The 58,428-nt window shown below is 43.1% G+C and overlaps 2 protein-coding genes across 3 annotated transcripts; one reads left to right on the top strand and one right to left on the bottom strand.

Annotated features, from left to right (window-relative positions):
* The first annotated feature begins 12,585 nt into the window (after nucleotides 1-12,585).
* On the top strand, nucleotides 12,586-20,478 carry SLC25A29 (solute carrier family 25 member 29). Its single transcript, XM_086613863.1, has 4 exons — nucleotides 12,586-12,619; nucleotides 14,328-14,371; nucleotides 19,014-19,097; nucleotides 19,735-20,478. Exons 1-4 carry the CDS (start codon nucleotides 12,586-12,588, stop codon nucleotides 20,476-20,478), a joined length of 906 nt encoding a protein of 301 aa, XP_086469989.1.
* An 8,662-nt stretch (nucleotides 20,479-29,140) lies between these two features.
* YY1 (YY1 transcription factor) lies at nucleotides 29,141-55,422 on the bottom strand. 2 transcript variants are annotated; one of them, XM_086612818.1, is made up of 6 exons: nucleotides 54,486-55,422; nucleotides 44,578-44,740; nucleotides 35,102-35,162; nucleotides 32,458-32,616; nucleotides 31,931-32,001; nucleotides 31,155-31,330 (listed from the first exon to the last, which is right to left on the bottom strand). In XM_086612818.1, the coding sequence occupies exons 1-6, from the start codon at nucleotides 55,180-55,182 to the stop codon at nucleotides 31,192-31,194; spliced, it is 1,290 nt and encodes a 429-aa protein (XP_086468944.1). In that variant the 5' UTR covers nucleotides 55,183-55,422; the 3' UTR covers nucleotides 31,155-31,191. The 2 variants fall into 2 exon arrangements, with proteins under 2 accessions (XP_086468945.1, XP_086468944.1); XM_086612819.1 differs by lacking the exon at nucleotides 31,931-32,001 and having other exon boundaries at nucleotides 29,141-31,330.
* Nucleotides 55,423-58,428: the final 3,006 nt, after the last annotated feature.

Genomic DNA, 58,428 nt, shown 5'->3' with positions numbered 1-58,428 from the left:
AAACCAAAGCATCTCCCTTAAAAATTCTGCTACAAAGCAAGTTTAATGCCAGAGAAAATGCCCTTATTGTTGAGGGGCAAAGGGCTACTGGTACCCACGCTAGCTTGACCAGTACTAACTCAGGGATCTCTTCCATAAATCTTTGTAAGCAGTACACACTGTCCTGGTAGAAATATAGACCCATTTCATCAGCAAACATTCAATACTATGCCTCCAATATTAACCCAACCTTTTCGATGGGCTCGAGCTTTAGAAAAATTTGAGGTCTAAGTCTGAAGTTTCCATAGCTTTTTCAGTAGCATCCCCAGCATTAGCAAAGAATACCCAGACACTAGTACTAACAGCACTGGTCTCTAAGTATCACATGAAGTTCACAGCCTCGCTTATCACTCTTGTCTTTTCCCTGGCCTTAGTTCAGGAGCCGCAGGAGCACCCATCTTGCAGAGTACTATGTCATCCAATTATTATTACCCAGCTGGCTTGAAGTGAAACTGAATGTAATTAACTAATTAACTAAGGTTTAGACCCTGCCTACAAAAGGCGGGCCATTTCCTCCTGGCTGTGGAAGATGTAATGGCATTGTTGGAGCTGCAGTCCAGGCTGGTGAGCGGCAACTGGTGACCCTGATGTGATACGAACAGAAGAGACCCTGAGGACCCCAACTCCCTTGCCGGAGCCAGAGCCAAAAGAGCCGGAGTGAGAGTCCTTTGGTGAAGAAGGTAAAGCTGCAAGCTCCGACGTGGTATTCGTGGGAGGGAAGCGTGCTGGAGTTGGAATGAATGGACCAGGTCTCTGCTCACTGTAAAGCCTTCTTGAAAACACCTTTGAAAACAAAAAACTGTAAAACAAAAAGGGGGAATTATGGCATCCAATTATTATTACCCAGCTGGCTTGAAGTGAAACTGAATGTAATTAACTAATTAACTAAGGTTTAGACCCTGCCTACAAAAGGTGGGCCATTTCCTCCTGGCTGCAGAAGATGCAATGGCATCCTTGGAGCTGCAGCCCAGGCTGGTGAGCGACAGAGTACCTGGGAAGTTTCTTCAAAGTCACATTAGTCATTCTGCCAAACTGGTTCTTCCAGTTTCTATGAAGTGCCTTTTCTGTATGACTAACACAACAACAAACATATTCCACAAGACAGCTGGAAGCCCACATATGACCCAGCAGGAAGCTGCTTTGAAGAGAGGCCAAGATATTAAAAATATGCCTGTAAATAAACCTTGGTGGCATTGCCTCACAACATATTCCTGTTTTTTTCCGGCTATCTTTTCTCATTCATTACTGACTGGTGCATCACACTGTGTTTCTACACTGTTGAATAACTTAGCATTTAGATTCAGCTAGAGACCTGGTCTCCCAGTTGTTGACTTTCTATATGGATACAAACTGTGCCAGAGGATTTCAAGTACATAGTGTTAAAAGTATATTTGTATAACTGTTGGCAGTGAAAAACCATTTGCCTCACAGAAATGTTCCTGTAAGAACAGGGTGGCTTAAAAACAAAGACGGGGGGCAGGCAGAGGAGGTTTTCCTCCTAGCTCTGCCTCCTATTCCCCAAGGACAAGTCAGTTTTACCAGTTTCCTTATCTATGAAATGCGCATAACTGCACATTTTTACTTCACAGAAACAGTCTGATGCTTGGGTTATACTGTCTGTAAATCCAGACTGAAAAAATGCTATAAGGATGCCAGCTACTGAGGCTTTACCTTCCTTTTCTGAATGATTTCCCAACCATTTTTGCTCACTGCCACCAGTCACAAGTATATTTGTTGAGTGACTGAGTAACTGTCGTGGATTAGACCGCTCCAGCAACTGAACTCACACAGCCGGTCACTCACCCTCCCCCACCCCCAGGAATGAGGGAGAGAATTAAAGGAGAAACGGGAAACCGATGGGTTGAGATAAGAACAATTTAATACAGATGATTTAATACACAGTGTAGATGCTCACCACCCCCTCTTATCCGCAGCCTGTCTCGTCCTGAAGCTGCAACCCCAGATGAACACGAGGCCCCAAAATAGAGAGAGGAAGAGAGAGATAGTACTCCAAGAGTGGGAGTACTGGGAGAGGGAGGAAAAAAAGGCAATAGAGCAGAAGCGCAAAAGAGCAAAAGCGGCAAAAGCCAAAGCGCAAAAGCCCTTCTTCCCGGCTGTCCCTCACTTTTATACTGGGCATGACACTGCATGATATGGAATACTAATTGGCCAGTTTGGCCCTCAATCTTAAGTTCCACCACAAATCACAAGGGGAATCGTGTACCCCTTGTCCCGGCTATGCTCCCCCCTTATCCCGCCGTGCTTCTGCACTCCGGCACACTGAAAAGTCCTTGGCCAACCACAAACATCAGCTTGCTATCAACGTTCTTCTCAGAGTGAGCCTCTGAGTAAAACCAAAACATGGAGCTCTTCTAGCTGCTAAAAAGAAGAGCTAACTCTGTCCCAGCTAAAACCAGGACAGTAACATATAGAGGAAGAGATGGTTAAAGCTGCTTGGCTAGTAGATACTTACTAATTCAGGCAACTGGACTCAATGCCCAACCCCTTATCTCAGCGTGTCTCTTAGTAGCCTGTGGCACTAAGATATCTCCAACCTGATCTAGTTGGAGATATCCCTGTTCCTTGCAGGGGGGTTGGACTAGATGACCTTTGAGGGTCTCTTCCAGCCCTAACCATTCTATGATTCTATCTTAAAACTGTGCTGCCAAACAATTCAGCATTTGAGTTCTGCTGAAGACCGGCTCTCCGTGCTGCTGACTGCATGTACATGCAACATCTTCAGGTCTTCTCCAAGGGCAGCCAGCAGCAAAGAAACTCACTCCACCTGCAGCAAACATAAGAGGACAGAGTCCTCGTAATATTTCAGATACTTTGGACTCAGTTCCTTCCCTAAATATACATTAAAAAAATAATTATTTTGTCTTAGCCATCATAGTACCAGCACATGCCTGTGAATAAAGATGCGACCTATAAAGAGAAAAGACCAGAAAGTACGGAGGTGTGTTTGTGTAATCTGCCCTCTCTAGCCTACTTGCTGACTGCTTAAAGGAAACATGACAGAAGAGGAAAAGACTCAGAAGTTTAGTTACCAGAAGTCAAAGTATATATATATGATCTTTGAGATTAAAGGTAATGCCAGGTAAAGGACCTTGGACTAATGCCTGCAGCCAGCTTTTTCTGATTTTTTGGACTGTTTGTTTCTAATCTGCTTCCAGGGAAGCAGCCAGAGGGGTTGGCTATGGATTTGTATTTCAAAGAAAGCACGAGACAATCGACTATGAATAGGGATGGATTCTTCCTCAGACTGACATAAATGTTGTTGACTGTTCTAAGTGCAGGTAATGCTTCTTCCTCTTGCCTTCTCCAACAAACCAGTATATTTTAAACCAGTAACCCAAACTAAAACGTTCCTCTGCATACAGTGTCACGTGGAGCAGAGCCTGAGACAAAGAAAAAAAGGTGCATGTCAGAACTTGACCACTTCTGCTTAAAATGGCAAGGATCAGGATTTTCAGAAGATATGCGTGTCCAGTAATAAAAATGTTTCCACTCCACTGAGATAAAGAACGGAAAGTTGGAACTACATCAGACTTTTCAGGGCACTTGACAATTGTCAGCATACTAAGCCTCTCCCTTCCTGCAGCATCTCTCAGTCTCTGCCTCTCTCAAGCACAACACCTCAGATAGCAGCTTAGACAGTTGTTCATCAGTCAGGCTTATGCTTTTCCTTGGAATAGAAAGAGTCTCACATCTTGGGATCCTGACCAGGACATTTTAGGGGATCACAAAGTCTCCACCCATCAGCACATGTACAAGCAAAGCAGTTCTGTTTCAACAGCACTTGACTCTTGTACAAATGTATCAGTTACATCTCGTGCTTTGAAACACCAGTCTTATCATGGGATTTTTTCAGCTGGAACGTTTCAACATTTGATATACAGTACCTTTGAAGCCAGTGGGATAGTAACATCAGAGAATACCCTAAAGCCACCTGAGGTCATAAAGCTAATGGATAATAAAGGCATCTAGTCCCCTGTGAATAATGCCTTAGCTGCTTTGTCTTCGCAAACAGTTGCATTCTGAGGATCTGGAGTATCCTAATGACCTCACTCACAACACTGAGTGGGGCAGTGAGTACAAGTGGGGCAATGAATACAACAGTGTTTAGGAAAAGGAAGAAAATGGACTCAAATCCACACAAAGGTAATGAGTAAATCACCTGGAGAAGAATCTTTTTCAGTCACTGGGTGTTTCCACACAGCAGCTCAGCTTCTAAGTTTTTCTTACATACTTAACATCGCATCCCAATCTTTCTCTCATTTCACCATTTGGATTTATTCGTTGCTGCTTTAGATGATCAGCCATTCGGTGAAGCATTAGCTGATCTTCAAGCCTAGTTGTGCTGGACTGCAGTTTCTGGAAAATGGAAGGTTTGCCTGGCAAGCAGTTTGCTATTGTAGATGCAACACTCACATGGCTGCATGCACGTGGTCTAAATGCCACCTAGGTTCACATTATAAACAGGGCACACAGAGCTGCTGCTGCTGCCCCAGAGAGTCTTTTAGAGAGACCACGCAGGTACTAGGAAGGAGAAGCTCAAAATCCAGTCCCAGCTCAAAACAAAAAGAGAAACTTAGGCATTTTTCTGGGTGACATGATGAGTATTGATGTTGCGATGGTGCAGCAACATATTACCTTAGAAGTTAAGGAAAGAGCCAAGGGTAGAAGGCTGTATGAAAGGAAACTCTCCTGTCCAGGTAGTTCCAGACCTGACCAAGCCTCAATGAAGTTCTGGGGAGCAAAGGGGAGACTCCCATGCAGCAGTCTGCGTTCTAGTGGAACATGTCTACTGGGACACAGTCAACTGTCAATGTCAAATTCACACGCAAACAGAAAGATTTTGAAACACGACTCAACAGTGTGCATTATATTGAATTATATTGCCACTAGAATTTCTACAAGTTTATCACAACTCCACGTTTCTGTTCCTTTCCTACTTCACTCTGCTTTTGCCCTTTCTCTTCATATTTCATTTACCTGCAGTGTCAATTCTGCTCTGCTGTTTCTTCACTCTCCTTCTTATTCTCTTCCCCTCCCTCTTCCCTTTCCCAGATTTCACCGTCTCCCAGATTTTCCTTGGGTGCCATCAAGGGCAGCAGGCTGCTGACTGAGTCACTTCTTGCCACAAGAACAAAGGGAAACCTTGTCTGCTATCTCACCCCTCCAGCATCACCTACAAAGCTTCTTCCACCTGAACTGCCACCATTCAGACCTAAAAGACACGGGGACAAAGGGAAGAGAGTCTTTGAAGGATGACATTAAATTATAACTTTAACTTTTTCTCTCAGACACATGACAGTGCTGCAGGTCCTATATGCTTCTCAAGCTGCTGTCAGCTCTTTCTTTTAGAATCATAGAATCATAGAATGGTTAGGGCTGGAAGGGACCTTCAAAGGTCATCTAGTCCAACCCCCCTGCAAGGAACAGGGATATCTCCAACTAGATCAGGTTGCTCAGGGCCTCGTCCAACCTGGCCTTGAACGTCTCCAGGGATGGAGCATCCACCACCTCTCTGGGCAACCTGTTCCAGTGTTCTACAACTCTCATGGTAAAAAATTTTTTCCTAATATCCAACCTGAATCTACCTCCCTCTATTTTAAAACCATTACCCCTTGTCCTATCACAACAGGCCCTCCTGAACAGCCTCTCCCCATCTTTCTTGTAGGCCCCCTTGAGGTACTGGAAGACCGCTATAAGGTCACCCCAGAGCCTCCTCTTCTCCAGGCTGAACAGCCCCAACTCTTTCAGCCTGTCCTCATAGGAAAGGTGCTCCAGCCCTCTTATCATCTTCGTGGCACTCCTCTGGACCCTCTCCAACTGGTCCATGTCCTTCTTATGTTGGAGACTCCAGAACTGGACGCAATACTCCAAGTGAGGTCTCACGAGGGCAGAGTAGAGAGGGAGAATCACCTCCCTCGACCTGCTGGCCACGCTCCTCTTGATGCAGCCCAGGATGTGGTTGGCCTTCTGGGCCGCAAGAGCACATTGCCGGCTCATATTGAGCTTCTCGTCCACCAGTACTCCCAAGTCCTTCTCCTCAGGGCTGCTCTCGATCCATTCTCTGCCCAGTCTGTATTTGTGCCTGGGATTGCCACGACCCAGATGTAGGACCTTGCACTTGGCCTGGTTGAACTTCATGAGGTTGGCACGGGCCCACCTCTCCAGCCTGTCGAGGTCCCTCTGGATGGCATCCCTCCCTTCCAGCGTGTCGACTGCACCACACAGCTTGGTGTCATCGGCGAGCTTGCTGACGGTGCACTCCATGCCACTGTCCACGTCACCGACAAAGATGTTGAAGAGGGCTGGGCCCAACACGGACCCCTGAGGGACGCCACTCATGATCGGTCTCCACTTGGACATCGAGCTGTTGACCACTACTCTCTGAGTGCGGCCATTGAGCCAATTCCTTATCCACCGAGTGGTCCATCCATCAAACCCATGCCTCTCTAGTTTAGAGTGAAGAATGTCGTGCGGGACAGTGTCAAAAGCTTTGCACAAGTCCAGGTAGATGATATCCGTTGGTCGACCCTTGTCCACCAATGCTGTCACCCCGTCATAAAAGGCCACCAAGTTGGTCAGGCACGATCTGCCTTTGGTGAAGCCATGTTGGCTGTCACCCACCACCTCCTTGCTCTCCATGTGCCTTAGCATGGTTCCCAGGAGAATCTGCTCCATGACCTTGCCAGGCACAGAGGTGAGGCTGACCGGCGTGTAGTTGCCCGGGTCCTCCTTGTTCCCCTTTTTAAAAATGGGGGTTATGTTCCCTCTCTTCCAGTCATTGGGGATCCTCGCCAGACCGCCACGACTTCTCAAATACAATGGCCAGCGGCTTGGCAACTTCATCCGCCAGTTCCTTCAGGACCCGCGGATGGATCTCATCAGGTCCCATGGACTTGTGCACCTTCAAGTTCCTCAGATGTTCCCGAACCTGCTCTTCAAGTACAGTGGGCGGTGGTTCATCCTCACAGTCCCTGCTAGTTCTTTCCACAGCTTGGGTGGTAAGACAAGAGGCTTTATCAGTGAAGACTGAGGCAAAAAAGTCATTGAGTACCTCAGCCTTCTCTATGTCCCGGGTAACCAGAGCACCAGTATCCTTCCGGAGGGGGCCTACATTCTCCTTGGACTTCCTTTTGTCCCCTACATACCTATAGAAGCTTTTCTTATTGCTTTTTATATCCCTTGCCAAATTCAATTCCTTCAGGGCTTTAGCCTTCCTCACCTGATCCCTGGTCACTCGTACAGCTTCTCTGTATTCCTCCCAGGCTATCTGTCTCCACTTCCACCCTCTATAGGCTAACCTCTTCATTTTCAGTTGGTCCAGGAGCTCCTTGCTCATCCACGCGGGCTTCCTGGTCTTTTTGCCCGACTTGTTCTTCATCGGGATGCACCTCTGCTGAGCTTGGAGGAGGTGCTCCTTGAATGTGGACCAACTTTCCTGGGCCCCTCGTCCCTCCAGGGCCGCCTCCCACGGCACTTTGCCCATCAGGTCCTTGAAGAGGCCGAAGTCCGCCTTCTTGAAGTCTAGGGCACAGAGCTTGCTGAATAGTTTCCTTGCTGCCCCGTGGATCTTGAACTCCACCGTGTCGTGGTCACTGCAGCCAAGGCTGTCCTTAAGTTTCACCTCACCCACCAGTCCCTCCCTGTTGGTGAGCACAAGGTCAAGCATGGCACCCCTCCTTGTCGGCTCCTCTATCACCTGCAGGAGGAAGTTGTCGTCCACGCATTCCAGGAACCTCCTGGACTGCCTGTGCCCTGCCGTATTGTCTCTCCAACAGATGTCAGGGTGGTTGAAGTCCCCCATGAGGACCAGGGCTTGTGACCGCGAGGCTGCTCCTATCTGGCTATAAAGCGCCTCATCTGCTCTGTCCTCCTGGCCAGGTGGCCTGTAACAGACCCCTACCGTAACATCCCCTATCCGTCCCCGTCCTCTAATCTTGACCCATAAGCTCTCTGTCAGCTCCTCCTCCGACCCCAGGCGAAGCTCCACGCACTCCAGCCGGTTGCTGACGTAGAGAGCGACACCCCCTCCTCGTCTCCCCTTCCTGTCCTTTCTAAAAAGCTTATACCCCTCCATGTTGACACTCCAGTCATAGGAGTCGTCCCACCACGTCTCCGTGATGCCAATAAGGTCCTAGCCCTGCTCATGCGCACGCATCTCCAGCTCATCCTGTTTATTTCCCATGCTGCGTGCGTTGGTGTACATACACTTTAGCTGGGCCCCCGACAAAGCCGACTCGCTGGCTGGAGCGACAGGGGTTCTCTTGGACGGCAGCGTAAGTTCATTTGAACATACCTGCGATCCTTCCTCAGCCTCTGGACCCTTGGTGCTGGCACTGGCGCCATGCTGACAGCAGTGGGCTGAACTGTGCTCCCCCTCCCCCAGCAATACTAGTTTAAAGCTCTTTGCACAAGTCTGGCCAGCCTTTGTCCAAGCACCTTCTTCCCTTTCTCGGTTAGGTGCACGCCATCTGCCCCTAGCAACCCAGGCTTCTCAAAAATCACCCCGTGGTCAAAATACCCAAAGCCCTGGCTGTAGCACCAGTCCCTGAGCTATAAGTTAACCTGCCAGATACGTTTGGCCCTTGCAGGTCCCTGCCTCTTGACTGGGAGCACTGACGAGAACACTATCTGTGCCCCAGAGTCCTTGACTGTTGCACCCAGGGCCCTGAAGTCCCTTTTGATGTTTTTCAGGTTGCTGCCAGCTGTATCACTGGCACCCACAGGAAACACCATGCTTTCTCTGTTTGATGAGCCCACACTTCACCATCCAGCAGGGAAGCTAAACGCTCCCATACAAGAAGAAAGCAGGGAAAGCACAGCCTTCACTCCAGCTCTCTAGGGTGTGCATCCAAGCCAGTTGAAAGTTATGTTTGGATCTGCCTCAGCAGAATAAAAGGAAAAGTGGCCACAGCTGAGCTGCATCTATGGAGCCTGACGTGTTCCCAACAGACGTCCAAGTCACGAACTGAGCTGGAGGCACCACACATCCACAAAGCAGATGCAAGATCAGACATAGTTTTTGAACTCTCTAGAAAAGCAGCCTGAGTGGAGAACCACTAAATCTAGGTTTCCTCGTGTCAGGTTAGCTCTCCTTTCCGAACTTGTATCTGTATTGCACACATAAGGCCCTGGATCAATAGACAAAATGTCTGGCCTAAGTAATACTAGCAAATTATAAGAGCTATACAACTTCTTTCCCTTTATCATAAAGCTCCTACGGAAGCCACACAAATACAAGCACCTGTATTGACTCACTCTACCCCCTACATACAAGCTTAATAAATTCCTCAAGCAAGGAATAAATTCCTCACAAGCATAACTCAAACAGAAAACCAAACAAAACCTCAAGCAAGAAAAGATGGGCAAAAGGGAAACTCCTCAGCGAGACTGGAGCCATGCTCGTTCCTTAGTGAACCAACCCTTGACATCTCAAACTTTATACCAACGAGCCCTCAATGTTCTCTGTGCTAATTGATAAAGTGGCCCCCTCCCTCCCTCCCTGCCATTGAAGTACATGCCTGCTGCAGAGGGGTTCAGTAGCATTGGGAAAAACACTCAGTAGCACTGAATGAATCTCACTAGGAACTGCTCAAGCATGCAGGAACAAGACAGGCCTTTGTGGACTGCAGCAACCTGGGAGGGGCTGCACAAACATCGACAGCAAGATTAGAATTCAAGTGATCTTGACAAACCGGAAAAACAATCTGGAAAAAGCAATTTAGCATGGACAGCTAGGAACAACTATGGAGAAAGAAACTGCCAAGTACAAGACTGGGAACATTGTGGCACGCTGCTGATCTACTGAACATGGTCTGGTGCACATCCTGTGTCACTGGCTGCCCACAAATCGACAGTATCATGCTGCGTGATGTAACTGTGTGTTATGTAATTGGATATTATTCATTGTACGTTGCTATGTTATATTATGTTATGAGAGGACTCTCTCCTACATCTGATCTCATATTCAGACATATGAACAAGAGCACTCTCTGCAAATACCCAAGATAATCTGCCATTGCTCACTCAGCAAGGCTTTCACCACCAGTTCAGCCTAAGAAGTGCCTGCAAAGAGGGAGGAAATGAATTGTTTTCCCCGTCCATTGTGGGCCAGCATTAGAATTATAAAATGCTTCTGGTGGAGAAGATAATTTCTTTGAGGCAGATTGCCTGAGAGATCAGAGGATCTGAATAGCAGATTAAAAACACTTTGGCCAGGAATGTTTCAGGCCAAGCTGATCGTTCCAAGGTTCATGCTGCAAGACAAATGCATATAACATCTGGGCTTTCACTTGCAGAGCTGCGTGCACAATCGCAGTTCCTCTCGTGGACGCCAGAGTGGACAAGTTTCCCAGAAAGTCGCTTCCACCTCTACAGGGAAAAAATGTTTAGGGAAAAAGGACTGATCGAGGCTTCCTGTCTGGTTTCAAGGACTGGCTGCAGGTGTACATGTTCAGCAAGGTCTAAGGTCCATGTTAGGAGGTAACAGTGTGTGATACAGCAAGACTGGGCAGCTCCCAAAGCCTCCGGTGCTGCGGCAAAAGGCAGGGCCAGTCTGCCTACTTGCTTTCTAATATCAACTGGTTGTCTGCATGTGGGATGAGTATGAGCATCAGGGAATCCAAAATATCCTGGAGACATCTAGGTGCTTGATTTGGTTTGACAGTGTCTAGATATAAGAAGTAATCCAAATGACTGTCCTGAAGATTAGAAAAAGAGATAGGGAAGGTCAGAGGTTCATCAAATGCTTTGCATTTCCAACTTATCGGTTTATTGTAGTGATTGTCCAAGAGCTGCTAAATTTGGGACAGGTTCTTAGGATTTGTTCTGTAGTAGTAGTTTCAGACCTTCTTAGAAGCATCCTCCTTTGTTCATTTGTTCACATCTTTTCTTCTCATGGAAGGTAAAAGCTGGCTTGATTTTTAATATACTATTCCACTGCAAGATTTTATCAGCTTTGTGTTGAGCTGCTACACCTAGATAAGGACTGCCAAACTACGGAAAGAAATTAAAAAAAAAAAAATCTAGTTGCTTTTCCATTCTGCTTCTGGAACTTACTCTCTAAAAGCTGACATTGCAGGCCCTGAAGAGATCATGTTACTCCAAGCAAAGCTCGAATAGACTATTTATTGTTCTAGGCCACTGGTATTCCCCTTTGTAAGACATCGCCTGCAGAAATAGCAAACAGCTTTAACAGAGCTCCCTTTTGAAACTGTCAACAGCTTGAGGCTCCCATTTAAAGGCTTTGGCATCAGGGCACCTTGAAGCCAGGTGACGTTAGTAGGAGAGCAGAGTTAGCACAAAACAAGATAAGCCTGCAGGGAGGGGAGAAGCCTCTTCTGTAGAGTGAAGCACAGCAGCAACATATAAGACAGATCCAGGGCTCTGCCAAGTCCCACGGGCAGCAGGATGCTGATTTGAGGCTTTGACCATCAGAGGTAGGATCTCATCCCTGCACTTCCAGTTGTGCCTTGGGGGCAGCAGTTTGCACAGAGCCTGCATCTACTGGTGCAACCCTTCCTCCCCTCTCTGGAATGACACTGGGTGAAGGAGTCTGGTTATAGAATCACAGAATGGTTTAGGTTGGAAAGGATATTTAAAGATCATATAGTCCAGCCTCTCTGCAATGGGCAGAGGCATCTCCAGCTAGATCAGGTTCCCCAAAGCCCTGTCCAACCTGTCCTTGAACACTTCCAGGAATGGGGCATCCACAACTCCTCTGGGCAACCTCTTCCAGTGCCTCACCACCCTCATCATAAAGAATTGATCTTCCTTATATACACTCTCTTCTAGTGTATATGGTTACTCCTGGTTCTATCACTATAGAACCTGGTAAAAAGTCTCTCTCCACCTTAATAGGCCCCCTTTAAGTATTGAAACGCCACAAGAAGGTCTCCCTGGAGCCTTCTCTTCTCCAGACTAAACCACCCCAACTCTCTCAGCCATTCTTTACAGGAGGGGCGCCACTGGCATTTCACCCTTGTTAGAAAGAGACACCCCCTCCAGAATCATCACAACATCAGCTCCACAGACTTTCCCATCACCACTGCCCAGGGTTGCCTCACCCAGCACGCAAAACGCCCCACAGCCTCCTCTAAACCCCCCAAAACCTCCCTTTGGGGGGGGCAAACTGATGCTCTGCGAGAGGGATGCTCTGCTCCCCTGCAACCTCCTCAGCCTCCAAAATTTCTTAAATTGCTTTCTGCCATTATTTTCTGGCTTAGCAGATGGTTAATTTTCGGGCGGGGGGGGGGCGGGGAACGGACGGGGGGCGGAGCCGCCCCCCCCCTTCATCCCATCCCCGTCCCGCCCTTTGCCCGGAGCCGCCCCGACGTGGCCACCAGTGGCTGCGGGCGATGGGGGGGAGTTGTCCCGTTGCCCGCCCCTTCAGAAGCGAAGCCCGGCCCCTCTCCGGTGAGGCGGGGAGGGACGGGCGGTAGAAAGGGAGGGCAGCGAGGCCGGAGGGTAGCAGTGATCGGAGCGGGATCGCACAAGGGCTGGGCCCCGCTGGGGACGCAGGGTGCCGGCATGGCTCTGGATTTCCTTGCGGGATGCGTCGGCGGTGAGGAGCGGGGATGGGGGAGGGGGGCTAAAAAAAAAAAAAAAAAAAAAAGAAATTTAAGGAAAAAAGGGAGGGGGAAAGGAAAAGGGGGGTAAAAGGGATAAAAAAAATAGAGAAAAGTTAAAAAAAAAAGGCGGAAGTGGTAAAAAGGGGAAAAAAGAAAAGGGAAGAGGGAAAAAGAAAAAGGGAGGGGAAGGGAGAAAAGAAAAGGGAGGGAAGAGAAGAAGGGAAAGAAGGAGGAAAATAGAAAATTTTTACAAAAGCGGAGGAAGAAAAAGGGAGGAGAGAAAAACGGGGGGAAAAGAGGGGGGAGCTGGGCGCGGCGGTTTTATTTTGGGAGCGGGGAGTTGCGGTGGGTCCGGGAGGCGATGAGGGCGGCCGCCCCGCTGCAGGTGGGGGCCGAGCCCGGGCCGAGGGGGCGGCAGCGGCGGCGCGGAGGAAGGACTCGGGATTTCCTGTCGTGGCGCAGGGGAGGGGGGGCCGGGCTGTCCCTCCCCGTGGCCGGGGGCCGGACACGGCGGCTGGTGGGGAGGGAGCTCCCTCGGGGTTAGCTCAGGGGCAGCAGCGGGCCCGGGAGCCCCTCTGACCCGAAAATATTTGTAGCGCAGCGCTTTAACGCGAAGAGGAGGATCGAACACGTATGCTCGCCTTGCGCTTCCCTGTGCATCTGCTTGCGGCCTTCCCGCTTCTATTTTTAGCAGTTGTTAAATCGTGTTCAGGAGACTTACTCTTGCATCTTTTCAGTTATTTGCTGTTCTCCTTGCCAAGCTGGCAAAGAGATTTTTTTTCTTTTTTCTTTTTTTTTTTTTCAGTTTCTCTGACTTCATCCTAGTGATCCTTGCCTTGCCAGGGATCCCGTGTGGTCAGTTGTGCCACTGGGCTTTTCCCGCTGAACACAGCACACATCGCTGTTTTTGTGGCGTGGACTGTCTTGCTGCTGTGCTGGCCTTGACCAGCCTGGGCTGCTCCATCCTAAAGCAGCCACTGCATTTCTGCCACAGCTTCTCGGGAGAGGGAGGGATGTTACCTTTCTGCAAATGTGAGAAGGTCATAAATGGATTGAAGTTCCAGTTTTGGTTCACAGAGGTAGTGAGCTAGAGGATCCCTTGCTTCAGCCAGTACTTGTGTTTTTCCAGTGCAAAATGCATGTATTCAGATTGACGTATAACTAATGGGCCTGCATGTAACTTCTAAAAGGTCTTTTGATGCTAGAATAAAACAAAAGTTTTTGGTAATGCACGGTCCTTCTGCAAGTGCTACCATCACATCTGGAAAGGTTGTAGCCAGAGAGTAGGAATTTTCTTCTGCTTTTAGAGAAGCTTCCAGGATTTGTACACCTCCACAGAGTGGCATGTCCATGAAATATTGTGCTTCAGAGGAAATCTGCAGTTTCTGCCCACCGGACTTGCTTTGGCCTGAGGCCAGGAATTGCTGCTGAACATCCCGTATGACATGGCACGCTCCATAATCACACACCTCAATCCCTGCCTAGAGCTCAGAAGCTTGATGGGAGCAGAAAGGCACCTTGTACTGACCCGAAGGACTGAACTGTAGATCTCTTCTGACTTGATAGGAAGCTTGAGCTGGCCCAGTAGCAAGGCTGTGTGCTTACACCTCAGGCTGGTGGTCCTGCTTGGGCTTCTGTAGCCCCAGTCCCAGGAAGAAAACTATGAGTCATAAACATGGCATCTGCTTTGTTTTGTTTCAGGTGCTGCCGGAGTGCTGGTAGGACACCCATTTGACACCGTTAAGGTGGGTTAATTATGAAATAACTTTGTCTGTAGGTAGAAAACTAAGTTTTTCCAAGGAGTGTGGGAGGAAAAAAAAATCCCCAGACACTGCAGGAGCATAAATCTGCTGAAAAGCTTGGAGCAAGCCTCCTCAACTGCGGCTTATAAATTTGCAGTCTCCAGCTCTTCAGAAGTGAAAAAATCATTTGTATGTATGATTCAACCAAGTAACATGACAAGCGTTACCCGGAACTACAAGTTCTTCAGTGTAGTAACAATGTTGTATTTGAAAATATGGTCTGACATTTAACTGAGTTTTGTTCTAAGCTTGCTTCTCTGCAGCTGTTCATCACTAACTGCTACAACTGCCTCTTCCTGCATTTGTAACTCAAACCTACTCTGTTACTAGGTTGAAAATGTGTGTTTTGTTTCCCCCTCAAGCTCTGCTACTTACTCCTCAAGCATTAATTTGTTACTCTAGCCAAAGGGCATAAGTGGATAAAAGTCCGCAGCATGAAGCTTGTTGGGGGCCTTTTTCCTCCCTTTAAATATTATTATATATTTTTATACCCTTCCAAGTTCAAATTGATTTTCTGATAGTCGCTTAGCTGTGTGTATCATGCATACTAAGGGTAGCTAAAACCTGTTCAAAGATAAGGTTTGAAATCTGCTGGAGGGCCCTTCAGCTGGGGGTCTAAGCCCATTTTTCAGAATGGGATAACTTAAGTCACTTTTTGGCAGCCTTATCCAAAGTCTCACACTGGAAGAGTAGAAGAAGGGATGCCAATATATTCCCTGCTAAATTAATGCACCAGATCACTTGAATGCAGGAGACAGCATGCCACCTGCTAGAGCTATATTTGGAATACCTCTACCTTGCTGAATTTAGATATGCAAAGGGCTGATAGTGTTACCGAGGTCATCACCACATTCTGTATTCAAGCACATGGTTAATTCGGTACAGATTTTCCTAGCTAGTGGATATTAGTCCTTGCCAAACAAGTGCAAGCTGCTCAAGTAGTAAAAACTGTATGTATGTTTCTCAGAGTACGGTAAATCTGGCTGTTAATTGGGTTGAACACTAGTATATATTTTCAGGAATGGTGTTATCCAGACTTGCGCTTTTTGTTTTTTATGGTGGGACAGGGCCAGCTGTCTCTTTCTCTCACCCCCATCCTGCCTAGTTTTACATGCTTAACTTAAGGTGAAGGGTCATTTCACCAAAGCCAGCAAAACTGCTAAAATTGTATGCACAGACTACAGTTAAGCATGTGGGGTTTTTTTTTGTTTTGTTTTAAAGGGGAATAGCTTCTAGTGCATGAAACTAAATATTTAAATGTCTGCAAAACTGGGGCTCCTGTGCTAGTTCTAGCAGATGTATTAATGCAAAATGGATGTTTGCTTTAGAAAAAGCATCTTGCTTTACAATAGAGCAAAACAGTTTGTTTGCAGATGACTTTAAATGTTTTATGAAATCCAGTGTGGCAGTTTTTGTACCCATTAGAAGGTATTATAAGCATTTATCTATTTTTTATTAGAGAAAATACTAATGTTTGTGTTATTAGCTGACATAGTCACCACTGTATGTGGGAAAACTAACGTTACAACCAGTCTCAAAAAAAAAAAAAGACATTGCATAACTTGCTGTGTATGTATATGTGTTAAGAATTAACCCTTTTTATAGTTCTGCAGTGTTTAAAGGGCTAGCTGGTAGTCACTTTAGACTGTAAGATTTTAATGTAACTGAACAATGGGAAATCTGCTTAGATAAACCAGAATTTTACTTGTCTTGGCTTTTAAGCATTTTTTGGCCAGTGATCATGTTTCACAAAGTGGGGAGGGGGATGGTGGGACACACAGGGAGAGATTAAGCCGGTGAAATCACTCTGCAAAACCCACAACTGAGCTGATCTCAGAAATGGCAAGCTCCTTATCCCTGGTTTGTTGATGTAATGTATAAAATTGCTTTTTTGCTTTTAACTGCCTTTACTTTCTGAGCTAGGGGCTGTCTTCATTAACAGCAAAAGTGTTACTTTGTTGTAGATGACAGATAAGCCTCATCACGGGAGAGTTACCTAGTAAGTATAGCCCAGGTGAACACTTCTGTTTCTCTCAGTCTTAATTTATTCCCAAATGTATTAGTTCAAATAAAGATCTAAAAGATTTACAAAGCTTTTCCCCATTTTAGTTTTAAACTGATGTGTCCCTCTTCTACAGCTATGGCATGGAGGGAGCGGGGTTTAAATATTACTTTTTTTTTAATGTAAAGTCTTATTCTGAACCTTCTTTCTGGTATGCATGTCTGGCTGTATACACTTCCACACAGTGGTTCTAAAACTGAATCTCAGGTGCTCTGTTGTTGAGGTCTTATCCACTACGTATCCTTGGAGGACACTCTAATTGCTCAAATACTTCTAAATCACTTATTTTGCATATTATTAAATGTTTAGACTGTTTTAGGAGTGGGGTGGTTTGGGTTTTTTTGCTTGGTCTTGAGTACCTTTATGCAAGTCTTCAGTGATTTGAAGTTACAGTGTGTTACTATTGGACCTAAAACCTAAGTAACAGTGGTTTCAAACAAGAAGGAAGCAAGAATATTGGGCAATGAATGGAATAAAAGGTTAAACTTCGCACATGATTCATCCTTCCTATAATTGTACACACAATTATTATAATTGTGTGTGTTGAATATGGCATTAGTACTCATGAAAGAGTTTCATATGCATTCAGTGCCTTACCTGGCAGTTTGCTAATGCGGGTACACCTATGTGGTCATCACTGTGCTCAAATGAAAGAGCTGTTTTTCATTCTTAGACCTGGAGCATCAGTACTCTAAATATTTTATCCTACAACAAGGCTGAATTGGTCAATATTTCACAAATTATTTAGACAAAAATAGTGGGAGCTGTTGCACTAGGAAATTCAACCTATACACAGAAGATGACTAATTCTAAACTACTAAAGGCAACTATATGGAAAAGTTAAAGCAAGAAGGTTCCTAAGCTGCAATTCTCCCAAAGACCATACATGTGGAAGTCCTCTGGCTTCACAGACGGGGTTTGAAACAATAGCAGTAAGTTATAAATGGAGTAAAACCATTTTGTGCAAAGATTCATGACTTTGCTTATGAATCTGCTTCTTGAGCAGTTTTAACAAGATGCCTGCCCCCCAAATATCACTTTGAGCAACAAAGGCTTTGTTTTCTTTGAATCCTGCTATAAGCCTACTTTTAACTCTTTAGAAGTTTAAACGCTATGTTTTCAGTCTTGGAAGAAGTGAGGTTGTCTCAGCCTCCCACTCTGGCTAGCATACACTAACGTGTATACTAAATGCACTGAGAACTAATGCTTTGATTTACAAAACGTAAAATGACATGGTGTAGGAATATTAAAATACTGAAACTGTAAATTAATTTTTTGCCTCAAAGAAAGCTGAATATAGAACTTTGACATCCCCAAATCTTTTTCTAGACTCACATAATCTTGTGGATCTTTCACTGTTGTGGTGGTGTTTATTATTACTTTAGGCAAACAAGGATAAAAGATTTTACAGTCAGGAATCTTTCACATAGATCTGATAACCTTTTCTTTCGTTCAGAATAAGAGTCTTGAACTTTTTGCCCTGGGGTTGCAGCAACATCATTAAAAGGTTGATAAGCATCTTTTCTGAGGAACATTGCAGCCCTCCATGCTGGGCATCAAAAACAGATTTCCAACTTCCCGGCTCCAGTGAAACCAATTTATTGAGTTTATTGCAGTGTAGGGTTTTGCACAAACTAGGTAGCTTTTGAAGATTTTTTTTGGTTTGTTTGAAATATCTTGAAGATAAGTTAGCAGGAAAACTGGATTGGACTTTCCTATTAAAAGTTAAAAAACATCTGGGCAATTGGCTGTTCTAACATCACCAGTTACAGTAGCTTCTATCTGTCCAGCAGAACATACCATTTCAGTTTTGGAAAAGTTAACTGATTACTAACATTAAAGGTTTGAAACAGCCACACCTTCACAAATTACTTGTGTTTAGCAAGTTAAAAAAAAAACAAACCCAAAACCAGACTACAATTTGAACAGGCTAAAAAACCACTTGTTTTCTTATGCAAAGTAAGACATCTTAAGAGTCTACCCTCTGGAAAAAAAAAAAAAAAGAAAAAAACAAATAGATCTCAGTGAAGGGTCCAAAGTCTGGTAGCCAGAAACACTATGGGTGGTGGTGTTGAAAGTTTCCATCTTTTTACAAGTATCCTTATTTCATACTTGATTTGTAAAAGCATTTTTATAAAATTCTATCAGGTTTGTACAGATATTCCTTAGTGTGAACAGAAGTATTCCTGGCAGCTAAAGAAAGTACTTACTGTAGCCAGTACTGCAAAACTTCAATCTGAAATTCTAGATAACAGTGTACCCCATTGTACTTTCACATACTGTTTTTCTAATATTCATGAGAAGTTAATAATCCTCCTCCCTTCATGTTTTCACCCCAAAAATTAATTCTAAAACACTTACAGAATATTTTTAAGTTATTTTGCCACATAGGGCATTTCAGTGTCCAGCCCGTGCTCTTGCATATACATTGCTACAGGAAATCTCCATATATGTACAAGACACTAGTTTACCAGTTAGGCTGCTCTTGACATGCAAAATCAGTATTTCATACAACTTTTATAGGTTCGCCTGCAAGTTCAAAATGTAGAGAAACCTCTCTACCGTGGGACCTTCCATTGCTTTCAGTCCATCATAAAGCAAGAATCTGTAAGTACATAATTAATGCTTTGTGTATTTTGTATCTTCATATATTTTATATCAGAAAGGTGGGAAAGCTGTTTTTTTTTAAAAAAAAACAAACTACAAACATTGAAGATCAAGAGATAAATATACTCTGAACCTCACCTGACAATGGGGCAGATATCGTAGTTAGAAGTTTGCCAGAAACTTTGTGAAGATCACTAAGTTGGAAGTTGATATTTTGAAGTTAACTTTTTGAGCAAGATAACAAGTTATTAGAATAGCAAATTTTGCAAGAATCCAAGCGATCTGAGCAATGAGCGAAGAAATTGGTGAGGTTTTTTTCCCTGCTGAAGCTTTAAGAGCATAACTAGAAGGGCAGCTTTAGGCTTTTAGCTATTTAAAAAGTAAAGTATAAGACTTACCAGAAAAACTTTTCTCTGGATGCGTTCAACTATATATTTGTACTGCTAAAAATGTTCAGATATTTGTGTCCTAGGCAGCAATGAAATTTTTATGACAAAACAAGAAGATAGTACTGATCTTCTGGCCACTGTTAGAACGTTAGGGCACGAGGGAGAGCCAGAGAGGCCATGTTTTGCACAGTTTCAGGAGATTATCAACACCACTGTTAAAAAGGGGTTTTCCTTCCTTCTTCCATTAGGCTTTTGGACTCTATAAAGGTATCGGGTCACCAATGATGGGACTTACCTTCATTAACGCACTTGTGTTTGGTGTGCAAGGGAACACGCTTCGTGCTCTTGGAAAAGACACTCCTCTAAACCAGTTCCTTGCAGGGTCAGCAGCAGGGGCTATCCAGTGCATCATCTGCTGTCCCATGGAGCTGGCAAAGACAAGAATGCAGCTTCAAGTAACAGGTGAATACAAACTAAAACCAAAGAACTACAAAAATTCTCTGGACTGTTTGATCAAAATCTATCGAAAGGAAGGGCTGAGGGGTATCAACAGGGGCATGGTCTCCACCTTCATAAGAGAGACTCCAAGCTTTGGCTTTTACTTCCTGACCTATGACTGCATGACCAGGTATTTAGGCTGTGAAGCTGAAGACAGTTACGTTATTCCCAAACTACTGTTTTCTGGGGGAGTGTCAGGAATCGTGTCCTGGCTCTCAACCTATCCCATGGATGTGATCAAATCCCGGCTTCAGGCTGATGGAGTCGGAGGCATTACACAATATAACGGCATTTTGCACTGTGTCCGAAAGAGTTACCATGAAGAAGGCTGGAAGGTGTTCACAAGAGGTCTTACTTCCACACTTCTCCGTGCTTTTCCTGTCAACGCAGCTACTTTTGCTACTGTCACTGTGTTCCTAATGTATATGAGGGCAGATGACAACCTTCGTGAATGTGAACCAGGTCCAGTAATCCAGCAGCCTTCCAGTCTGTGAACCTTCTCTGTTTGTTCTCCTGATCCAAACCCTAGGTGGATGCGTTGTTTTTTTTTTCAAATGCAAACACTTGGCCCGCACAAGTGGTATAAGTGTATGCTACCTGCATAAAGAATTCCTAAATGTGTCAAAGTAGGATTTCATCTCATTATTTGTATAAACAGCATATCGCCTTATTAAGGACTTCATATCTAGTAGTATCCAAGTAAGATGGGGACCTGCAGTTAGAAAGTACTGTACAGTTACTGTTGCGGCTCTAGAAGAGGATCTGGAGAATGTCATAGTACCAGAAATCAGGTTTTCTTCCACTCGTGTTCTGTATGACTGAGTTGAGTTGAATGCAGAAACGTTTCAGAAAAGAAACCCTTTCTTTTTATGTAGCAGGAGTAAGTATAGTCCTCTAAGGTGAAGCAGGGGGAGGAAATTAAATGTCAAAGGCATTTTTTGCAGGTAACCCTGAATTGTTTAAGACAGACTAGCATTCAGCTAGCTGTATGTTTTACTTTTCCTCTGCTTTTATAAGTCAGTGGTTTTAGTAGCAACTTTGTTCATACTGGTTTGCTAAAAAACAAACAAAAAAAACCCCAAAACAACAACCCAGGATTTGTTCCTAAGCTACTCCCTTACCTTTCAGCTTTGAATAAATATCTTAAGCGTAAAGTTAGCATCTGCACTCACATGCACTTGTTCCTTTAAATCTCAAGGCTTGTAAGGATTTAGGGAAACTCAAATCTAGTAAGATGGACATGATTTGCCCTCACCTCTATTTCTCATTTGGTGAGTACGCAGATTGTATTGACTAAATTCAGCCCAAGTAGACTTTGTTCTCTGAAGTTAATGCAACTTTGCCCCACTTCTCCCAACATGCCCCATAGCAGCCAGTGATGTACAGAAGTCAAAGTCCTACCTGTGGAATTGCACAAAATGTTTGTGGGTGCAATGTTAGCTTAGCAGCTTGAAGTAAGTACTGTAGAAATACATACACGTTTAGAACTGGAGGTTTCATACCTTTCCAGAAAATAGGGGTGTAAGTGTCTGAAATGGTTAGTGTTCAATATGCTTGCATTATAAATTCAAACAATACTAATTTTTATGTATTTAGTTACAGTGCTACTGGAAAGATAACTGAAAAGGGTTTTGGAGAATTTTCTTGTTACATTAGTCCACTGTGATGATTTATTTTTTTTTTTAACAGTCTGTTCAAGAGGCATTGCATTAGTCAAAGAGCTATAAACAGTTATTTAAGATTTGGAATAAGACCTACACATACGTGGCACAAATAGCCAGAAGAAAGGAGTGCATGTGTGTGAGGGATCTTCTAAACCATATCAAACTAGTTCAGTAAGTACAACTTGTTACACTTTTGGTTGGGACAAGTGCAATATGTGTTTAATTTATATGAATTTTCTAAAGAAACCTTATTTCATAGCATTTTGCACTGTAACAAAATATGCTGGAGAAACCTGTAAAACTGGTATGTCTTTTTATACCTTGGAGGTATGTTGGATGTTTTAGTGCCTACTTGCACTGAGATTCAAATTGAATGTTAAATCTGTCTACTAAGCTGCATATGCACAACAACTCACAGCAAAGACCATTTACACCTTTGTACAGTAGTCTGTAATTACTGTATATAAAATTGGGGAAATAAATTTTTTAAAAATTTTGACTTTGGTTCTTTAAAGTTCGTGTTTTACTCAGGTGATTCCTTGTGTTAAATCTAGCTTGCAAGAGGGTGGGGTTTCTGACTTTTGCCTGAAGAAACTTGTTGCCCATCTGCCTTTCATGCACCACCAGGAAGGGCAGTGCCCTGCTCTGGCTTAGCGTGTGTCAGTTCGTTGAAGCAAGGAAGGGAAGTTACCTGAACTTGTTTCTTCAAACTAATCTTTTCAGTGAGTACCTCAACTCGAAAATAGCACAGCTGCTAAGGGAACAATCCTGCTTTTAGAGCCAAAGAGCTGGCAGCATGCTTGGAGCCTTCATATTCTGCATTTATTTAAGCAGTGCTGATCAGTACCAAGGCTGCACAACTGCAGAAGACAAGTCCAGGGTCCCTGTGGAGTCACATCAGAATCAAAGACCAGGCCTGCCGACAGCACTACTCATACCTGAATGAGAACGCTTAGCTCTAAGATGCACATGTTCAGCAAAAAGCTTTGCAGGTTGTAGTGTTTTGTTTTTAGACAGTGCAACTAGCACACAGGGAACATCAATATTCCAACTAAAAAGCCACACAGGAAGAGCAGGATGATGTGAGTGATGACCTATGAGAAACACCTCTCCTTGCTGATGAGAGGTTGCTTCAGATGCTGGCTCCACTAATTCATCTTCTTAAAGGATAGATACATGTGGCCAAAAAAAAAAAAAAAAAATGGTGTCAAGCACCAGTTTGCTAGATTAGAAAAGGGAAAGGCCACCACTTCTCCAACTACCCGTGACTGGGGGCAGTTCCAGTCAAGTACCTTGTGTTCTCTGAGCAGGAACAACTATGTTGAACTATGGCACAGAAACAAATACTGGGAATAAGCGAAGTGTCTCCCATCCTTAAATCAGAAAGGGCTACACAAGGTTTTACTCTCAGTATTCACTAAAACAGTCTCTCCAGAAATTCATCCGTCTGGAACTTAAAAGAAATCTTCAGTAGCAGACAAGGTTACTCAACAAGCCTAAGAGGAGGGTCAAAGCCAGCTTTCAGCCTAGTCTGGTGTCAGTTGCTTGAAATCTGTGCAAATCCTATCAAATCAAGCTAGACAACAGCCTCGGCCTTTTAAAACATGATTCAGTTCCTTCCTTCTAGATTTTTGATACATCAGCCAATTTAGCCAAGTCAGACAGAACTATATTCCGCCTCCCCAGATCCTCCTTCCCACAAGCATCATGATAATGGGTAGGAGATACTCCATTAATACCCCAACAACTGAAGGGAATACAAAAGTAGAACACAAAAAGGAAAATTCACCTACTATCAAGTCCCGGTGCTCTACTCTTTCTTATGACTCGCCTTGTTACTGAGTGGATCACACCAGTGTTACATCAAAGTCACAAACATGCTCAATTAGGACAAGGGGAAAAACGCACCCAGGTACAACCTTTCCAAGTTTTAAAGTTATTAAACTCCTGGGGTGAAATTCAGTTCATTTATCTTGTTTGCAACTGTAACATGACAGTATTTTTTTTTTTTGTCCTCTCTTCCTTGTCTTTCTCTGCATATAGCTTTTTTACAGTTCACATGAAAAAGTACCAAGACATTCAAGGGATGAAAACCTGTATGTTGCAGGTGCAGAACAGTAGCATACTGGGAAAGTTACTAAGACACAAGTATAAAAAGTTGACCTTGCAGAGAAGAGATGTGTTTGCTCTTTGAAACTAAATATATTTACTATTACGCTGCAAAACAGGTGTTAACAGCTGTTGTTAGCCAGACTTCTCATCTGCTGATAGTTAAAGAACAACTTAAAGGCCAGAAGCGTGCCAAACACCCTTAAGGTGCAATTAAATCCCTCTTCTGCCGGAAAAACAACAAGGGAAAACAGCAGCTTACCAAAGGCAATATGCCGTATCGAAATGATTGGGAGGCAGAGCCAGAGAGTAGGGAACCAGAGAACTTGGTGGGCCAAACCTAGTGGAGACAGGCTTTGACGTCATGAGGAAGGAAACTGCTTCCTCCAATGTTCAGGAATTTCTGCATGTTCACAGGCAGTGGGGAGGAAAGCAGAGGAAAGACAGACGTTTTCATCCAGCATTAAGTGTTCATGCAATTTTTGTACTAGTGGTGTCCTCACTAATTACAAAAATGGTTATCACCGACAGGAAAAAAAAAGTGACATGCAGAATAATATGTATGATATACAGTAAAAGCTTGTCTACTTAACAGTTTGTTATCAGTTTTAACTGATTTGACCCAGAAAGTGATTTTAAGCTATACAGTTTCATCAATAAATAAATGGAACGCAAGCAAGGCAAGGTCTGCAGTGAAAAATAACATCCTATACATGGATAAAATTGGAAGAAAGACAAGTTCTGATGTCCACAACACATTCTTCAGGTCTATAAAATTTTACATCAAACATGGTTAAATTGCTTTTTGGTATTGTTCACTATTATTACTTACACTTTATTATGACTGCTTTTTCTTACTGAAAGAAACTCTCCGCATTTTTCATTAACAGTAAAATGGAGTTGCATCGTTTCAGCTGCATCCATGCGTCAACTGATAAAATACTAATAATGAAGCTTAACCTCATGGTCTGCACTGTTTGCTAAATATATCAAAACAGGAAGAACTGTTCCTAGAGGAATTTGACTCGGGTAGACTAAAGCTGGCATGCAAGAAAATTAGCGTTCTTTTCTAGGACCTGATCTAGTTGTCTTAAGCAGAGATTTGTCCTCGATCGGGTATGCTCAAGTGCTGCAACAAACCCTTCCTCCTTGTGCACTGATGTATTTTCCCTTACGGAAGAATCCACAAAAGGTAATTTTCAAACAGGCTAATAATAAAGTTCAAGCTTTTTAACTGCTTCCCTGCCAGTTTGTAACGGAGAGATTGCAGACTTTCATTTCTGGAAAAAAACTGAAATTAAATCCCCTATCCCTAACCTATGCAAGAGGAAAGAATAAAAACAAACAAAAAATCCCACACAAGCAGAAAACCTGCCATAGTATGATTCCTTACAATCCATTTCCAAACCATAAACATTTGTATGCCTTTTCAAGCTATGGGAGTCATTATATTCAGATAAATCCCTTGGAGGTTCAGTCAAAGCACCGATTAAGACGGGATATAGAATCCCTCAGTCTTCAAAGGCCAAATCTTCTGTTTTGCTGAGAAAGAAAGAAATGTGTTGAAAAATAAGTCAAAACATAAGCTGCATGGTGCCCCACGTGTGAGGCAGTCACAAACTTTGCAAAGCAAAATTGCAATTGGCAACATTAGTGAGGTTCCTGGCAAGCATCTTGCAGCTCTGAAGGACATCTCACTTTTTGAGCTCTTAAATCAAAACACTAGTAAGACATGTTTTTCTACAGATTTGTCTTGCAATTGATCACCGAGATGAGTTTTAGCTGAAATACATTAGGATATATCCAGTCACCAAGCTTTTTTGTTTATGGATTTTCCCACTATTTAACAAGGAGCCCATGTTACACCTCAGTCTTTATCTGCTCTATGACTTATCTTAAAAATGTAAGTGTTCCACAAACAAAACCCTCTGAAATACACCCTTACTGCAGGGCTGCTCCAGAGAGAGAATCAGTTTACTTGAGATCTTCAGTTCCCTAAAGAGCAACAATGCAGGACCCCCTGCTGAGACACAAGCCTGGCAGGCTCTGCGATGGCCTTGCAAACATCAGGAGCAGCAACACACTGAAGGAAAGTCAAATGGAGAGGCCCTAACTGCCTCAGGCGAGCTGAGATTTCTTAGGAAGCCACTGCTGGAGTGAAGCATTGGTATTTTGCTCGTCTATCAGCTAACCATAATTGCCACTTAAGAGTTAAAAGCACCTTCATTACACTACATGTCATTAGATTTCCACATTTCTCTTTAAAGGTATTTGATATTAATACTGGATGTATGGATCCCCTAAAAATATACGATCCATGTCACACTCAACAGTTTTTATTTACAGGCTTAATTTTCATTGCCTTGCTGGTGCTTTTTACGAATGCACAAGTAGGCTTGGGACTCTGAGAAGTCATCACAGAGCTGTACTTCTTATTCATCTCACCGGTGTGTGGGAAACTTGCTCTTTGACACCGACATGTTCCAAGTCTGTCAAGGGCTGCTGAACACGGCAGGACACCCGGCACACACTTGACCTCACAGGGCCACCCTGACGCTTTACTGTTCATCCTGCAGGTCACGCTGCACAAACGGTAATTCACTGCCATCTCCTGGCAAACACTGTTCACGAGCATCTGTACAGACTGAAATACAGCACTGACAGAGATGCTACTGAGATCAGCCCCATTAGAGAGAAATCACACTTAAACCTTCAAGAACACTTAATATAAAAGCAGTGGCAAGAGAAGCATCCAAAAGCCCTGCAAGGACCCCACATACTCTCCATCCCTTTCCCTCCCTCCCAAAATTGACCATTTCTACAGAACTTCAGGCTGGCTACTCAAGAGTTTCCAATTTACACAGGAACCCAGTGAGAGCAGCAGCTCACAAGAGGGATATTAAGTCCACACCTGAATATGTAACAGAAGGAATGGTATCCAGCCAGCATCCGATCCTAAAGCTTTTCCATTTGGAAAAAAATAAAAAACAAAAACAAACAAAAAAAACCCCAACCAAAAACCAAACCAAACCACAAATGCAACAGAAGACTTAAAAAACTGAAACTGGAGTGGTCTAAACAACAGTTGCTACAAATGATTTTACTTATTTGCCTACAGCAAAATGGTGGTTTTCTGCTACTTTAGGGGAAGCCAGGACCTGAAAAATTCACATCAACACATACACCAAATGTGATGTATTCTGAAGAAATTCAATATTCTCCAGACTACTTCTACAAAAACGAAAGGACTGAAAAAAATCCTAAGCAAAAGTGCCTCAATAGTACAGGATGATTGTGAGTACACAAGCTTGCCTAAGCTGGTGTGATGTCGGCAGAGAAAATGAAATACAGTTAAGGGACGGCTGATTAAAACTGCCGTATAAAATGAAGGTGGTGGCCATCCCGGTGACATGTAAGCACTGCTATACAGCCGCCTTCACACTATTAGCTTTTTGCAACTTGAAACTCAGCCAATGCATCATGATCAAAACAAACACAGAATCTCTCCCATTCTTCTGCCCTGGGACTGCCAAACTCGGCTGATACAAGAAACCATTTCACTCTTCTCAAAGAAAGCACTACTTTTTAACTATTCCATTTACACAGCTATGAATAATTGTATTAGATGCAAGTCCAACTTTTATTTTTATTCCTGCTCGCGAAACTTACACCCAACACTCAGTTTTGAAATCCACTACAAATTAGGTTTCTGAAGGATTTTTGATTTCTCCATAGCTTTGAGCAATACAGGAACACTAGTGTAGTTACTACATCTTCTCAGTTACTCATCTTCTCAGGCCACTGTAACACAGACTTAAGAAAGGAGCTGTACAGATGAAAAACTTACTATTCCAGTATCATCATTATAGAACAACTGGATCAATCAATGCCAGAAACGGCTACCACTTGACTCAGACTTCCCAGGCTGATGTGCCTAGCAGCCCTGACAAAAATACCAATTTTTCTCCATTTCTTCAAAGCAGTAAGGCACCACATTATCACGTGGAAACACCTTTTATTGCCACTGCTATTCCTCTTCATCTAGCACTTTGAAGGGATTAGCTTTCTTCAAACACTTCAAAGCCTCAATAATTTTGCTGTTTCTGTTAACTATTGCTTCTTTTGGTTTTTACTTACTGTGGAATTAGCAGAGGAAAAGGATCTCCATCTGCCTTTAAAACCGTTATTACTGCTGACAAACTATGTTGCTAGAATTATTTAGTATTTGCCTCTGTTGATTGACAATTTGTGACCACTATGGGGAAAAAAGTGTTGGATTGCACCACCTCAATTCAACAAGGAACTTCTTCAAAAAAGAAGGTAACTAAAATCCAGTGCAAATTCAGCTTAGGTCCTGGCAGAGAGGAAGGAGTTCTCGGTTCCATTTCACTAAGAATTTTTTCACTTAGTGTTTCAAATCCGTACCTCGGCTCCTCCTACATCCTTTTCAAGAAAAAAACATCTCCAGAAGTAATAGCTACTTTAAGTTCAGTTTGTCCTGTACTTAAAGCAGGACCTACTGCTACTAGCAGACCACAAATACACATAGCTGGAAAAGTCTATAGCCAGTTTGACCAAAACGGTCTGAGTCCAAAAGATACACAGCTACGGAATTTGCCTCCTTCCACTTCAACAGCAGGAGAACCAGATAAGGCAATATGCAAGAGACCATCAAACAAGCAGCAGAACAGGCGCGATGAGTAAGCACTTACATCTTTGGCCAGCTTTAAAATCACTGGCTGTATTTCCCCCACCCCTCAGACTCTCCTCTTCTTACCTGAACTTGCTCACAAATTGGTGGTACAATGCAGGAACATGTCGATGGTAGTAGGCTGGCAATGGTGGTTTCAAAGTCAACTCTGTTCTCAAAGTCTGTAATTTCTTCACTGAAAATCCATAAGGAAAACTCTGGAATCAACTAAGCATGATGTTTTAAGAATGACATGTGCCAATTACATCTTAAAAGCTTAAATAACTTACAGAAGCTGCTCAATGCAAGTATTTATTCATACCCAATACGCAATTAACTAGTTACAAAGCAAGCTCTTTCATGCTACTAAGTGTTGCTACTTTGGAGTGTATTGAATCCTACTGATTTGAGGCCTATGTGAACATTTTTCCAACCCCTCTTCTTAATCAGATGCAATGTAACTAGGGGCAATACAAGTTTCAATTCCCATTTAATCCTCAAATCAGTATTTAACATAAATAATTTAGTCTCAAAGTATGTTCAAGGATGAAGTACTGACACCATCAAGTAATCTCTTTACCTTGCAATTCAATAAAACAAATACCACTTTATGACACAGGAAAGCAAACTTCTGCACAATCCTAACACCATCATATATACTGTTTAAGAAAAAAATGTAAGGTCGATCAGAACTAGACTGAACTGATTTTATTTCCTTCCAAAAAGAACAGACACTAATTCAACTGTATACAGAATTTAATTTAACTATAACTATACAAGTTTCAGTATATTGTCCTGTTCAAGAACTGCTTATACAAAAAAAAAAAAACCAAACACTGCCAAAATTCCAATGTGTACTTTACAATTAAATGTCCCATCTTTCTTTCTACCCCTAACAACCTCAGACTAGAGCTGCAATGTTCAGATTAACTTATGTACGGATGAAAATTCCCTTGGTCTTAAGTGTAGTTTCGTTACTGCCAATGTTTTTTCTTTTATCACCAAAACTGGACTCAAAAACAAGTTTTACAGTATTAACCATGAAAAATGTTGTGAACTTTGTACGAACAGAATTCAGAAAAAGATTACCAACAGTTTTTACTACAATACATTATGTCACATCCCTCTGAAAAATAATACTTATGCATTTCTGTGCATATTCTTATGTTTATTAATCTGTCACATTTTACTATAGCATCTGAAAATTTACTTTGAACACTTGAACAAAGGAGTAGTAGCCACTGTTAGTTAGACCATCAAAACTCCATCAAGTTCTCTGAGAACTCCGAGTTCCTGTTTTGAAGTAAAAGGTGTCCAACAAGGTTCCAAGAATTTTCATCATTATACTCAAACAAGTTAGCCAAAAGAAAAAGACAATTTTCTTTTTTTCTGGTACAGCCACTCAAGCCCTACCGTTCCCCCACTTTCTACTGTTATTGCATTTAAACCTCCAAGATGCTGGAGCTTGACTAAACAAAGGTGCTCATTTACCTATTTACTGCACTTTTACCTAGCTGCTGTCCAGGCACACTGAAAACTCCCCTCTACACTGCCAAGTCTCCAAATCCATCATTCCAGTTAATGGAAGTCTAGGTCACTCAAAACCAAAATTACAGTCACCAATTCTGTTTCGGTATACCAACTGATGTGGCATTACGTAATTTCATCACAAATCATTGTAATTGAATGTAAAGTAAAGGAAACTTGAGTTTATTTAGCTTCCAGTTTCTGGGAGGTCAAGAGGAACTAGGACTGCTCTGGACAACAAAAGAAAACAGACTGTGCTTACAGATCATTTTCTGCCATATTCTTTCTTTAGGACCACTGTTTTATTGTTGCCCTTTCTCTTACATGGGATGTACATATTATCAGGTGTTAATTAACGGTCAGTGCCTGTACAATACATTCTACAACTGAGCACCACTTTCTGTAACTGAACAGGCAAAGAAATTACACTGAACATCAGCATCTGGCAGTATTTCTCCAAAAAAAGTGACTAAAATGGGTTTAAATTGATTAACACTATTAAATCACATCTAATATTTGATACTACATGATTTCATTACAGCTATACGATACAATTATACAAAATGTGTTAACATCAAAGAATACAACCAAAATTAAGATAGCAAACAAAACCTATATAACTTTTTTCTTTACAGGAAAATACTTTTGAAGTATGCATGTAACTGCCCATTCTTTTAAAGAAAATCTACCGCAAGCAAAGTTATCAACCTCCAGAGAAATCACACATAGCATTACCACGCATATCCCCAAAAAGTGTACAATATGCACACTTGGAAAATACAAAATTAAAAAAATTGTAAGCAACAGGTGAGCTTCATATTTATAAGAATGTGAAAAGAAGTCCAATTTTAGCACTGTTGTATAAAGAATTGTCTTTTTTGATGCAAGTTCATGAACTGACCCCTTCGGCTGGGGCCATACTTTACAAAACACCGTGTTCTTGAAACGGGATTACAGAGCAAGGTAGAGCATCTTAGCAACGTCACCTTAAAGTTTTTTTTGTGGGGTTTTTTGCTTTTTATTTACTACTTATCAAAACATGTCCTTTAGGTTTGTAGGGTTCTTTTTTTAAAATTCTTTCCTAGAAACAATATACAAAGAGGAGGCGTATTTATTTCCAATTCATACTCCTGTAAGATGCTTTGTGAGTTCAAGAACTTTCTCCTCCAACTCTCACTGGTTGTTTTTGGCCTTAGCGTGTGTTAAGATGTGAGATTTCAGGTTAGTTGATTGCGCAAACTTCTTATTGCAGCCGTCAAATGGGCAAACATAGGGCCTGTCGCCAGTATGAATTCGCACATGTGTGCGTAAATTGAAGTCCAGTGAAAAACGCTTTCCACATCCTTCAAACGTACACTGTTGGAAGGAAAAGACATACTCCGTTAGCCAACAAAATAGTACTCATTTCAATCACTGATTAGAACAATATTCTTTAAATCACTAGACTGCACAAACATGAAGCCAGACGCTGAAGATAATTATAGGTGAAGCTGTGGGCATCACCCGTAAACCGCATTAAAAAAATAAAATGAATACTTCAGGTTGTTTTACCACAATAATATAACTGTCTTCAAAGAGGGAAATAACTCCCAGCCTGCAAGCAAATGCTTTCAACTGAGAACATCATCTACGCATCTGAAACAGTATTTTGCTATGCTGTACTAGAAAACAGAAATGTTTCACATCAGAATTTCAGCCTTTCAGTAATAATTTGGAAAGATCTACTTGTTTTACCAGCTTTACTTTTAAGATAGGCTTGGAATACAAAGGGAAGCATGCTTAGCAGCAAATACTTATATTTACCACACAGCAGATCCAGCATACACATCTAAGTGAATGCCTGAGGACTGTAAATCAAGTTTCTGAAATAATTTATTTAAGAAAAACAAAAATCAACAAAAATACATATCTTAAACACGTACTGGAGAACACAGATAGGCTCAAAACTATGAATACCTGAAAAGAAGATTTATAAGGAGTATCATAGGAAGCAGGCAGGGGACCTCTGGTGGCAGAAGCTCATGTGACTTGATATGAACGGAAAGAGATTCAGTGACTACCATCGTTTTGCTGAAAACTGATTAATACCAGCTACTGAAAATTACTATCATGAGTCAAGTGAGCAACAGCCCCAAGTCTCAGCTGTCTGCAAGTGCTAAGCTGAAAAGATGATGAGGAGAAACAGACATTTTCCTCACTCAGTAGTAACTGCAGACTCCGTTTTTGAAGTGGGTAACTTCACATTGTATTTTGGAAGGCATCTCCCATGAACATACAGTTTGCAAATTTCTAACAAAAGCCCAGGGAAATAGTTAAACAATAGTCTAATTAGCTTAAGGGGACTTTCAATTTTTAAGGTGATCACTCAGTCTCGTCTGATTTTAGAAAAAACATAGTATCCCCGAAGTCATATGGAAGCTAGGCTACAGTTACACACATTTAACAAATAAACTGTGGTATTTATGCCTGGAGGTTAACAATACCTGAAAGGGTTTCTCTCCAGTATGAACTAGCTGATGTCGCTTTAGTTTTGAGCTCTCCACAAAGGCCTTGCCACATTCTGCACATACGTGTACACGAGGGCCATGAGTGTGAAGATGCTTCCTCATGGCAGAGTTGTCCCTGAACATCTTTGTGCAGCCCTTAAAAAGAACAGTGAAACTCAGTTAGTAAATAAGCTAGTCTTGATAAAGAAGGTTATATGTGCTACAGTACAGGCATTTAAAATGCTTTTATATCCTGAACACTTTCTTAAAAGTTGGCCCTGAAAAGGACATCCCTTACATATATTTTTAAAAAGCAAATACCAAGAAAACTAATCATTTGAGAAGCTGACAAAAACACCCTGTGATTCCAAACAAAACAAAAAAAAACCACCCAAAACCCACCCTCTACTCACTTCGTATAACAAACCATGTGCAGTTAAATGAATAATAGGACAGTCTCATGGAGAAGATGCAGCTCTGATAGAAGCAAATGAATAAACCAAACAAAAGCACTTACAGTTTCAGGGAAACAAACCCCAGAATGATAGTTCATGGATACCTGTGGCATATTCCTCAATGTGCTATCTTTTGAGTACTACAGTACTACAACATAGTAGTATGACAACGATATAGTCTCTAATATACTACAGATTATTCTCTAGTACCATATGTGCGCTACTCCATTTCCCAACATTTTGTCCTCTTCCTTCTTGGTCCTTCTCATTCCTGAGAAGGAATGGAGCAAGAGGGTTTCCAGCACGTTAACAGCTTACGGAAACTACCCTGTCCAAACTGGCAGCAGCGGACTGATCTCTAACACCTTGAGCTATAAAGTGACTGCCACCGCTTCTACAGTTTAAACCTACAAAGAGATGCCGGGCAACTGATTAAGTCAGGAGAATCTCTGAGTTAGTGCCAACTCAACCTAAAAGCTCATACTCACATGAACTCAAGTACAGCGTCAGAAGTCTTAAATTTGGGGTCCATGCTGCATTGACACAGGAACACTACTTTTGATTCCAGAGTACACTTAAGCCAGCAGCAACCTGGGGCTCTCTTTACCTGATCTTTCTATACCTTTTTTTTTCCCCCCCACCTTTTAATGACAGTCAACAGACATCTATCCTATGATTTATAAATATCCTCCTCAAGGTTCAACATCCTTCATAGAATCCTATTAACAACTGTAAATTCTATCTGTATTCCAAGTGATGTTGTTTAAACTTATATAAAACTAGTCCACCAACATTACTGTGTTATGAGGCATAAAATCTGACAACAGAATCTAAAGGAACATTCAATTGCTAATCTTAAGTTCCACAGGATTCCTCTTTGGAAATTACATTTTTCAAAAGTAATACCCACGTTTAAATAGGCCTTACTTCTTAAAAAAGGGATGAGCGCCACTTTCACGAACAGTTTTCTCTCGAGGCACTAGAATTTCTCTGGCTAATTTAAAAAGTGTTGTGCTACCATTATTGCACGTAACAGAACCGGGTGAGGCAAAGCAGCACCAAAATAAACATACCATCACCTTTTTTTGCATTTATTTCAAAGCCCCTGCCTGCCTCTGAGAGGAGCAGTTATACCTTCTACAATATTTTTCTTTTTTAAACTGAAGTCATAAATGCACAAAGCCTAGAAACACTAGAAGAGAGAAAAGGGAAGGATAGAATATTCTTTTTTTCCCCCTGTTCAGATGAAGTTGAGGCTATGAAAAAGTAAATCAAAGAAATGAAGGCAGCATTCCTCGGTATTGTAAGGAGTAACTGTTCCTGTATCTCCACATACTGTACTACAATAAAAACATAACAATTGTAGAATGTGAAGAACTGGAAATCAATATAAGCACAAAGAGGACTCCAGCAAACTCCTTAGACTATGGCTGTCAAAAAGAAGCTTTCTATTCATGCTCCCTAACTATTAGCTATCTGTCCTGATTATTTGTTTAGGCTAATACTTATCTAGACCAGAAGTCAGCAAGATTGTATTTGTCTTTTTTCATCACAGACTGAGTCAGCTAACAGAAGCTCTACAACAGCTGGATAATGCAGTAAAGCTAGGTGCTACCAATCTAAGTGACTGGCAACATTTATTCAAGACAGAGGCTTCCCTGCTACCAGTGGATCAGAATCATATCTCCATGATGCCTCTCTCTCTCAAGATGATGCACTTTCCAGCTCTGTGGAATGTAATTCAAAGTCTTCCAATAATGCTGACTTTAGCATCTGCACCATAAATTGCTGATTCCTGGTCTAGACTGCCAATCTGTCATAGTTTCCAAGCAGAGGATATATAGATCTTAGGAACGTACTTTGAACAGCTTTCAGAATATTCTTTCAAGTATGTATTCTTGGGTGGCAGGAAATCACAACAGTAAAACCAGCATGTTAGGGACTGTGCATCATGGTTACCAGAAGATTAGGGATGCACTAACCTTAAAACAAGGAATGGGAATAATATATTATTCAGTGAAAGGTTTTTAAGGAAGTCTCTAAAGAATGGTAACTAAAATACAGTTAACTGAGTGTAGTCTATTAACAGTGAGATATTTTAGTTACTCACTCTCAAGAGAAAACATCAATACAAAATTCTCATCTACAAATTAGTAACTACTCAGAAGCTGAAGCACTTCACTTACTTTGTGAGGACAAGCTATCGTTCGTGGAGCATCATCTTCTTTAATTTTTCTTGGTTTCATTCTTAAAGATAAAAAAAAATAGTAGAAAAACATTAGTAGACAGCTCTTCTCCCGTAACTGCCTACATAATGTGCACTTTTATTCGACAGTATTACATGCATCAGCAGTACTCAGTTTAATATTTTAAATACCTTCATAATATCAACAGTATAATTTGGCATTTGGAAAGTTCAGCTTTTCCAGAAGGACCTCTCAAATACAGAACAAGACATTTAGCAGTCATCTACTTACTCTTGGTTGCTGATAGGGATCTTCACCGCTACTTTATGGGCACCACTAGTCTCCATTGACTACACAAGGAGCCCAGCAAACTGCTCCTTACATGTGTTACATGTTTCAAATACAGTAAGACTCGCTGTAGACAACAAGGTTAGAATATCCCTGCTATAACAACCACCTGTCTGAATATCAGAGAAGAGTCAGCTATGTGGACACTTTTCCTGGGAAGAGCACTGCCCTTTTATCTATCTTCATTTCTCAAGCCTGTAGTGCTTCAAAAAAATCCAAAAGAAATGGCTCATCTCCACCTTATGGTGGAGGCAGGTAGGTGTAAACAGATGCAACTCACACAGCTGGAGATTCACTTAGGTAAATATTGAGATTTTGAGTGTTCCAAAACCTTGCTGTACAAGGGGAGCTCATCTGTTTACGTAAGTTCCTGAACCATTTTTCCTTGTAATACAAGCTAGTTCTGTATGGCAAGGTAGCTACATATCATATCTGTAAGTTAAATGAAAGGTTTTCTGGTGTACTCTCTAGTCTCAATTAAACAGATAAGAGTGGCTTGAATTTAACAAAAGAATTAGAATTATCAGAATCACTATTCTTAACACTAAGAAGGAGAGGCGTCTGTTGCTATGCTAGACAGATTTAAACCCCATGAGTTCAGTTCCTGGAAACAGATATGGAAGAACAAGGCTGGGGGAAGAGATTTCCAAGTAGTGCATACACATATTTTTTTCACACATTTTTAATAATTGATCTGAGACTGGCTAAACAGCAACTTTAAATGTTCAAAACAACTCCCAAGAGCTGCAGCGAAAATAAGCTAAAATCTCTCCAATACAACCACACAGGTATTGACTCCTTTGCGCGCAGAGTCCAGTCTTTTCTGGTACTGTCACATTCATAGAATCATAGAATGGTTTGAGTTGGAAGTGACCTCAAAGATCATCTAGTTCCAAGCCCCCTGCCATGGGCAGGGACACCTCCAGTACACCACGTTGCCCAAGGCCTCATCCAACCTGGCCTTGAACACTTCCAGGGATGGGGCAGACACAACTTCTCTGGGCAACCTGTTCCAGTACCTCACCACCCTCTGAGTGAAGAATTTCTTCCTTAGATATAATCAAGATCTCCTCTCTTTCAGTTTAAAGTCATTGCCCCTCGTCCTATCACTACATGCCCTGGTAAAAATTCCCTCTCCAGCTTTCCTGTAGGCCCCCTTTAAGTACTGGAAGGCTGCTAGAAGGTCTCCCCAGAGCCTTCTCCAGACTGAACAACCCCAACTCTCTCAGCCTATCTTCACAGCAGAGATGTTCCAGCCCTTGGATCATCTTCGTGGCCCTCCTCTGGACTCACTCCAGCAGCTCCATGTCCTTCTTGTGCTGGGGACTCCAGAGCTGAATACAGTATTCCAGGTGAGGTCTCATGAGAGCTGAGTAGAGAGGCAGAATCACTTCCCTTGACCTGCTGGCCACCCTTCTTTGGATGCAACCCAGGATATGGTTGGCTTTCCGAGCTGCAAGCACATGTTGCCAGCTCATGTTGAGCTTCTCATCCACCAGCACTCCCAAGTCCTTCTCCTCAGGGCTGCTCTCAACATCTGCAAACTGATGAGATGCTCTCTGCATCTCCAGATTACACTGAGTATACATAGTGCTAACTGCAGAACACTGCAGTCTCCTGCAGGATTAAAAATACAGATGTGACAAAAACATGGAAGCTGTAGAGTATCCTATCCAACAATACTCTTATTTACAGATACTAACAGCTCCTAGAGACGTGTATGAGGTATTTGTGTTGACAAAGCTCCTCCTGCACCATTGCCAGCAGCATACCTAAACACTTCATAAATTTAAAGGCAGAAACATCCTGAACGCAGCAAACTACACTTGTTCCTGTAGACCAGCTTCTTAATTATCTTTGTCTTCCTGATAACTTTTCTTTTTCCAAGATTACAGATCAACTTAGACAACTCTATTAATTAGATTTAGCTTACATAATTCAATTGAAATACAGAATGATTGTGCTGTGTTTACTCAAAGAGGCTGTGTAAAGTATTAAATACCTAAATACAAACAAGTGATTAACTGACTGACTACACTCTCCATGAGGTTCTAGACTGATAGTACCACAGGTACTGAGGCTAGAGAAAAACACAGATACAAAAACTTCCTTACAGCACCCCTACAGAAAGCTTTTAATTACCCTTTTGAATGGGATTCTCCTTATTATGTCTCTATGATGTTTACAAAATGAAAAAGCAGAGAAATGAGAGTCTGTTATGCCAAAATGGACACACAGAATGCTTTGACAAGACAGGACATGAGAGAACATAGTGCCAAGGTTTAATGCTATTAGAGAACAAACACCCTTAGGGGACAAAGCTGGTGCCAAAAACACCTCCTTTACTTCTAACTCTATCAACTTGTTAAATGCCGGCTGAGTCATTCTCCCAGCCCCAAAAAACAAAGCCAAAAAATCCCAGGCACAACATCTGTGTTCTGACATCTTGAGAATGGTTAAAACTGCTGTTGTTCTGAAGTGTTAATTGACCAGCTACAAAGGGAGGGACTAGACAGCAATCACCAACAAGAGATGTGGTAGATAGCTTTAGTGGGCAGTGCCTGCGTTTTTTTACACTTGGCGTAAGATAACACTGATCATCGTGTCAAATCGTATTTGTAACTCTTGTGTCTTGCCTCTGATGTTAAGTTAATATTTGAGAAAGAAACGCTGCAGTGCCATCTGTAACAGGCTGCTGAAGTAGACTGAGAGGGAAAATATTCTGGCCAGTGTAGTCAGGAAGCTTCTAGATCAGTGTAGTCAGGAAGCCTTAAGAACAAACTGCAGCTGAACTGGATGGTCAGACATGGGACGGACCAGAGCTTCAACACACATCTTAAATTTTTCAGTTCAGTGCCCAAGCAGGCATGTAACATTATGAGTGTCCATTCTGGAACAAGCTGACTTTTTAATTTTCAACCTTTGTTCCCAAAATGAGGAGTATCAGCCCAGCAGTGTACTTGAACGTAAAAACATTTAGTCCCTATTGACTATAAAATGACAACAAAGTTTAGCTAATAAAAGATCAGATTTTAAATCTTTTCATTTCTCCTGGAACTATGGTAAGTGGGCAACTTCAGTTTAAACAAGACTGTGTATAAGCAGAGGGTTCACAGGCAACCAAGCTATTCAATCAGAAGCAGACTCTTCAACAGGAGGAGACAGCAAACAGTGTCCAGCTTATACATCAGTGCCACATGAAGCAAGAAGCTGCTGGGCTTTTCATACGCTTGGATTAAAGGCATGAGGGCACGCACACCACCGGCACAGATCATTTTGTCAAAAGCATCGTCTTGCTCACAACACTATGGAATCCATATGGACAATCACTCAAAGAAGAATTTAAAGACTTACTGAAATGTATTAGAAAAAAGATTTTGGTCTTACTTTAAAATTAACTTTCTGCAAAAGGGAGACCAGATTAGAACCTGGGCTGTTGATCTTAATTACACTGTTGCAGGTAGCTCTTGCTGGTGGTTAGACTTTTGGCTCCCACCCAGTAGAGCATCTCTACCAGCTCCGTCCAAGTTTTCTTAGCCTGAAATATTAATCAAAAACAGAACTCTAACACATATCACTATTTAAAACATCTACACATAGACACATTAATACCTGGGTGGAACTTTTGAAATGGCTGCCTTTGCAGAAAGTCATTTTAGATGTCAAGACCAGAATTTTCACTTCTGCAGAGAGTTTATACGGGCCATGCCTAGTAGTAGCAACTGCAGACTAGCTAACTGCAAAAAGCTAGCAAATGTACCTTTTGGATCAATGCGCTGGGACACTGTGATTAAAGGCTAAGTCTGTTAACTTGTACTGGGGGGATGGAGGGAGGGAATGGGGGACAGCAAAGGGAGCCAGAAGGTGTGCAACCCAAAAGCTTCACAGATTGAGCTCCATAAAAGCACACTCTTATCCTTACATAAAGAAGACTAAGTCAAATCACATGTATTAAACCAATCAGTTCCTCAAAATAAAGCAAGCAACTCCATCACTGTGCAATATCAGAAAGTAACAGCCAACTACCTCCTTTCATCTCCTCAGTTGAACTGAAAGGCCTGTACCTGGACAGAACCAATCCCCATCCCAACCTCTGTCAATCTCCACAACCTATTATCTTGTAGATAGATAAAATTTTAAAAGTTAGCCACAGAAAGAGTGTTGAGGCTAGGAATAAAGGAAATTCATAAGTTAAAAACATCAACAGTATACAATTTCCCCCCTTGTTCTGTCATCTCCCTTTTTTGTCCCTATTAAAACTGGTGTTCTCACATCCTTTCTTCTCCCTCTATACATAAATCTAACCTAACAACATTACTCTCTCTTGGGCAACTCCTTTGACACATCCCAGAGGTCTCTGATGATCAGCAGTGATATTCACCTGTGCTGATGACCGCACCCCTAAGTGTCACTGCCACTTCTGATCTGTTCCCTCACTCTGCCATTCCCCTTGCACTGCCCTGCTAAGGCAGAAATAACATCAGTGTCATGGCCCTAAGTTCTTTGGTACATGTCTTTGTACCAAAGAACTCCTGAAACTGGCTAGACTGGCTTTTAGATAAATAGACAAAAGAGGAGTGGCACAAGGTGTCCTAGGAATTTATCTACAACCAAAGAGCCCACAGCCAGTGTCTTACCACGCTTCGGTCACAGATAGGAAAACGTCATAAAAAGAAAAGTTCTCTTTAACTCAAGATTCTGCCAAAAATAATTACTAGTTTTGTTCCAGTTATGAGGAGTATCATATGTGTAAGCAGAGAGAGTGACCTTTGCAGTGTGATACCGAGCAAGAGATCTCCCCTCCTCACAACGCCACTTTGGGTGAAGCAATTGTTAGTTTACTGCCCTTTAAGCTTCTCTAACAAGAACAAAACCAGTACAAAAGCGTACACCTTATAAAGAGGCCTAAGTCATAAATCTAGGCGACCACAATGCTTCGTCACTTTTAAGGAGGGGGTCAGATTTCAAACTCTAATGCCATTTCCTCTCCTTTGTGTTCTATCTGTTTTGGAAAGTGGATAGAAAGGAAGAGCAGTCCTTACAAAGGCTTTCCTTCAGAAAGGTACTAAGAGCAAACGATAAAGCCATGAAAAGTAAAGTTTTTACCACTAGGACCCATTACTGTGCCCATTTCTCAGCTATAGCATATTCCCCTCTTATTTCTTAGTTTTACTGATGGCTGTATTCTGCTGTCTTTAGCCAGTTCAGTCATGTATCTGTCTGGAGGGTAAAACAGAGAGAGAGGGGAAATAAGGGATATCCTTTTTAATGGCTTTGTTTAAGGGAATTTGCCAAATGCACCAACTAAGAGACACATCTGCTACTTCCCCAAGCTTTTATTACCAATAAGTTATGACTTCTTCACCGCTAACTACAGAATTACTTGTAATCAATTTAGACTTGAATGAAAGATTTTATTTCACTTAAAGGGATTTCCAGTATCCTTGTCAAAAGTATCAAATGGGAACATGCTAATTTATTAGGTTTTATTTCTTTCTAAGCATTCTGATATGCTCAAACTAACATTTCACATTCTGATATGATTGCCTAAGAGAAATCCATTTTTTTTCTTTTTTATTGCATTTTTAAAGCATACTAGAGAAAATGCACAAGTCCCACAATAGAAGGAAATAATTTGTAAAAGGCAATAAATTGCCCAACAATGTATAATTTATGGTCATTCATCTATGCTTTACTGAACACATCTTAATGTTCTGACACAGCTTGTTTATTCACAGCTTTTTCAATAGTTTTAGAATGTATAAAAGCCTTTCCAGGAATTACTATAATAGTTCCAGTTAAAGGATCCGGATTCCTGCTACATGACTCAATGACAAATGCACTAAAAAAAGCTGCAGAAGACAACTGTACCACAAGGGACAGTGTAGCTGCTAACTCTGCCAGTGCCACCAAGCTGCTGAGCACCAGTGGTGTCCATTGCAGATGCTGAATTAACTATCGTTCTAAATTTTTATTTATTTTATTTAAAGGCTGCAGAGCTACAGAGGACTTCAAGTCCACCCCTGCCTTACTTCTCACTGACCAAACCATGATCAGAACTCCCCAGAACCTTGCCTGAAATTTGTTACCACTAGAATTCAAGCTTTGCCCATTTAAATTTAACCTCAAAACTCTGTTTCTAAGAATTGATGCAAATGTCCCAGTCAATTAATCCTAATCAAAATGAGCTACATGGTTATATAAACAGTGAATCCAGCCTGGTTTTGAGAGGCTAACTTCTACAAATGTATAGTGAAATTCTTCCAATTACCTTAATGAAAACAGGAAAGCAACACAAAATAACTTGCTCTCAACTGCACAAAACACACTTAACATACAATTTTATTAGCCAGTTTATGCTTCCTTCTATTTGGACTGTGCACAATTCTTTTTCAAGTCACCAAAATACAAATTTGTTATTCAAAACCTTACTTGAAGCACGTGAAGCTACTTAATAAGTCTAAAAGTAACAGTTTCAACTTGACATGCTGCTCAAGTTTTCAGAACACAGCTACTGAGAATTTCAAATTCTGAATTGTAAAGCAACCAGCAATGCTTGAAACTTTACAGTAAACACATTCTTTTAGCATGAACCATTGTATTCTTAGGACACCCAAACCCAATTCCAGTAGATGTAAACCCAGTTTTTTCTTCCAGTTAGCCATGCAAGGTTTCTAGTGATACTGCACACAGCAACCTAGATCAACAAGACAATTATCAGTATAAAAATAGGTCTGTAGATATCCGTGCTTGAATTCATGTTATTAGCTAAAAGGAGTCCCTTCAACATGCTTCACTGCAAAAGGACCAAGACCTTAACAAGCACTATTCAAATTCTAATACATGTATATTCTTAAGCTACCAGAACAATTATTCATAGGTTTTGGGCAACTTGGGGATATTGCTAAAGGTGATGTCCCCCCAGATTGCTTACTCTACCACTATATTTGTCTTATGACTGAAGTGGATTATATTTTATCTGCTGTACAGAAATGTATTAACAGAAAAGAGACTGCACACACAGAACTCAATCTTTCCATCATCTGCTACAAATTCTAGCTCTAGAGCTTCTTAGAACATTCCACCATGAATTAAAATAAAAGAAGTGGTAATTTTAAATTACTGTCAGTTGCCACTATTTTCTCAACAGGAAACTAAATACCTGAAGATGCAGTACATTTTACGATATTAAGAAATTTGCAGACAGATATGATAGAAGCAATCTGGTCATTTCAAGAAGCCCAAATCCTGGGAACCATTTCAAGAATTCAAACCAATCTGGAGAAAAATATTCAGTATTTGCATGGAGAATACCCTATGAGAAACTATTTAAACTTCTTAACAGAAGATAGCTATTCGGTACTTAAATGTTTAAGAGAACTGAAGATTTCAGCATATTTAAAAGTAACTGAGAATACCATTCTAAGTACACGATGAGCAGAAATATGTAACATTTTAGAATCAGAATGCTATGTACACTCAAGAGTATCACTTAAACATTTGCTTGCACAAAAAATTCTATTAACCTTTCAGCAGGTCTCAGAGGAAAACAATCATTTCAATCAACAATAGCAAAACAAGTAACATTATCAATAGCTAGAACCACCTACCACTTTACATAAAATTCTGTTTTCAGTTGTTCACGATGTGTTTTGATACATTTCCAGATCAGACAGCCTGAAGCAGGAAGCAAGCCCTGCAAAACTATCTTCCTAGGAGCCTTCAAAATCCATAGTTCAATGGCTTTACTGAAAATAACTGTGGGATAAGGTTGTACTGGCAATCGTCCGGTACAAACACATTGAAGAGTAACAGGAAATGCTTGAAAAAGCAGCAAGATCAAAGAGGTAAAACAAGAGCAGAGGCACACCCTGGACACGAAGACCCACCTAACCAAGAAGCCAGACCAGAACTTGTCTGAACAGTCCCCACCATCTAGCAACTGGCTGAAAACACCAGTGGTAAAATAAATAAAATAAAAAAAAAAGGTTTACTTCTCCCTCTACTAGCTGACCCAGGAAGTAAGAGTAACAACATCTGATCATCCACCTGCTCTTAGTGTCAGAATTTTGCACCATTGCTCTGAAGAACAGCCAGCTGGTAACAAAATGAAAATGAGTTACGCTTCATAAATACGTTTTGCTTTCAACATGGGGAAAAAACGATTATAGCAGCTGCAGGAAGCTACCAGTGGTGCTCAAATATTTGGAGACACCAGCATTAACGCTGCCCGTGCACTGAGCGGAGGAGTATGCCTTTGGTAATTACAAGCACATGCACACAAACAAGCGGACAAAGTGAACTCTGCAAAGGCGACCCTAACGTCCCAGCTGGCAGGTGCCAAAGCGGACCTCTCTGATGGCCTCACGGTTGCCCTCTGGTGGCCACCGCCTGCCCTGAGCACTCGGTACCAGAGCCAGCGGCTCTGCAGAGGGACGGGGGCGGGAAGAGACACATGACACTTTCCGTATTCCCCCGAGGAACAGAGCTGCCGTCAGTCCACCTGTTTGAAAGCGAAAGTCACCTCCCAACTCAGGTCAATGTGTTGTTATGTAAAACGAGCGACAATTCTGATTCATTAAGAGGAAAATCCAAGCAGTAGTTACCAATTGTGAAACCCCAATTATCACTGGCACTTGAAAGCGCAAGATGCCTGACTACATTAAAAAGAAGCTTAAGACCTAGAGCTTAAGAAGTAAGAAGCAGGTGAAAAAGAACAGTATGTGGCTTTACGAACTAAATATTGTAGTCTGGCTTTCTTGTTCTGAACAACCTGAACGTACCATTTCACTTTCTGGATCCTTTTGTGCCGACGAATCTAAGACTACCCACATGAAAGAGACATTCTGTCATGTCAAAGACGCAGTCTATCAATGTAGTTAGGTCCTGTCTTACCCAACAAGAACTAAAGATCAGAACTCACTGAAGAAGTCACTGCTGAATATAAAACCCAGTTATTTTAACACAGTATCAACTACTCTGTTCTGAATTAAGTCCCTTGTTTCAGAAGATGATTAAATGGAACAATAAGCCATACTAAATCTACCATTTATTTTGCCTAACAGTTTCATAATCACACTAATGAAAAGAAAACCATTTTAGTTTAAAGATCCTTTCCTCCTACTTACCTAGCAAATTCAGCCAGTTGTTTGGGGTCTGAGAGGTCAATGCCAGGTATTCCACCAGGAGGAAGTTTCTTCCCTGTCATGTACTCTGAGTAATCTGGAGGAGAATTCTCTCCAATGATCTGTTCTTCCACCACTGTTTCATGGTCAATATCTTTTTTATCATCTGAAATACACAAAACACTGAATTTAATACATACTAAAGATCAAAAAAGCATGTAAGTTACTAGGCTGCATCTCAATACAAATTCACTATTGCTGCATGCTTAGAAGAATACACTGCACTTCCAGACTTCCACGCTAATTGTAAAAAGCAAAGACATTCATACGGTTACAGCACAAAGAACATAGAAAGAACACAGTGGGTGAGCAAAAAAAAGCAGGAGTCACATATCTACTTAAACACAAACAAATAAGGACCTAAGTGGAACAATCCTATGAACACTGGCTGCATTTAAAAGATAATGCACTCTTCCTGAAACAATGCCTAAATATTTAGCTCGCTTAACCTCTTCAAGACTAACCTCCACCATACCCATTTTGGATCTCAACAGCAGTCAGTAACTCACTAAGCCTATCAGAGGAGTGGCAGATACTTACCCTAAAATGTTAGGACTACTGATCTTTATTTCAGAGTCTTCAGACTTCCTTGACCTTGAACAGACGTGCTACAGAGTGACAAGAAATCTAAAAATAACTACTAGTGGGCTTCGGCACCTGCCCATAACATGAAGTTTTTTCAACACTTGTAGACAGGTATGAAAGAAAGCAAAAAACTAAACAGCACGTCTCCGTCCCAAAAGAGCTTCTTCTTTCCACGGCAGAGGCCAGCCTAAGCTCTTTTCCACTCTACTATGTAATAGCAGACAGCGATCATTCAGAGCTTTGATCTGCACAACAGTTAAGATAATGCTATTTTATCTGTCCTAGAGCTCTTCCTATGGATTTGTGCTCAAGGACTGCAGTGAAACCAGGTGGAAGACCTGCTGTTGCTGCCTACTCACATGCAGACCTTAGAATATGCCAAGACACAATGTCTTCTCTCTCCTCTTGCTATTTTATAACAGAAACCAGAGAGACACAAAAAAAAACCAAAACACCACCACAGAGAAAAGAAACATCCACCTATGTTCCTCAGTGCAGTGTTCACACCAGCACCAATCCTGTTTCCACCCTCAAATACACCTAGGACAACAGATGCATATATGGCTGTAACTATTTAGCTAAATGTTAATAAACTTGCCACTGCACTACTTTTTCCACCCTGTGTATGGGTAGCAGATTCTGCAAATCACTTTATACACAGAGGGCTTGCAAAGTTAAAGTATTTATAAAAATAACAGGAAGTTTTATTTTACAGGCAGCATTTAAGGAATGAAAATACAAGGTGGTAGGACAGAAATAGTATTTCATCAATTTAAAGGAGAAAAAAAAGGAAAACATAAGGCAGAAAACAAATGAGGCAACATGTTTCTCTCTCCCCTCCCCCTCAAAGAGAAGCACAGGAAATGACATTATTCCTCATTCAGTAACTTAGGTTAGGAAAGAGAGGACAAGACATATGCAAATAAAAGAAATATTCTAAGGACAAATTTCTATTCAATTTGTAATGCCTGCTTTTAATGTTTGCCACTGAGCTATTTCTAGAAATGTTACTGCTAGTTTGGGGTTTAATCTGATCTACCAGATCAAATAGCAGTTCATGTATATGTTCCACAGTGAAAGAGGAAAATAGACTCCAACACTGCAAAGACAGGAGTGTTAATAAGAAAATACTATCTGCAGCATTACACTCAGAATAAACTATAAAAATGACTTTCTGGGCAATTTTTTTTATTCTAATCTAATTTTCCATTCACCACACTACCTTTCAATCTTTACCAGTGCTTTAAAGAAAGCAATTGAATTCACCTTAAGCAAGGATTATATGTAAAGTTTCACAGCACCTGCAGGAATTACAAATTCAAGTCAATAAATCTCCAATTTGGCAAAATTTGTTCTTCCAAATAGCAGCTTGAGAAAAGATATTTAGCAATGCTTACACTGACAGAAAAGACATTATGAAGCTCAGAAGAGCACAAAACTTCGGGAAAGCTAAAAGCAACACCTTCTCCATGCTGCAGGCTAAAATGAGATCAGCTGCCTTCAACATGGCCATTTCAACAGCTACCCAGAACTTCCAGTTTGACTGATGACATTCATAACAGAAACAAGTCTTCATTTCCTGCCTCCGATCAGATGCATGAGTCAACAGGGAAATTTTGTATACATTCCGTAAGATCTTCTTTCCTTCCCTAGTGTAAAGGCTCGCTATTCCACAATGCTTTCTTGCTGTTTGAAGGCCAAACTGAAAGAGAAGTCGACCTTCAGTGCCTTCCCAAAAGCCCACCAACAGAAATCAATTCCACAGGCTATTGGAGTAAAACATGAAAAACTATGAACATATTGCTTTGATACAGTAGAAAATAAGAGAAAGTATCCCTCAATATTGATGGTTATGTGAAAATAAAAAAACAATCAACATTTCCTACACCAGAAAAAAATGTATCTCTACAGCAGCACACACCTGCAGTTTTAAAGACCAATTTAACCCAAAACAGACTAAAACAATAACATACATAATATTTACACTGAAGTGTTATGTCAGGCTAACACCCTTCAAAACAGAAGACCTGGTTCACACCAAAAGTCAAATATTTTTGAAAAGTAGCAGCAGACTTTAATAGCTCTTTAGTATCCAGATCACCCTAGTTACAGATCATCCTACGACACTAACAACTCTTTGGGAAAATAAAACAAAAACAGCACACAAAACAACCCACATGCTTCTTTGGAAGAACTTTACCAATGTCCTCTACGCACAAATTTATCCTAAGTTTGTGATGCCCTACCAACCCGGACTAGGCAGCTCAAAGTTTGGAGGCTAAAGTCCAAACAGACATTCACTCAGGCTGACAAGTTAACCAATATTCTCACTGCAAACAGGGAAGTTGACTGCTTGATGGTTTCTGCCTTCAAGTGCCCACTACATCCAAATTATTTCCCCCTTTTCCTCTCGCAAAGCATCAGAGAATCGAACACACTGCATCCAAAGCAAAGCAAAACGGAGAGACACAACCCCGAAATTCTAGTGACCTCTGGAGAAGTACAGTGCAAACAAGCCATAGTAACTCCATGCAGTTTATGCCCATGTCAAGCTAATCTGGATACCACCCATACAAGTTAAATACAGACAGAGCCATAGAGCCAGTCAGGAAAAGGAAATTATCTGCTATATACTGCTTTGTTTTTTTCCTTTAAAACCACTTGGAGAGTACAGCAGATTCAAATATAAGGCATTCTGCTTAAGCGTGTATTTTAGCGCTATTCTCATAGATCCAATGCAGCTTTCTGTAAGGAACTCGGAACATCGTTTTAGTCCTGTCTTCTGAAATATATTGAAGATCCGAATGCATGTCAACTAATTAATCACTTTATCTCCACAAAAAGCGTTTCATATGCACTACGAAACGCTTCAACAGCTATGTCTAATATTCATCTATCTTAAAAAGCTGTAAAATGGGTGGTTGAGTCCCCATCCCTGGATGTGTTTAAGAATAGGGTGGATGATCTACTTAGCGATATGGTTTAATGGGGATTAGGGACAGTTGGACTCGATGATCTCTAAGGTCTTTTCCAACCTAGAAATCTATGAATCTATGAAAATACTAATTTGTTAGAGACACCACAGATATCCCCACCATCCTTCTTGCCCAATTACATTAAGATAGATACTTGGTTTAAATCGGGTCATTCTATGTACCTGTTTAGGACATACTCACACAAATTTTCACGTTCAGTGTCCTCTGAGGAGGATGGCTCAGAGAATTAGGGACCTAGAAGTGGAGTATGATGGCTAAAATCAAGAATAACTGTGGCAGAAATGCTGACAAGGCTTCTTGGGTTGAGAGCTAAGGGCGTCATCTTATAAAACTGAGGAGTTCCAGAAACATCAGCTGGAGCTAGCTACTACTCTAGATACACATGAAATAACAGGATTCTGAGTTATTGCATGGATTTTCTGTGCAACAAAAGGGCTGCAAGAGATGGAAGAAGTGTGGTAATAAGAGCAAAGGTGATCAATAAAGTCTTGGGAAACAGATTCTATCATATTTTGTCATTGATCTGTTGCATGGATTCTGCAGTTACTAGTTTTGTCCCTGTAATCTGGCTTCTTCCTACTTCAGTTGGTACTCAGGCTTGGTACTCTTAAAACTTGTGGTTATTTCACCAGTAGAAATATGTTTTAAGTGGTAGTCAGAAGATACGGCTGGCTGAAATGATGAACTTTCACTTATCTTAGTAAAAAAAAAGTTTAACATACTTGCTTTGAATTGCAGAAGTGAATCCAGTTCAAGATGTGCATTGCCTAAATACAGGGCATGAGAGAAGTGCAGATGGAAGGACAATGAACGTGAAAATTTGTTTGAGTATGTCCTAAACAGCTTCCTCCTCAAGGTACCAAGTTAAAAAACACTCTGCTTACCAACTAAAAGTTTGAACAGCATTTAAGCTTAAAATTTCTTTTTATGATCACATGGCTAAATACATTTGCTTTTAGCAACAGCTGAAATGTAATTACATGATAAAGGATGTATTCAGCAACTGTGCAGCACCAAGGCACTGTGGTAACAGCTTGGTTATTGCTGCCACATTGCAGCCTCCTCAGGCGAATTAGTTCATTGGTCATGTTTGGAAGCAAAGAATCATAATTAGCTTGTTAAATTATACAGTTATTTAGCAGGCACTTCTGAATTTGAAATTTCATTTTGCACAGTGTGTCATTTTTTAACCTAATCAGCTGCCAGGTTACTCTCCCGCTGACATGCCTCACACACAGATGGAGAACAGGTTCTTCTTTCCTCATGTCACCCATCTCTTATTTCACATCACCCAGACATGAACTGACAAAACCACTGCGTGTATCAATAGTCATCATCTGACTTCAGCATTTGTGAGACACTGTGCCGAAACATTATGACCTACTGAATCATCAGCATGCAAGTGACATGGACCTCTCAGGAAGGGATCCAATAGCAAGGCAGATGATTCTAATTCAAAGGTGGGCTAAGAGGCAACTTAATTGAGATACTTTAAGTGACGACGCACATTCACATATTTCACTTTCAAAACTGAGAAGACCTTTAAAAGAGCAGCAAGAAAATATCTAGCTTATCCTCTAAGGTTCACTGGCAAAAATGTCAGGGCAGGCTCAATACTTACAGATACCAAAAACCTATACCATTGTCTGAATCAGAGTCAGAAAGAGATTATCATCTTAATATTTTAAAGGAACCAGACAATCATTTTCTGCCTCCACTATGAAAAACTTTCATATAAGCAGCTAATTACCTATCTGTCATCACAAAGAATTTTGGCCATCCTTGATAGAGGCCTACAACTGAACTAAATGACTTGTCTATCATTTATACTATGTAAAACAACTAGTCAGACAGTAGATGATTGTTTTTCTCACACCTGCAACCTGATAAAATCAAATGAAAATCCTTCTCTTTTTTCAAGACACGAAAAAAAATTTTAAGGTGTTTTAAAGAACGTTCTAGAAACCCAACATGAACCCCCTGAGTTTCTCAATATGGGTCCACAGGATAGGGTTCCTGGATTATAAATAATCATTTCCAAACCATACATGTAACTTCTGCATCTTTGTCTTTCCCATCTAGGAATAGGATACTTGAGCAGTTTAATATCTGTGGGCAATGTTTAGTTTAGTTGTGCTATTTCAGCCCTAAGCTTGCAGACTGTCTGTGCTGACAATAATAATTTAAGCCAACACCTATTTCAGGTTTAAAAACTTTGTCGACAAGAGTCATTACCTAGAAGCAGACGTAGTTACATTAATACAGTTTCCCCCTCAAAATTAAGCCCCAGATGCTTGAAATTCCAGCATTTGGGGAGCCAGCACTTCAGCACCACCTTCCCAAATGCCCCTGCATCTAAGAATCGGTTTTGCAAGCACAATCTGACAAAGTGATTTCTAATGATCTTTCCCCTCCCCCATCCCTATTATATACTCAACCTGGAAACAGTCACTAAAGAAGATGATTCAAGTTGAATCTAGCAAAGGGACAAGTAAATTCCACTTCATAAAAACAATTTTTCTAGCACGAATTGGAATGTCTCACTTGGAGAGCCCCATTAACTATACACAATTTTCTAAAACCATTACAGGATACACCAATGACAATAACGAGGATAAGTATTAGACAGCATAGAGAAAACATACTACAGGAACATGATTAAAGTATCCACCATATCCACCTCTTCAACCCTTTCAGAAAATAGAACACCTTTGTTCAGTTCCTATTTTCACACGTGAAGAAAGACAAATAATTCCATTCTGAAGATCTGGAAAGCTAATCTGAACTAGAACAAAGCATTCCTGTTTCAAACTAAACACTTTAATTAAAGTAATCATGGGTCACAAGTTTGATATCACCATAGATACCAAGGTGATAAGAGAAGCTATGGTAAGTCTAAACCGTTGCCAACAACAGTACTGCAACTTCTAAGGAGCCACATAACAAGACAAGGATGAAGAAATCCCCTTTAATCGCATTGCTATATATTTCATGGGTTATTTCTACATATTTCAAGAGGTGCTACCAGACACGTTATACTCATTTATGGACAAAGATTTATGATTGGCTAAATTTGGTACCACCCGTGCACAAGCTAATATAGCAGCACTAGAAAACAGTAGCAAGTAATTAATTCACATTGTCGTCCCACACTGTGGTGAGCAAAGTGCCCTTGTTCCCAATTCAAATACTCAGGAACAGCAATATAGGGCTCATTGTTTTATCTTGATGCATGGCCTTATTTACTATTCATCTTTTGACAAACTTTTTGCTAAGCATTTAAACCAAGCAGTCAATTACATCAGTGTGCAAGCAAGTCTTTAATTATGTCAAAATACAGAGGCAAAACTACTATCTTTGTTCAAAATAAAGTATGCCTGATTCTGCAGGGAAACTTTAGTAAAACTACCCTTTTGCAAGCCAGCAGTTCTGTCTGTGTCCACCCCACCTCCCTCCAGTTTTGCTTCTTTTGGAATTTCTCTGCCAACCGTTCCCCATCTAAAATTTCAGAAAAGACAATGAAGCCTTAGCATTTAACCACTTCAGGCCACTTCTGTAACATTCAATATGCCGTGTGAGAGGCACAAAAGTCCGTCCAATCAGCTCAGTAAAACTTCACAGCACTCTTAACTGAGCGGGTTATTACCAAAGGCTGTTTGAAGCCGAGAGGTGCATGTGTGGGTATGCACACGTGCAGGCAGGGAGGGGAGGTCAAACTCTGATACATTTCTTTCACCTATGTATTTTGTGATTTTGCTTTTAGGGGGGCTGTTCTGGCATTAGAAGTCAAGTTAGAATGGGTAATCTGCATCATGGATATAATTGAGTTGAATGTAGCAACGCAATTCAATCTCCAGTAAATTACAAGTGGCTATCATTCCCCACTGAGCTTTGATGGTCATGCTTATAAAGAACAAAACCACTGAAATCAATAGGGTTACCCTGGTGTAAAAGGTGTGCACGCAGGAAGAGAATCAAGTGTATTGATTATACACATGCTTCACTTCAGTCAAGTAATAATCAGCATGCAGAAGCTCTAAGCAAAAATCCCGTCAGGCACTTAGAATTGCAGAGTGCAAATGCATGCTAGAAATTGTCAGTTGATCTCAGTGAGGTCCTGGATCCTGCCAGCTCATGAGTCATATATCTGCTTGTGTATCTTAGGTAGCTTCCACAAACCAGAAGAATATATTAATTTCTATTATCTTTTTTCTTTATTGGATAGTCAATTCTAAGAAAACAGCAAGAGGATTTAATTCAGATTCTGGAAAATGACACACCGAAGCATACAGAACCCCATTCTACCGAACAGTTATTTGGGAAACTTTTGAATGAAAGTTCTTTTCTGTTCACCAAGAAGCAGGGAACTTTGATCAGACTCACTGGGCTGTCAATCGACTATATACCAGAGGTGTCATACACCCTGTCAAACTTGCTAAGCAACCCCCTATATTTAAAAAGAAAGGAGAAATCAGAATCGCCATTCTTTCCATCTTTTTAGACAACTGAATTCAGCCATCAAACACACTTCTCCTTCAACACTGCCTTTTCTAACAACTACTGGTCATTCACTAACATCACAGGCAGCAAACATTTTAGACTACATAAGAAGCTTACAGTATCTCTATCTTCTAGGCTCTTTAAAAATTAAAAAAAACCCACAAAAATTATGATATGCAAAATATATTACCAACCTACTATTCAAACATGACACACCAATTTAAACATTACATGGACCAATACTATTTGGCCGCTTTTCTTCACACTTACATAACTTTAGCATAGAACTTTTACTTTTTTGTAAAATAAACAAACAAACAAAAAACCCAAAAAGCCCAATGTGCCACAAGTAACACTTTTCTGCTGACTAAAGAGAGTCTTCCCCCACCTCCTCCCAATATGAAAGGATCATGAAAAGGATCAGAAAATCGTGGAAGATAGAAGAAGCGGGAAGAAGGGCAGGCGCAGCCAGGTTTATGCCAAGCCCTGCACACGCTACACACCTTCACAACATTTTATTCCCTCTAAGACACTCTCACCAAAAACGCAACTCCTCCACAAACACACACAAGCCTCGCACAACACGGACTCTCTGCGCCTGTTAAAAAAGCACAGCTAAAGCTTAGACCCAGCCAAGGAAAAGCTGAACGGTCTCCGAGATCGCTCCCTTCCTCCCCGCAGCTGCCCGGGACGGCGGCCTGCCTCCGGAGCGCGGAGCCGCCCCTCCCGGCTGTCAGACCCCGGCTCCCGACACGGGGCTTTCTGAAGGGCCGGTTGTTTGCGGCCGCCCCCTCCGAAGCCGGCGAGAGGCGCGGGCAGCCCCCGCGGGGGCGAAGAGGTGCTTCCCCCTCGCCGGCACCGCTGCCTTCGGGCGGGGAGGCCCCACCCACACCCCGCCTGGCTACCGCAGCGGCCCGGCGGGCCGGTGCCGGGCGGCCGGCAGGCCCACCCCCACCGGGCGAGCGGTGAAACGGTATTTCGGGGAGACGGCCGTTCCCGGGCCGGGGAAGAGCCGGCGGGGCAGGCCGCGCTGGGGCGGGCGGTTGGTTCTCCCCCCGCACCCTCCACATAACGGTCACGGCCCGGAGCACACGCCTCATCCGGGGCTGCCGCCCGCGTTCGACATTAAAATGCGGCCCAATGGGGCCGCGGGTGCGCGGCGGCGGCGGCAGCGCAGGGCGGGGGGGAGAAGAGCGGCAGGCGGGGAGCCGGCAAGGCAGCGGCGGCCGGGCAAGGGAGGGGGAGGCGGGCCGGGAAACGGGGGAGAAAGGAGGCCAGAGGGCGCGGGGGGCGGCGGCCGGGGGGAGGGAAGGGCGAGGGGCAGGCGTGGAACGAGCGGCGGGGAGCGGCGGCGGGAGCGGCGGGGCGGGGACGGGGGGAGAAGCGAGGAGGCTGGGTTCGCCCCGCACCCTGTGCCCGCCCGCACACCCCGCCTCCCCCTGCTGCAGAAACTACGCCATTGCGGCCTAGTCCTGGAGCCAGCGGCGCGCTGCCTCCCTCCCTCTCGCAACCCCCTCCGCCGCCGCCATCTTGGCGGCCGCCGCCATCTTTCCTTCCCCCGCCGGAGCCGGGCAGGAGCAGCGGCGGCAGCAGCGCAGACCCCGCCATCTTTTCGGGGAGCCGCCATACTTGCCCTGGCGATGAACATGGCGGCGCCCATCACACACATCAAAACATGGCCTCCCTTCAAAACAAAACTGTCCGAAGCGAACCGGGCAGCCGCCAGCGGGGCCTGGGGCCCGGGGAGGGAGGGGTCCGGCGCGCACTTACCCGAGGCCCACATGGTGACCGAGAACTCCCCCTCCAGGGTCTTGATCTGCACCTGCTTCTGCTCCCATTTCCTGCCGCCGCCGCCCTCGGCCCCGCCGCCGCCTCCCCCGCTCAGGTAACTCTTCTTGCTGCTCTTCTTGCCGCTGCCGCCCTTCTTAACGCGGCCTCCGCCGCCGGCCGAGGAGGAGCCGCCGCCTCCGCTCTTGCTGCCGGCGGCGGCCACGGTGACCAGGGTCTGCTCGATGTACTCGTCCTCCCCGGCGGGGGCCGGCACCGGGATGAGGATCTGGTCCTCGAAGGCGTCGTCGGCCCGCAGTCCGTCCGAGTCGTCTCCCCCTACCACCTCCTCGCGGGTCTGCACCAGGATCACCTCTTGGTGGTGGTGGTGCAGATGGAGCTGTCCGCCGCCGCCGCCGGCCGCGCCGCCGCCCGCCCCACTAGGGTCCCCGTCCGAGACCAGCGGCTGCAGCGCGATCATGGGCTGGTGGTGGTGGTAGTGATGGGGCGGGTGGTGCGGGCCGCACTCCTCGCAGCACTCGTCCTCGTCCTCCTCTTCCTCGTCCTCCTCGCCGCCCACCACGGTGGTCTCGATGGTCTCCACTGGGATGGTCTCCACCTCGATCTCGTGCAGCTCCACGATCTCGGCCGGCATCTCCGAGCCGTCCGTAGCGATGTACAGGGTGTCTCCCGAGGCCATGGCGGGGCGAGGGGGGGAGAGAGCTCCGCGGGCGGCGAGGGGGCTCCGGTCCGCTCCCCTCGGCGGATGGTGGGGCTCGGGCTCCTCTCGCTTCCCCTCCTTCTCCTCCTCCTCCCCCTTCCACACAAACACCAGCTCCTCACAGCCAGCGAGAGGGAGGCAGCCAACCGCCAAATCCCGGCTACGCTCCCTCGCGAGACTTCCGCCGCGGCCGCCGAGACAGACCCCAGCCCTGGGAGGCCGCCGGGACCCGCCCCCCCCTCCCCCTCCGCCGCCAACGGCCAATCGTACCGCGCGCCTCGCCCAGGCGAGCGAAGCAGCCTACGGGGGCGGGCCGTGCCGCAGCGGCCCGCCCCCTGCACTGCCGCCGGCCTATCACGGAGCGCTGCGAATGCGGATCGCGCCTCTGGGCGCTGAGCAGCCAATCGGCCCACGGCGGTGCCGCCCCTCGGCCGCCCGCCCCGCCCCTCCCTTTTCGCCCGTCCCTGCGCGGCACCGCCGTCACGGCCGCGCCGCCCGTGCGGAGCGACCGGCTGTTGGCGTTGCGTCCTGCGCTGCGCCGGCGGCAGGAGCTGCCCTCGCCGCGCGTCCGTACGCGCTGCTGCCGGAGGTGGCCGGGTCCGCTCCGCGAGGCACCGGCAGGTGGCGCGCCCGCAGCCCGGCCCTTAACACCGGCCGCACGGCCTCGGCAGCGGCCGGGCGGCCCCGCTGCCAGCGTGAGCGGCGGGGCGTGCCGTCCCCCGACGAGGGGAGCCGACGGGCACCCCGCTCGCCCCTGCCTGCGGCGGATACTCCGCGTGGAGCGGATGGGCCTGGGGCGGATGGGGCGCCGCGTCTGAAACACGGGCCGGGAGCACCGGCCGCGTCCTTGGAGTTTTCCAGCGGCGGCTGGCTGAGCGGGCAGCCGGGGGCTGTCGGCGGAGTCCCGCTGCGGCACGGGCGGGCGCCGGCCCGGAGAAGCCTCGGGAGGCTGTCGGCAGGATCGGCTTGTTTGAATTTTACAGCTGAACTGCTGTTGGTACTTAGGGATTTTTCTCTCCCTTTTTTTTTTTTCTTTTTCCTCGGGAGGCGGGGGTCAGCATTGCGTACAGCACAGTGCTTTCCTGCAGACTTCCGCTCAAAATCGCGCCCAGGCAAGTTGCGCGGTTTCAGGAGCGCCGGCTCCGCTCGCGGCGCCGCTGGCAGCGGGAGCGCGGCCTGAGCTCGCTGCCGGTGGCGAAGTCGGCAGCCAAGGTCATGAACTCCGTTCCCCGGAAGCAGAGTTTTAAATAAGCGACCCGTTGTAATTCAGTCACTGCACAAAATTCCAGTATGTGAAGTGATCCCCTCATTTAAAATATAATTATCAAGTGCAATTATTTAATAAAGACATCTCTGCATCCCCGAACTCCGCTGCTCACCAAAAACCCTCAAGCGTTACCAAAAGCCCTCAAGCAACAACAAAACGTGCTTTGCAAATGCAGCAGCCTTCTGCTCCAGTCATGCTCCACTTACTTCCCCCTCTGCCAACTGCCACAGGACATCCTTTCTTTATCCGCCAAGGAACTTCCCCACGTGGAGAGGTGCTGAGGGGAAAACACCACTCAGTATTGTCTTCAGTCGAAGGTATTGGTAGCTCTGCAAGTATTTAAATCTGAAAAAGTAAGTTTGTTTTATATGAAATAAATTAAGCACTGCTGAATGTGAGAGTTTTAAAACAAGTTAAAGCCTTGTAAGCCTTCTATACTCATGACAAGATCGTCTTCTGTTCCTCATTCCTCCTTTTTTTCTGCTGTTAGCACCACCTTTCCTTCCCCTTATGTATTAAGCTACTATTAACTACAAGTACAGATTTATCTCTTAAGTATTTCCGATGCTGCTGCAGGTATACACTCCATTTTTATCTTCACTTCTCACTACACCATTGCTTTGCTTGTTCATATCCCAAATTGTCATGATTTAAAAACTGATAAAAAGATTCCTGCTAAGAAATACTTTCTTCTTCTACCTCAGCATGAAGTGTTCTTGAAGTTAGTCCAGTACAAGTCTGAAGACAGCAATACTGAGCTCTGGGCTAATGATGAGATTAGGAAACAACTTCCTATAAAGTATCAGAAATAGCAACAAATTTACTTAACTTGTGGAGATCTGGGAATTCCTTCTCTCTGATCACACTCAGCACTCCCATTTCAACAAACTACAAGATGCAGTTTATGATTGCAAAATTCTTACAAACTGAAAGGCTATTTTTAGGTCCTGTGGAGAGATTACCAGACTCTTACATATAAATTCTGACCCTCTGTCTATAGTAGGAAGGGCAAATGTGACAGTGTGGGAAAAGTAGTGCCTATAACTTTGAAAAATAAGAGTACTTCAAAACTAGGATGAAGTCTGCCTTGTCCCTCAGCAAAAGTTACATGTAATAAAAAACCAGTGAGTCATTATGGAGTTGGTTTGTGGGTTGTTTTTTTTTAGGAAAAAAAGCACAATTCACTTATACTTTTATTCTAAGCTTGCATAGACGAAATATTAATGTCACCCATATGTTAGACACGCACTCAGTCCTGCTCCTGAATTCCCACCAGAGCTGCTGCTGACTTCAGAGCAGGTGGGACTGGGCACTTGTTGTGGTTTAATCTGGCCGACAACTAAACACCACGCAGCCCCTGACTCACCCTCCTCCACTGCCGAGGGATGGGGAAGAGAATCAAAGGCAAAAAAGGAAGAGGATTTGTTGTGGTTTGAGATAAGAACAATTTAATACAACTAATGATAAAAATAATAAAAATTATAATAATATATGATAATATGTAAAAATGATAATAATCTGTACAAACAAGTGATGCATAGTATAATTGCTCACCACTCGCTGACCAACTCCTGTCCCATCCCAGCTAGCGATGCCAAAACAGAGAAGTCCTGAAACCTCAATCCTGGAAGAGCGAGAGCCCTGAAGACAGATCCCAAGAGGGATCTACGAGCACGCTATCCGAACAGAGTAAACTTCCCGGCCACCCCTCATCTATATACTGAGCATGACGTTGCATGATATGGAATATTCCATTGGCCAGTTTGGGCCTCAATCCTAAATCTAAACTCAAATCCTAACCTGGAAGCTGTGGATCCTTTGTCCTGGCCATGCTCTCTCCCAGCTTGTTGTGCACCTGCACACTGGCAAAACACGGGAAGCTGAAAAGTCCTTGATGTCTTAGCAACAACTATAAACATCAGTGTGTTATCAACATTCTTCTCATACCAAATCCCATA

The sequence above is a fragment of the Tauraco erythrolophus genome, chromosome 6 (genome assembly GCF_009769465.1).
Source record: "Tauraco erythrolophus isolate bTauEry1 chromosome 6, bTauEry1.pri, whole genome shotgun sequence".
NCBI lineage: Eukaryota > Metazoa > Chordata > Aves > Musophagiformes > Musophagidae > Tauraco > Tauraco erythrolophus.
Note: the sequence above shows the minus strand (reverse complement) of the source record. Positions and strands in the feature narration are given on the sequence as shown.

Excerpts from the sequence above, each read along its gene's own strand:
- SLC25A29 (XM_086613863.1), top strand. The coding sequence starts at position 12,586 with ATGGCTCTGGATTTCCTTGCGGGATGCGTCGGCG. Across the intron at positions 12,620-14,327 it reads CCTTGCGGGATGCGTCGGCG|GTGCTGCCGGAGTGCTGGTA; the intron begins GTGAGGAGCGGG and ends GTTTTGTTTCAG. Across the intron at positions 19,098-19,734 it reads CCATCATAAAGCAAGAATCT|GCTTTTGGACTCTATAAAGG; the intron begins GTAAGTACATAA and ends TTCTTCCATTAG.
- YY1 (XM_086612818.1), bottom strand. The coding sequence starts at position 55,182 with ATGGCCTCGGGAGACACCCTGTACATCGCTACGGACGGCTCGGAGATG. Across the intron at positions 35,163-44,577 it reads CAACTGGCTGAATTTGCTAG|AATGAAACCAAGAAAAATTA; the intron begins GTAAGTAGGAGG and ends TTTATCTTTAAG. Across the intron at positions 31,331-31,930 it reads CTTATAAATCTTCTTTTCAG|TGTACGTTTGAAGGATGTGG; the intron begins GTATTCATAGTT and ends TCCTTCCAACAG.